General features: G+C 41.2%; 3 protein-coding genes across 9 annotated transcripts in view; all 3 read left to right on the top strand.

The window, feature by feature from the left end:
- The first annotated feature begins 5125 nt into the window (after positions 1 to 5125).
- On the top strand, positions 5126 to 31638 carry LOC114041200 (zinc finger protein 501-like). 3 transcript variants are annotated; one of them, XM_027859545.1, is made up of 6 exons: positions 5189 to 5200; positions 5547 to 5621; positions 9455 to 9601; positions 18752 to 18878; positions 19177 to 19272; positions 29888 to 31638. In XM_027859545.1, the coding sequence occupies exons 4-6, from the start codon at positions 18845 to 18847 to the stop codon at positions 31183 to 31185; spliced, it is 1428 nt and encodes a 475-aa protein (XP_027715346.1). In that variant the 5' UTR covers positions 5189 to 5200; positions 5547 to 5621; positions 9455 to 9601; positions 18752 to 18844; the 3' UTR covers positions 31186 to 31638. The 3 variants fall into 3 exon arrangements, with proteins under 3 accessions (XP_027715344.1, XP_027715345.1, XP_027715346.1); XM_027859543.1 differs by lacking the exon at positions 9455 to 9601 and having other exon boundaries at positions 5126 to 5200; XM_027859544.1 differs by lacking the exons at positions 9455 to 9601; positions 19177 to 19272 and having other exon boundaries at positions 5126 to 5200.
- On the top strand, positions 19266 to 58381 carry LOC114041195 (zinc finger protein 260-like). 3 transcript variants are annotated; one of them, XM_027859522.1, is made up of 5 exons: positions 19266 to 19372; positions 37687 to 37763; positions 42809 to 42935; positions 43215 to 43310; positions 56440 to 58381. In XM_027859522.1, exons 2-5 carry the CDS (start codon positions 37731 to 37733, stop codon positions 58308 to 58310), a joined length of 2127 nt encoding a protein of 708 aa, XP_027715323.1. In that variant the 5' UTR covers positions 19266 to 19372; positions 37687 to 37730; the 3' UTR covers positions 58311 to 58381. The 3 variants fall into 3 exon arrangements, with proteins under 3 accessions (XP_027715323.1, XP_027715325.1, XP_027715324.1); XM_027859524.1 differs by lacking the exon at positions 56440 to 58381 and adding an exon at positions 44631 to 45226; XM_027859523.1 differs by lacking the exon at positions 19266 to 19372 and adding an exon at positions 37058 to 37266.
- Positions 58382 to 66649: 8268 nt separating this feature from the next.
- Positions 66650 to 70773, top strand: part of LOC114041188 (zinc finger protein 850-like) — a 37405-nt gene continuing 33281 nt past the window's right edge. The window contains exons 1-2 of one of the 3 annotated variants that reach the window (XM_027859501.1): positions 66650 to 66722; positions 70509 to 70773. The exon at positions 70509 to 70773 is cut by the window's right edge and continues 165 nt beyond it. The gene's annotated coding sequence lies outside the window, so the exon portion shown is untranslated. The remainder of the gene's footprint in view (positions 66723 to 70508) is intronic. The other 2 variants (XM_027859503.1, XM_027859502.1) reach the window with 2 other exon arrangements.

Below are 70773 nucleotides of genomic sequence, written 5' to 3' on the forward strand. Positions count from 1 at the left end.
TAAATAAAAAGGTGATGAACTCCTTGAGGTCTTGAGGGCAGGGACTGTGTTTTGCCTCCTTTTGTATTTCCATTACTTAGCAGGGTGCTTGGCACTTAATAAATGTTTATTGATTAATTTATTGGTCCTCCTCCCTCCCTCTGCCTCCATCTTCTGGGCTCCAGGCAGGCATGAGAGGGGCTGCGAGCCCAAGCCCCTGCCCCGTCTCCATTCTTGCTGCTACTGCTTGAGCCTCTGCCCAGGGAAAGGAGGGCATGAGGGCACTGAGTAGTTAGGGCCTAAGTGGGATCCTCATGGGAGCAGAAGACAAGGGCTTCTTGTGTCCTGCCCCATACATTGATGAGAGCCCACCTGTTGGATCCTGAGCGAATCATGTAACTTCTGAGCCTCAATCTCTTCATTTGTAAAAATGAGAATGGTGAGCAGGATGATCTTCTGTTCTCTCAGGTGTCTTCTAGTTCAAAATCCATGACCCCATGACCGTTGGTTCCTACCTGGAGTTACCAAAAGATACTGGTCTTGGTCATGCTTGATGTCTACGTCCTAGATCTGCTTTGTGAGAACTCTGTTGTTTTCCAAAAGAGGAAATGGAACTCATTGGAGTTTTTATTCAGTTGGATTGATAAGTACATTTTTAGAGCACAGAAAGACCTCTCCCCTCTATTCTGGAAGACAAGAGATTGCCATCCTGAGAGTCAGTGCCTTCCATAGGGAAAACTTTCCATTTGCCTAGCATCCCATTCCTTAGAGCTCTAGCTAATTTATTGGCCAAGACCTGCATGCTTTCAGTACTAAGTTAGATGCTGTGAGGAATGGCGACACTTGTCCTGTAAGGAACTTTCACATGGTGGAAGGGAGAACAGTCAAGGTATGAAATGTGCTAGGGTTTAGGTCAGAGACCAGTAGCAAGTTCTTATAGTATAGATAAGTAAAAATAGGAAGTCAGTTGCACAAATTTGATATGGGTCAGGGCTTTTTGATCTGTGTTTCTCTCCCATTTACTTTTTTTTCTGCCTGGGACTGGCCTGATACATGGAACAGACAGACAGTGGGAGGGACCCAGAGTTGCAGATTGGTGAGACAGGCATTATGGAAATTGAGGTAGACTGGGATTGTTGTGAAGCATATATAAAGTAGTTGACCATGGATACCAAGCCATAGAGAAAGTCAGGTGCAGTGAGGCAAAGGCTAATTTTTTTTAATTGTGGGTGTTGGTCAGGGAATTTAAATATCAAGGTAGATGCAAAACCAGATGTTGGAGAGTAAGAGATCTGGTGCAGAAAGAAGCTGGATTGGGAAATGGGGCCTTCCATATTTGAAATGTATAGGGTGTGAAGTAGTGGCATGAGATGAGGTCCAAGCTTCATCTGTTTTCTGATGGCTGATTATGGAGTGGTGATGAATAACTGGGATGTCTGTAACCCCCACATGTCTGTTCTAGATGCTCTTGTCTTCTCATTTGGACCCTCTATATTATCTTATTTGGTGATTTCATCAGTTCCCATTATCATCTTTATACAGATGATTCTGATATCTATTTATTCAATCCCAACTTCTTTCCTGACTTCCAGTCTCACATCACTGACTGCATGGTATCCTGAACCATCACCAATCATCTTGACTTTTGTCTTACCACTGGACTTTGATAAAATTTATCTGAGGAAAATAACTCCTAGTAATTGTTTTTATTCTTCATTAATTGTGGATTCTCCCATTTTGTTTTTGATGTTGATAATTCACTTTTCTTCTTTCTATTTCTTCTTCTTTTTTTTTTTTTTTTTTGACTAGGCAATGGGCTTAAGTGACTTGCCCAAGGTCACAGAGCTAGTGAGGGTCAAGTGTCTGAGGCCGATTTGAACTCAGGTCCTCCTGACTCCAGGGCTGGTGCTTTATCCACTGTGCCACCTAGCTGCCCCTTTTTTTCTATTTCTTAATCAAATTAACTAATGTCTTATCTATTTTTTTCTCAAAAAACAAACAAACAGAAACAAAAATCAAAACAAACAAACCAAAAAACCAGCTCCTAGTTTTATTCATTAGGAATTAAAAAAAAACTTTCAATTTTGTTAATCTCTCTTTTGATTTTCAGGATTTTTACCTTGATATTTAAATAGTGGTTTCTAATCTGTTAGTTTTCTAGGTTTTTTAGTTGCATACCCAATTCATTGATCTGTTTGTTCTTTCTTTTACTGATGTAAGCATTTAGAGTCATAAATTTTCTCTTAAGTACTGCTTTGGCTACATCCTATCAATTTTGGTATGTTGTCTCACTGTTGCTATTGTCTTGAATGAAATTATTGATTATTTCTATGATTTATTCTTTGACCCATCAATTTTTAGCATTAAGTTATTTAGTTTCCACTTCATTTTTAATCTATGCTTCAATGACTCTAATGTAATTTTAAATGTTTCAGTGTTTTGAAAAAAGATAGATTTAATATATCTGCTTTTCTTCAATTCTGTTAGTTTTTTTTTTTAATGCCCTAATACATGGTCAATTTTTGTGAAAATGCCATGAACAGTTGAGAATTACATTGTTAACTGGATTTTTAGTGAGCCAGTCTCTAACCTAAGAGTGATGAAACGGCAGGCCAGAGACAAAGTGCCATGATCAGGTAGCTGCTCAATTAATTAGTTTCATTATGAGGGACAGATTTGCAAATCGGGAATTCTCCTGATCCGAATTCCACCTTGCTGAAGTGAAGATAGAGATTATATACATAAATCACAATGGGAATGGAAGGGGGACGGCGGATTACAAATAATTGTTTCTCAGGGCCAGAGTGGTTTCTCATGACAAGCCCATAAGTGGAAGACAATGCAACAATTCCAGAGTCTCTGTGGTAGTAATATTGCTCAAGTCTTTCGGGGTCATTACTTGGTGGGTCACAGGACCAGAGTTCTGTGACGGGAACAGTCTTTGATTCACTTCACTTATGGTACACAGGTACAAGAATGCAGTGATTGTGATTGTTGCCAAGGTTTGATTCATCATTTCAAGCCGCATTGTTAATTCTGACTCACAAGAAGAGGCAATTCTGAAAATCTAATCTATTAGTATATTCATTACACATATCATATCCATTAATATGAAAAATCACAATTCCCTTCACATTTCCTCCTTTCAGCTAAGAGGTTGGAACGACCCTTGAAGGCTGATGAGGAACATTCATTTGAAACATGAAATTGAAAAATTTCTTGATTACAGAAATTTGCTATAAAAGGAAAAAGAGGGATATAGTTATATACAGGGGTGACACTCCCTTACTATGTTGATTCCAGGCATGAGTCTTATCTGCCAGCCAATCATATAGTTATAGAGTGCTAAAGGCAAGGTTCAGGATTGACCAGGTGGGAATTTTCCTTTTCCAGAAAGGAAATAATATGATAGGGAAATAAAGTCAGAAGGATCCTACCTAGGCTGTGTGCTAGGTCATCCCCATAACCTTTCCCAGGGACCGACATCTACCTTAGTAATCCTCAGACTGCCACACATGCCATTTCCTATTATTGGCTTTATGAGAATTCAGACAGCCATCCCTGTAACCAAAGCTTAAAACAAATTATAGTCCCAGGAGTTTTTACCTTAAATAACAAAATTTTCATTCATCACAACTTAGGAAGATAAATACAACGGAAAAGTGAAAGGAAAAAAAATCCCTGCTACTCCCATGAACATTGAGAGATTGTGGGGACGGTAGCAAGGAAAAAGAAAAGGCTTAGTTCATAGAGGGAGTAGCTGCAAACCTCCAGCCCATATCCAGTTTCTTGGGTTGGTGGCCTACGTCAGCTGTCCTCTTCTAATCCTGGGGTCTTGGGAACAGCTGGCCACCTCAGATGTCGGCTGCTTCTGCCATCTTGACTGTGCCTCTCACCTATATCCTGTTTAGATCATGGTACACGTATGGGGCCCCAAGACCATTTTTCTCCTAGAAATTTCTAGGTTTTGAGAATACAGGTTGGCCTTCACAATGGAATTCCTAAAGTGGAGTGGACGTGTTTGTCCTGGTCCATCTTTATTTCAATGTTGATGGTACTTAGGGATCGAAGAATCGCAGGAAGTTTATTTTAAGTGAGATTTAGCAGCTGATGGCATTTTCCATGGGTGGGGACAGATCTCAATAAAGAAACGTAATGGTCCCTGATCAAATGATGGTGTGTTATATCTGTGTAAATATAAAGATAATTAAACCACCCATGAAATTAGCAGGAGTGGTCTTCACTGGTAGCTCAATGGTACTGTGAATAGAACACTGGGCCTGGAATTAAGATTCCTTGTTTCCTTCCTATCCCTCTGCTTCTTGGGGTCCTCCACCTAGTGACTACATTGCCTCTGTCTTAATGACGTGGTAGGGCCCTCCCAAAGGCTTGATAAACCGCAGTACAAGGTGGTGTCTATACTTTAGAAAAAAATTCTTCTGGCCCAAACTGACACAGCTGTTCAGTCTTCACCGGGTTGGTCACCAGGTAATATTTGCCACGTGATCAAATCCTGAATCATTTCTTGTTTTGGAGGTGGCATCACCGGGCATGGTTTCTCCAGAAGTCTCATCTCCCTCGAACCTTGTGGAGGTACCGAGGATGTGACCACTGCACGGTGAAATTGAATCGGGGAAGGAGCCTTTGACCCGAAAGTCTTTTATTCACCTCTTTATAGAGCTGACACCTGGCTTTTTTTGTTGTTCTTGTAACATAGGGGTGTTCATTTCGGGGTGGGGAGAGTTAAAAGAAATGACAGCTGGGCAAAACGAATAGGGAAAGGGAAAAACAAAAGTTGATGATGAAAGTAAGAATAACAAGAATCTGTTGTATTTGTTGTTATTGCCATTATCGTTATATCCATGACATCTGTGGTGTCGTGTATGTAACAGACAATCCACGCGCTCTCCAGGCCCGTCTGCTGCCCGCTCCTCCTCAGCAAGGAGTACTTCCTAGCTCCAGCAGAGGGAGCAGAGGGAGCCCATCCGCAGGTACTTTCCCCGTGCCTGGGGCTGCGCTTGCGCATTCACCAAAGACGCCTCCGCTGATTTCAGAACTACGTTTCCCAGAAGTCCAGGCGAAGCCGTTCGTCTTGTCCCCTAGACCTGACTAGAGAGGCAGCCGAAGATCGCCGCCGGAACCGGAAGCGTCCTGGTGAGACTTCCGTTGCCTTACTTCCGCAAGGCAGAGGCGCGCAGTCACTCGGCCGTTTCTGTACGAGGTGAGTATTTCCTGAAGGGTCTCGGGACTCAGGCGCCCTGCCCCCGCCCCCGCCCCCACCCCCACTCGGGTCAGAAGTCTTGCCCTTGTTCCTCCTGCTCGGCCCCGCCCTCGGCTTTCCCCCTTTTCCTCCTCTGGGGTTGGGGCAGGGGGGGCTGACCCCTGCCCCGCCTCCATCCCTGCTGCGGCCGCTGGCCAGGGACCGAGGATGAGGAGGGCGTGGGGGCGCCGGCCGCCCGCCCTTGGATGCATCTGGATGCATCACGTCATGCATCTGGCCGTGGCCCCTGCCCCGAGTCACCAGAGAATGCTGCTGCTGCTCACGCTGCTCCATCTCTCCTCCGCAGATCTGCCTTCTGACAACTCTTGTTTTCCGAAAGGGAAAGGGAATGGTCCCTGTCATCCAACCCGCCGGTTTGCAGGTGAGTTGGAGTTTACGGCCAAAATGATTAAAACCTAGATTTTAAGGGCGTAGGCTATCTTCTTTCCCGTATTTTGGAAACTGGATCGTGGGATAAGTGGTTCATTCCATAAGGAATAATTTCAGTTATCAAGCTTCCTTTCTCTCTAGTCCCCAACTAACTCATTAACCAGGATGTTCACATCCTCTGAGTGCTCGGTACTGAATCAGCTGCTCTGAGGGAGGCAAAAGAAATATAGATGACAGCCCTTCCCTGTGAATTTAAAATTGCATTTTGCAAACTAGATCAAGAGTAGGTGTTACATGTGCATTTCCCAGTATTGTTTTTGAAGAGCTGAAATGAGCAGATAGAGGCATTAATGGCGTATTGGTTTAGAGGAGGACGTTGGTGGAGGCTCAAATGAACAAGAAGATTGATGAAGGTTTCATCGACTTGGTCTTAGGGAGAGGTAGGCTTAGGCTGATTGGAAAGGTGGGTATTAGAGTCATCTTTTGGACCTTGTGTGGATAGGTGATGGCAGATAGTTCCTGTTAGGGAGTGGGAGGATGTAAGTTCAAATGGTCTCAGGTTGTGGACAACCGTAAAGGACACTGAAGACATTGAGTTTGCACCTCTACAAAGAGCAGACTGTTTGCTTTGGCACTGGAAGCAGAAATTCCTAATCTGGAAAAAAGTATAGAGAGCAAGTTTTAGAGTCTATATTATGGTGAAAAAAGACAAAAGTACTGTGGATAGAAAGCAAACTTCAGTTAAGCTAAGAAAAGAATTATAGAGAAGAAAAATATGGACATGGCACATGCTGGTCATGAGGAGAATGTCTGGGTTGTGCCTTTGAGGAAGAGGGAGCGGCTAAGATATGGATTTAAAAATCCGTTTAAATATGGATTTAAATCCTAAATGCTAGGATTTAAATGAAAGTTACTGTAGCATAGGCAATAAAAAGAGGATGTTAGTAGCTTGAATTCTTAGTGGGACAAGGTCTTTTTGGTCTCTCTTCCTCTTCTACTTTTTTTTTCTCTCTCTCTAGAACCAGGAATGAATAAAACAGCAGGATGGTTAATGGATAGAGCACCTTAGTTCAAATCTGGCCTCAGATACTTACTAGTTCTGTGATTCTGGACAAGTGCCTGGCTCAGTTTCCTCCACTGTAAAATGAAGATAATAATAGTACCTATTTCCCAGGGTTGTTGTGAGGATCAAATGAAATTATAATTGTAAAGCACTTAGCACAGTGCCTGGCACATAGTAAGTACTATATAAATGCTAGCTGTTATCAGTATTATTATTATTATTGTTAAAACTGAGAGAAGGTTCCAGAGTTGCAGAAAGATGAGAGAGGCATTGTGGAAATACAGGTATACTAAGGTTTTATGCAGCATCTCTAAAGTACTAATAATGGAGATCAGGCCTTAGAGGAAATAAAGTACAGCTAAGAGGAAGATGATGATATTTTTTGTGAATTGTGAGTGCTGTCGAGGGAATTGAGGTATCAGTAAGGATGCAGAACAGAAAGAGTGGATGTTTGAAAGTGAAATATCTAATCAGCAAAGAAGTTAGAGTGGGAAATAAGGCCATACAATTTGAGATCTATAGATGTGAAGAGGTGGCATGTGGTGAGGGCCAGACTCTGGCAGTCTGATGGTTGGTTATGGATTGGGAGGTGAATGACAGGGTGTTAATGACCTGTTTATTTATTTGTGTGTGTGTGTGTGTGCTGCATTGCAGATGTTGAAACCAGCAAGAGTGGCAAGGTAAAATGAGACTCAGGTACCAAAACTACCTTGGAAGGCAAAGTAACTGTTAGGAGCGGGTAGGTGACGGCAAAGATGATGCCATTCGCAGTGTGACTGCCGAGGAATTCTGTCCAAAATGTAGATTTCATGATTCTCAAGTAACTATACCTTTGGGGTGCAGGGAAGAATTTCAGATTCTCTCCTTTGCCTCTGCAGCACACTTAAATATGTATTTGTAAGTTGGAGGTTAAGTGGTAAGATAAGACAATCCCATCCATAAACGTGTGAGAAATTGATAATTTCCAGGAACCCTGAGCAGCGTGGATAGAGAGAAGAAGCACAGCCTGGTCATCACTTCTCTAGTCACTGCTACAATTCCATCCATCAGCTGCAATGTAGGACATCAGGCCACCCTTTTTGTACCATGCACCTTGAAGATACAACTTCAGTCAGGTTAACTGAGAGTAAGAAAGCTAGAGGTTGGGGAAGCAAGGAGAGAGCACATCCTTAAACACGTTGTGGCCAGGGATGGATGGAGGAAGATGAAGAGAGATCATGAGTGGTCAGTATAGTAGGGGAGCCAGAGGAGCCTAGAATGAGGAGGCACAGAGTGGCTGGTGCCAGAAGAGCAAAGAGCCTACACGTCTGTAACAGCCTCCTTTTATTTTCTGGGGGTCATTCTCACCATGTTTTAGTGTCAGTTTCTCCCCCAATAATAACCTCCATTTGGACACTTATTTATTATTATTATTATCATTATTGAGCTGTTCGTAAAGGTTCTGCTGTCACTTCTTTCCCTAGCAAAAACTCAGGGGAAGACATTTTGCTCGATCCTCCTTTAGCCAACAGAATTCTTTAATTACTCTTATTTAGCTTCACTTAAACCAGTAGGCCCAGATATTCCCTCAATATCTGGGCCCTGGATCACATGTAGTTGAGTGTGAGGCTCTAACTTGTTCTGGCTCCTTAGGGCTCCCCATTTTTTCTTTATTGATCATTATTTTATATTTACAGTGTGGGATCACAGAATACCCAAGAACGCACATTAACACTAAGAGCATTCTAAACTATCACATGATTTTCCTGTGTCAGACAATCAGGTTAAAGCTGATAGTTTTCCAAAATATTGACTCCATCAATGAAATGGTGCTGTTAGTGACTTGCTATAAACCTTGCAGGGTGTCTTTGGCCCCTGTTACCCTGGATTTAAGCAACAAGTTGTTCTGATAGAGAATTTCTTCAGAGGACTTCTATCCCCAGATATTCTGTTGTGTGCAAGTAGTTTAGGAATTTTTGTCTCTGTCCCTTTACAGGAAGTATTTGTATTGTCAAGGGACCTCGGTAGATTACGATGGACTTTTGAGTCCTAGGGAGGTGTGGAATTGAAATTTGATACCCCACTTTATTTTGTATTATTTTACTAAAGCTTAATGAATTTACTATGGGTTAATGATTAAGTTATGTATTAGTTACTCTCCCTTAGTATGTGAACTTGAACGTTCTCTGAACTTTAGCCTGAAGCTGCAAGCTTCCTATTTTTAACACGTCACCCCTGCCTACAAAGTAATCATGCATTGCTGGCAAAGCCATCCTGTTATTGTTTCCTCGTGTACATTTTAATAACCATAAGGACAAACAGCTTGACCCTGTCCTACAGTCTCCCTCATAACCAAGTAAACAGCCCTAAGTGTCAGCTCCCCTTTCCTGGGTACTCTCCACCCACAGAATTTCAATTCAGCCAGGAATAAATAGCATGCCCCCTCGGAAGCATCAACCAGACCGCAAGATTCCTCTCTCCCTTAGAAAGTGGCCGCCATGGAACTGTCCAGAGGATGTTGGTCCAATGTTAGGCCACCTGGTGTGATGTAATTTGTGGCTAGTGACTTTGGCACCAGGCGGTCAGAAGTAAGAGCCCCTGTGTTGCCCAAGATTGTATAGGCTGATCAGTGCCTTGATACTGACTCTAAAAGAGCTGCCTTGACCGTCTGATGCATCCTTGGCTACTGAGGATCCCTGGAGCCTATTTATTGGCAATTGCTGGTTTTGCTAATAAATTGAATATGCTCGGAACTTTATTGCCTCAGTTTCTCTTTATTGCAGATTGTTATCACCACAGTTGGCGACCCAGATGGGACCCGAGTGAGGGCCTCCAGCCCCCGGGACTGCTTCTCAGAAGAATTCTTCTCAAAAGACTGCCCCGGAGGACGGACTCCCCCTCGGGCCTAACCCAAATTTTTCTGAGCCAAGGTAAGCTCCTAAATGGGAGATCCTTATCAACAGAATGGAAGTTTTTTGTCTTATGTAGAGCATTCTTTGGTGCAAGTAGAACAATCCCTGTTGCAGATAGAAAAATCTCTCCTGCATGAAGAGGAGGAAGATTTACTTCTGCAAAAAGCAAAGGAATCTCTTTTACACACAGAGCAGTTTCTTCTGCACCTGGGAAGGTCTCTGGGACACCTAGACAGATATTATACAAGTAGAGTTAAATTGGTAGCAAGTCTGGTGTTGAAATGATTTCTTTCCAGAAAATTAAACATACCAACTTTGAATAAAGGTGTCAGTATTTGAAACTGAAAGAAGTGAAATTAGAAGCAAAAGAAGTGAAAGTTAGAAGCAAAATTTGTAACATCAGTGACTTCCTTTTTTGGTTCTAGTTGGTCAAAATGAAATAGCTTTTCAGCTGATAAAATTCTTTGTGCTTAAATTCATCACACAGACAGATTTGGATTTACCTAAGTGGATTATTCTGCAGACCTCAACATAAAATGATTTTTACGTAATGCAAATAAGGTGTTTTTAGGGTTATGGTTGGAGTTTATTCTTATCCACCCACTTCACTTAGCCTGTATAACCAAGGCATACACAAAATAATAACTTATGCAAGTCATAAAATGGACTGAAATGTAGACATTAAATACTGTACCATGATAATAAACAATTATGAAATAAAAGGTAAAGTTAATGATGACATATGCACAGTACTGTGCAATAAAGCAAACATAGGTTTACAGTATGTTGCCTCTTCCCCACCCACTGCACCTAGTCTTTATAACTGATGGTTGGCTGAAATTTCTTTCAGAATTCTTTACATAAAGTCAGATTTGTGTAATGCAAATTATGTAAAGTGAGAACTGTCTGTATTTAATTGCTGCAAATTAAGGCAGTTCCCAAGTGCCCCTTAAGCTATAGACCCTAGGCATGAACTGGCTACCCATCTTGGCACTATTATTGGTAGCAGCTGCCCCAAGACTGTCTTAAGCATGGCACTGTGATGGCTATCTTGATAGCAGGGGCTACCAGTTAGAAGGTCCAAGAGGCACTCCCTGTTAGGAATTTCTGGGCTTACCAAAGAATCATAAGCGAGGCCCAGGTCTGTGACTAAGATTCCCAAGGCAGCTGCACCTGCTTGGTCAGAGGGCCTGAGCCATTGTAAAGAGCAAGGGCCCAGGGACTCAGAACCACATGACCCTTGGACAGGGATTCCTTGGAAAAAGTCGTCAGCCAGAGGCCTCTGTTCTGAAGGACGATCCCAGGAACTGTATCTCTGTACAATTAGACAAATCTTTTAATTAGAAATTGGACTCCAGAAATTAATTAGGAACTATTAAAACATCTCCGAACACTTGCCCAAAGGGGAAAAGTGAAGCGGCTTGAGAAAAATTTCTGTTCAGCGGGACCTCACATTACTTGTCTTTACTAGGATGGGTGGGAGACACCCCATGGAAGTCCACCAGTCCTCCTCAGGTGATAGACACCTCACTATGGGTTCACTTGTAAATGCTGCAGCCAGAATTCCCTTTATGGGTGACAATGGGGGCAGGTAGTAGTGTTTCCAAGGGAACCTCCTTATAGAAGCTACTTAAATTCTGGGGTCAAGGCAAGTTATTGGTACAGCCAGAAATGACGAAGGTGCACACTGTTAACTGGGTGAATTCTGGTCCAAGATTGCTTGAAATTCAGCTGAGGCACATTTGATTATTATATATTACAAAAAACTAGCATTTGCCATCGAATGATCTCACCTGTATCAAATGAATTTCTGGTTTAATTATTTGTCTTCCTGAGTTTTTTAGCAGTAGTGGAATGTGCTCTGCTGCACCCATACTGGGGGAGTGTGGAGTTGTATAGAGCAAGGGTCATTAGGGGAATCAAGAGAACTATCATGAAACGCCTCATCTGTCTTGTCATCTGTGTTTTTGTTTCTAGATAAGTTAAACTTGGGAATGGGAGAACTTCATCCTTATCAAATTAATTATTGGTTCTACAGTTAGGTAAATTCAAAATGGCCAAAAAGAGAGCTCTTAAATTGTGTAAAGACTGGTCTAAAATACATTAAAATCCAGATAGGTCCCTGATCTGTTCCAGAGAGGAAATGTTCACTTATTAAAGGCTTTAAGATTACAATCAAGAACTGTGCACACTGACTTTTTGATTAAACTAAAGGAGGGAAAAACATTTCTGGCAAGTACATTTGTTTGTTTATGTGTCTTGATAATTAAACTAACCCTTTTCCTACAGTCTGATCAGCCAAAAGGAAGACACTACAGAGGGTAAAAACTTTCTGCAGAACTCTGAAAAGCTTTCAAAAGGAAAGTCTGTCTGTCTGTCTGTCTGTCTCTTTCTCCCTCTCCTCCACCTCCCACTCCCCCCTCTCTTTTTCCCTCCCCTTCCTCCTTTCTGCCTCTGACCAATCTGGGAGCGGGTGGGGTTGGGGAAATGGGGGGAGAGGGGCAGCGGGGCAGGGGAAGGGGAGAACAGACAAGAAACACAAATAAGAAGGCAGGAATCTTTGTCCCCAATCTGCAGGAATTTATAACATTATAAACTAAGTAGAAGCCAAAAGTTGTTTCCCGTAGTATAATTCTTCAAACTGTGGTTAGAATGTTTCTGTAAAATTTGCCTTTATCACTCTTTCTCTGGGGAGTAAAGAGTTTACTGATTAGAGAAAAGAGAACTGCAACTCGTGAATTCCAAAGTGCTCACAGCTTGCAACGGGACCATGGAGAGAGGAAAGCTGGTTTTAACATCAGGAAGGACGTGAAGAGCAAGTAAAATTTAATGTTCTTCCTTGAATGACACAACAGAAATTTATTAGGTTAATTCGAAATGCTGTGAAACTTATGTCGATAGAACTATAATAGATACGGAAATACTATTCTGAACTAGAGTTTCTGAGGGTAGAATTAAACAAAGAGTTAACAGGGTGCTTATATTACAAAAGACCAAATTAAAAGGAGTATATCGCTTACAAATATCAGTATAAAATACTGAAGTCTTGAGAAAACAAAACAAAATTCGTGAATGATTTCAGATGTTCATCTCATTGTCTTCAATATTGAAACAAGTAGACATTTTATGAGATGAAATTAGGAAGCTTACAATTTAAAACAAATTGTTATCAGTTGGAAGTGTAATCACATATTTTATGAAGTACAAGTTCATAAAACAAATCCTAGTATTCTGATAAAGGATAGGGTGTGTTAGATTGAAGAAGAAAAAAAGAAATGAATTTGACTTTTTGAGTGATTTGAAAGGAAATAGGGAAAAGGTTGTATCTTTAACCTTGGGAAAATTATGTTCTTCAACAGACCCAGATTAATTCTTGAAGGCAAAATGGTAAAGGCAGATAGTTCATAAGGAAAGAATTTTTCTAATACAAATCATGGTTGAAAATTTGATGATGAGGCGAATTTAATTGGCTCGGCGAACATAACAATCTGTTTCACTATCAAAGAGCTAGTAAAATTGTTATAAATTTTTTAAACATCGATCAAAGTATATGTCAATCAAAGGAACTGTTTAATTTACATTTAATTGTTTTAATTAATTCTTAGCAATTATAGTCTCACCATCATTTTTAGATTTGTGTGGTTATATTTTAACCAGTTAACTTTGTAAAATTAAAACCTGAAAACGGTGGGCTCTTGGGAAAATTGAGAAATAAATATTGTCAGTAGGGATTATAAATCTAGATTTGATCTGGTCTAAATTTTGTCTTGAAACTAAATTATAATTGTGGTACATCAGAGAACTTAATACTAGATACATTTGCTAAAGACAGTACTCCAGAAAAATGACTGTATCAAGTAAATGAGTTAAAATTAAGTGTCGGGAATATTAGTTATGTGACTTTAGGTGAATCACTTCACTTCGGTTTTCTTTTTAGGAATAAATAGCATCTATCCCTAGGTTGTTGGAAAAATAAAATAATTGTAAAGTGTTTGGCATAGTAAGCACTGTCTATATGTTGTGTATTGCTATTGGGTTTTAGATTAAATAACATCGGAGGTCATAACATGGTGTCATTTGACTTGAGATAAAAAAACTCATATTGTTCAGGCTTCTGGTTTTTCTTGTATTATGTATTATTGTATGGTTTCAGAAATGTAATTAAAAGGTGAATTCTCTTTTAATTAAGTGATTCTCCTTTTAAATATGTACTGTTATGTGAAATTTTTCTAAAACATTGTGAAGTGCTGTTAGAGAAGCCACTTCCCTATTGAACTGTTAAAATGAATGTGGTAACAATGTTTGAGAATTGTGATAATGGGATACCTTTTCCTCTAAAATGTATTCTTATTATAATTTAATGAGAAGTATGAAGACCACTGTGGCCTGCCCCCCCCCACCCTCACCCCTCAGCGGCCAGAGTTGTTGCACATTTCTAAGACAGTGACTAGTTACTTTTTATTTACTGAACTGGTGTAATTTGATTAAATTGAATTTGTATCTTATAAATTGGACTACTGAAAGATAGTAAAATTTATTAAAACGGCTAGATATTAAATGGATTATATTTTCCTTTAAATTAGATAATCATAATAACTTAGTGTTTGAATGGTAAGATCCTAAGATGTTGTCAGCCTTACTTAAATGGGAATTCCATATCTAACTGGGAAGTTACGTCTAAATATTAAAACCTGTGGCTTATTGTGGTGAATTTTTTTCCTTCAGAAACTATATTGAATTTAGGAAACTTTATCCGTGGATGCTGTCTGATTTGTAGCCAGTGCCATTGACACATAGACACAGTGCCTCTATCCTGCCCAAACATACGCTTCATGGAGTTTTGCTATTTAAGGTGAAGTCTTCTGGGACTTTACTTCGATATAGTTCTGAGTTTTGGTTTCAGGCGCTCTGTTAAGATCACGAACCCAGTAATCCAAAGGGCTGCCTCGTTCTGCAGTCTGAGGACTGCTACAGGTGGATGTCTGCCTTTGGGAGAAGGTTGAGAGGACGACCTTGCGAAGGTGAAGGTGGGATCCTCTTGACTTGGATTCCAGTTGAGCTGCTTCCTTTCCAAACAGGAAATTTTCCCACCTGGATAATTGTGAGCCTGCTTTTTGGTACCCTGTGAATAATGTGGAGCTTTGGATGATTGACTGTTATCCATTGCTCTGGCCTGGAATCAAAATAGAGCTAAGGGTGTTTTCCCCTTGTAGCTACTCCGTATCCTCATAACCATGTCCCTCCTTTTCCTTTCATAGCAAATTTCTGTGATAAGCTCTTGGAATGAAGCACTTCAGCTTGTAAAATAGAACCACATTCTAGAGATTCATGGCAGGTAATCAGTTATTAGTACTGAAATATCTGAGTTATGTAAATATGAAAGATCTTCCATGATTTTCGTCTAGTTTGTAATTATATTCATGTATATGCTATAGTAATAATATCATTATGAGGGGAATGAGAGGGAATTGTGATCAATATATATGACAGAGATAGTTTTCAAAATTGATTAAGGACTTTCAACATATAAAATTGCATTGATAAATTGTATCGATAATTGTGAAGAGAGTGTAATTATTTTCCTATTTAAAGTATTTATCTTACAATTTTAAGAGAAAGAAAGTCTCATTTTCCAATTCAGACCCTCATGGATTCTTTGTAAGATCAAGTGTAGGGTTTCAGTAAAGATAGAAAACAGCAACTGAAATTCTCTGAAGTTTTGGGAAATTAAGAATTATTAATTTGATGTTCTTCTTATAGCTTTGTTGTCGATAAAATCAGAACCATAAGACTTGAGCAGGTTTTTCACCATGTGAACTAGTTATTGTTGTACTGAATTGTATTGAGTTTGTATTAAGCCTTCCTACATGCTCTTGGAACCTGAGAAGCAGATCTGGAAGAAGGAACAACATCTGTGGCCTCCTGCATCCAAGCTGAAAGCCCTCCGCCAGTGTGGACTGCAGTACAACTTGACCTTTGGACTTTTCTGTCTACGTCAAGAATTTCTGGTGACCCAGCAGAGCTACTTTGTCAACACTCTCGCTTCTCTTTTTCCCCATGCGCCACTGCCTCTGTACCAAAGGGGACTGCCCCCTGAAAAGTTCTGTCAATGCGCCGACCATAATGTAGTAAGTCTTTAAGCTCTAGATCAGCCCACTTAACTTTTTGGTCTTAAAGAATTTGTGCTAAAATTCTAGCACTACCGTCAGTCAGGCACTATTGCCCACAGCCCTCTCTCGTGACAAATGGATAATGAATAACGCTGTCATTGGACCTGATTGTCAAGTTTGACATAATCTGCTCCTTGGGCCCCATGAGTGTTGAGTCTGTCACCAGCTCCGTGAAAACACTTTGGAATCATGGGTACCTATTCCTGCCCAAAGTCACCTTGTTCTCACTTGCTGCTAATTCCTTGTGAGATGATCCCTATTCTTGGGTTTCTTGGGTATTTTCCTGACTGGGAGAAGGGGGCGTACTAATCCCTGGCCTTCTCTAAAATGTTGTATGTACTACTAGAGTGTTCTCACAGGGTGGCTTTGCAGAGACAAAGTTAACCCAGGGTTTTGTTTTGGTTTTTTTTTCCCCTGTAATTATTGCTTTCTATATTTCATGATGTTTATGTGAAATCTCCTTTCTCAGCCTGATTTTGCATACCTGTGCAATCTCCCCATTGCTAAGGGATGCTGATCATGTCTAATTATATCGATCTAGTTTTCAGATGGTGATTCATGGGAGACGTCTCCCAAAAATCAAAGCAGGGAATTGTGGAATTGCAAATTGATACGCCACTTTATTTTGTGTTATTTATTAAGACATAATTAATTTACTTTGTATTAATAATCAGGTTGCTATGTATTAGTTACTCTCCCTTGGTATGTGAACTTGAACGTTCTCTGAACTTAAGCCTGAAGCTGCAAGCTTCCTGTTTTTAACACAAGTCACCCCTGCCTACAAAGTAATCATGCATTGCTGGCAAAGCCATCCTGTTATTGTTTCCTCATGTACATTCTAATAACCGTAAGGACAAACAGCTTGACCCTGTCCTACGGTCTCCCTCATAACCAAGTAAACAGCCCTAAGTGTCAGCTCCCCTTTCCTGGGTACTCTCCACCCACAGAATTTCAATTCAGCCAGGAATAAATAGCATGCCCCCTCGGAAGCATCAACCAGACCGCAAGATTCCTCTCTCCCTTAGAAAGTGGCCGCCATGGAACTGCCCAGAGGATGTTGGTCCAGTGTTAGGCCACCTGGTCTGATGTAATTTGTGGCTAGTGACTTTGGCACCAGGCGGTCAGAAGTAAGATCCCCTGTGTTGCCCAAGATTGTATAGGCTGATCAGTGCCTTGATACCGACTCTAAAAGAGCTGCCTTGACCGTCTGATGCATCCTTGGCTACTGAGGATCCCTGGAGCCTATTTATTGGCAATTGCTGGTTTTGCTAATAAATTGAATATGCTCGAAACTTTATTGCCTCAGTTTCTCTTTATTGCAACAGAGGCAAGGAAGACTTTTGATTGGCCCAGGAAGCATTGCTGTCTGAATCTGAAAAATGACCTCTGACCTCTGGTCGGATTTAAGTCTCCTTTTTCTCGAACGATGGGTATTGAATATTGAATATATTGTTAGATTTGTTTGGTTTTTTGTCAATTGATTTTGCTGAGCTGCATTTTTTCCCTTGTTTATTCATTGTTCCGTGGATGAGTTATTGAGTTGGGGAGTGGATCATAATATATTTGGAAATTAGATTTCTTGGTAAAATGAGGTTCTTTGGCCATCCAAAGCCCTTAATGATAGACGCAATGACTTCAAAGGTGTGTCACTGGACTGTTACACTGAGATCTTTCCAGGTAGGCTTCTAGAGCCCCCCCCCTTCCACTATGCATCTTTGATTCTCTTCTATAATCTGACTTGAAATAACAGCTTCTGGGTACTTCTGTTTCTATAAATTTCTGTCGTCATGACAGCATCTGGAGTTTTCCATTGGTGCCTGTGGTTTTGGAGATAGAGTAACAGTTTAATTCATGGTTTAATCCCTCTAAAAGGGTAAGGCATAACCAGTCAGATTGTTCAGCTGCTTTTGTAGAGGTGCGAGCGTTTTTCAGGTTCCAAACTAAGTGACATTTGTGATTCGTGAAGCCGTGCTCTGTGATCATGCTATAGATTATAGTACAAAGTTAAACACATAGTTGATACTCAGTAAACAAGCTCATGGACCACTTATTTCATAATTGGTCTTGCTGCCTCAAGTCTGTCTCTGTAAGTCTGTCTGTCTCTGTCCCTCTCCAGTCCAGCTTCCACACAGCTGTCAAGGTGATTTTCTCCAAGAACAATTATGACAGTGTTATGCCCCTGCTCTATGAACTCTGGCTTTCTGTTACCCCTAGGATCAAACATAGATTCCCCTGTGGCGCATTGAAATCCCTTTACTACGTGCTCCAAACTACGTTTCCTGGACATTTGTGTGTTATTCCTCTGTGTGTACTGTCTGGTCCGAATCAGCCTTCCCTATGTTCCTCACATACAGGCCTCCGTCTTCCATTTCCATTCCTTTCCGTACAGCGCCCTGTACCTGGAATGCACTTCCTTCTCATCTACACCTCTTAGAATTCCTCTCCTCCTTTGGAACTAAGCTCAAATACCACCTCCAGCATGTAGCCTTTTCTAATCGTCTGTAGCTGCTAGTGCCTCCTTGTGTTAACTTTGTAGCTTAGTGGTCCTCCCTGATAGACTGCATCTTCATGTCCAAGGGTAGCACCTAAAGGTGCTGTGTTAGTGAGAGCAATGACTCTTTTCTTTTTGTCTTTGTATTCCTACTGTCTCGGTAATGGGTCCTTGTAAATGGCTGTTGATTGATCCATTATAGCTGTGCTCTCTATTACTTTATACTTATGAGCACAGTAAACACCTAATATATACAAAGTGAAGAAAAGCTCATTTCTTTGGGGGTGGGATGGGGTGCTGCTTTAGAATAGTTGTCTTGCCAGAGGTATTGCTTAGGTTGAACCTTGAAGGAAGCTAGGGAGGTTACAAAGCAGAGTGAGATATGCTCCAGACCCTGAATTGTTGTGAAAGATACTCCCGGTGTATGCAAGTGGTTCATCTCTGGCTTCCCCCAGCACCCATGTGTTTGAGGATCTCTGGGTGAAGAGGAATGTATTGATGTTTCAGGAATCAGTGACCTTCAAGGATGTGGCTGTGGAATTCACTCCAGAGGAGTGGAGGCAACTGGACCCTGCCCAGAGGAACTTGTTCAGGGATGTGATGCTGGAGAACTATGGGAACCTTGTCTCTCTGGGTAAAGACAGCTTTCCTTTTTAATTCCAAATTTGCTTATTAGGAGACCTTCACATTCTTGTTTGGTAGAGCCTTTGTGGTGATCTCCAGTGCTTAGCTCACTTTTGTTGGCTCAGCTGGCTTGATGAGCAGGGATGTTCCAGATATGTGTGTTATTGGGGCTCACAAGATCCCAAATCTAGAATTGGAAGGATGACCCTAGAGATTATCTAATCCCAAGTCCGTCCTTCATAGATGAGGAAACTAGGACCCAGAGAGACTCTATTCAAAGCATTTTCCCATTTCTTTCCCCTGAGCAGGGCTTGCTGTTAACAAACCAGGTATTATCTTCCTTTTGGAAAGAGGAGGAACACCATGGATGCCAGAGAGAGCTGTCCTAGGAGGCACCTTTCCAGGTGGGTGACTGAAAACCAGGCAGGTGGGAGTCATTGCAAGGAAGAGCTGCAGTCTCCTCCGATTTTTCCAGGCCCAAGGAGAAAGCTCGCCTCTGATCAGGTCTAGTATTTTAATGTACCCTCGTTTTCATACCAACAAACCAGTTTCCACTGGATCACAGAATGTTAGCTCTGGACAGGACCTTAGATGTAATTTCCCCCATCTTTTATATGTAGGAGACAGACCCTGGGAGCTGAAATTAAAAATGTGATCTCAGGATTGGAAGGGAATATTTAAAGGAAAATCCAGTCTACATCATAAGTGTCAGTTGTTTGGTCTCTGCATAAATGCCTTCAGTGAGGTAGAATCCACTGCCTCCCAGGGCAGCCCATTCTTCTACTTTTGGACAGTTCTCATAGTTACTGGTCATGTTCTTCCTGACATCAAGTGTAAATGTGTTTCTTTACACCTCCCGCCCGTAGCTTTATCCTTTGGGGCTAAGCATGATAGGTATAGTCTCTCTTCCCTCTGACAGCCTGTCTAATACTAGAAGACCTCTGGCACGTCCCTACGTGAGGGTCAAATTTCTCCCTTACCTTGAGCCGTTCTTCGTTCAGCAGGAGTTGATGGTTTTTTCCCTATCTTTGATGTCCTCTTCAGGAAACTGTCTAATTTATCATTGTCCTTCCTAACAGCCTGGAACCCAGCACAGCTCTTGTTTGTCATTTTGATTACAACAAGCCCTGTGCCCTTTCCACTACTTTATGGTTCCTGACATCTTTGCTCATCCTTCTATCCAAGCTCAGACAGTCATTTATTTTCTACTCAACTTATATCAAGAAGTCTTCATGAAGTACATATTATGTGTAGGCTCTGGGCACACAAAGGAGATTATTATATTCTTTGGTGGCATACATAATCTATGTAGATAACTGAATATGAGAGCGCTCTATTAACATCCGTAGATGCAGAAAGTTGAGCGATGAGGAAAGATTTTTCATCTATACCAAGACGTCACTGAAGCTGAATCTTGAAGGAGGTCCTGGATTCCAAGAGTTGGAGGTGACAGAGGAGATATTGGAAGTTCAAAAGAACGTTTTACGAAACAACCCTTCGTATTTTTTATTAGAAGTATCCATTTAGAACATTTACATGTCATAATTTGTTCAGCCATTCCATAATTGATGGCCACCGCTTTGTTTCCAGTAATTGGTTGCAACAAAAAGGGCTGCTAAAATATTTTTGTACGTATGGATCTTTTCCTTTCTTTGATCTCATTGAAAACTCCCATGTCTTTTTTGGACTAACTGTTGTTTAGCCATCTTATAAATGTAAAGTTCACTTTTTAAAACCAAGACTAAGACTATATCTCTAGGAAGTTTCATCTTATGTAGGCTTAAAATGCCCAATTCTAATTTTAAACATTGTTTTCTTCCATTAGATTTTGTACCTCCTTCTTCATTTGGCCCATTTTACTTTTTAAGGAGTTTTCCTTAGTGAGTTTTTGTGCCTCCTTTTCTGTTTGGCTGATTCTGCTTTTTAAGGAGTTGTTTTCTTCAGTGTACTTTTTTTTCCAGTTGGCCAGTTGTATTTTTTAGGGGCTTGTTTTCTTCAGTGTACTTTTTTTCCAGTTGGCCAATTGTATTTTTTAGGGACTTGTTTTCTTCAGTGTACTTTCTTTCCCATTTGATCATTTGTATTTTTTAAGGACTTGTTTTCTGAGTTGTTTTTTGTCCGTCCTTTTCCAAGCTATTGACTCTCTCTTGCATACCTCTCATTTCTTTTCCCAATTTTTCTTCTGCCTCTCTTATTTGACTTTTAAAATCCTTCTTGAGCTCTTCCAAGAAGGCTTTTTGGGCTTCAGACCAGTTTATATTCCCATTTGAAGTTTCAGATGTGGGTTAGTTGACAATGTTATCCTCTTCAGAAGTTCTGCCCTGATCTTCACTGTCCCCATAATAAGAATCGATGGTACATTTCTTTTTGCTCGTGGTGTTGGCTTATTTCCTGGCCTTTAAAAAAATTGAGCTCTCCTGCTGGGGAGCAGGGAGCACTGACCCAAGCTTCTTGTGCTAGGAGCCTGGGGCTTGGTCATTGGTTTTGTGTGCTGGGACCTCAGGTGCTGACAGTGGGAGGCTGTAGGGTTCTGGCAGCTTACCTGTTGTTGAGCTGGACTCAGCAACACAGGAGCTCTAGCGGTAGGAGTGGGTAATCTGGCCCCTGAAGGTTGCCTGCTCACTCGGGCCGTTCACCTTCTTCAGCTCCTTGTAGATGATTGTTTTGCTGCCGCAGGATGTTTCTCCACCTGGGGCTTTCCCACTTGGAGTTGTGCTTCCCAGAGTTTTGCTGAGGCACCAGGAGACTTGGCTGCCAGAGAACGCCTTGGCATGTGGTGGTTTTTTGAGCCAGTTTCCGCTGGTTCCCCAGTCTGCATTGAGGTACTCAGTGGTCCTGGTGTGGGTTGTTTGCCTGCTCCACCGCCTGGGGTTCAAGATCTCCCCCTGGTATGCTGAGGTGGGGCTTTCTGCTGGCTTGCTGGGACGTCTCCCGTTCTGTACTGCTCCCCCTCCCTCAGGGCAGGAGGGCCCTTTCCTGTTAATCCCTCAAGCTTCTTGGGCTACAGGACTGCTGCACCCCATCTTTCTGCTGGTTCGGCTGTTCCAGGGCTTTTCCTGGGGTGATTTTTCTGGGCTTTCAGAGGTTAATAAGGGACGATGCGAGCGACTTACTTCTTACTCCCCCATCTTGCCTCCTGGAAGCAGAACCCCTCTTATGTAGGCTTTATGGTCCGCTAGATAAAGCTGACTTTGGTAGACAGGAAGAGCTGGGCTCAAGTTCCTTTCTTCTGTGTATTGCTTAAGTCATCCTGGGCAAGTCATTTAATCACTCAGGGCTTCAAGCAGCTCTCTTAGAGTGTAAAAGCAGGTGCCTAACTGTGGTGTTTGGGGGAGTTTTCTTGCCAAGAAATGAAATCACGGGTATATTCCCCAAAATTTAATCTCATTCAAATAATGTGTAATTCTAACTATTCCAAGTTGTTTTTCAGTGCAGATGAGTATCCAAGGCACTCATTGTCCAAGCTAGCTTTCTCTCATTGGCGAACTTGTCTGTCTTCCATTTGTCCCTATTCAAATCATTGATAAAAGTGGTAGATAGCGTATTACCATGAACACATCCCCAAATACTTCACTGTGGAACTTCCCACTCTCCATGGACCCATGTTTGAGTCCAACTATTCAACTAACTCCCAAGTATCCCTACTTATGTTACTACCTAACCCACATCTTATCTTTTCCATAAGAATAACATGAGAAACTTTGTCAAAACATCAATAAATAGTATGTATAATATTCACTTGGTTTACCTATGTAATGATGCTTGCAAAAAAGAAAAAAAATTCAATCTTGATGAATCATTGCTGGCTGGCCCTTAGTGATCATTACTTCCTTTTCTAGATTTCCACTAACCATCCCTTTCTAATGCTTTAGAATTCTCCAGGAATGAAGATCAAATTAATTGGCTTATAGGTTTTCTACTCCTTTCTCATTTCTTTTTTTTTTTAAGGCAGTAGGGGTTAAGTGACTTGCCCAGGATCACACAGCTAGTAAGTGACAAGTGTATGGTCTGAGGCCAGATTTGAACTCAGGTCCTCCTGACTTCAGGGCCAGTGCTCTATCCACTGTGCCACTTAGCTTCCCCTCCTTTCTCACTTCTTTTGGAAGTCAATCATTTGCTGTTCTCCAGTGCTCTGACAATAACAGTGCCTGACATTTATAAAGCACTTTAAGGTGCTTTAAAACATATTACGTACTTTTCCCCTTTAGTCTTTAAGCCTCACAGCCTTGTAATGTAGGCATTAAAGGCATTATTATTCCTATTTTAGAGATGAAGAAATGGAGGTTCAGAAACCTTAAGTGACTTGCCCATGGTCACACCAAAAGTTCCACTGAAATGCTCCGCCATTTTCCTGACGTCATCAATAGTGACCCATTAATTACATCTGCTACCTTTTTCAGTAACTGAGGGTTTAGTTCTTTTTTGACGAATTTAACTCATTAAGTTCCTCTTCTACTGTCTCCTTATCTTGGTCATAAAATTTTAAGATTTTTGTTCTGGTCTTTTCAAACTAAGATCTTTACCAAAGAAAGTAATTCTGCCTTCTCTCTCCTTTTCATTTATTATTTTTCCATCTTGAGCAACCATCCTTTCTGTTTTTGATCTTCTACTTTTTTCCAATATATCGCTTTTAAAAATTATTTTTGTTATCCATAGCTTTCTTCGCCAGCCTTAGTTCCTTCTGAGTTTCAGCATACTTGACACTCTTTGAATCAGATTGTACCAGGTTTTGCATTCATCCTGCGTTAACTCATTCTGTTTTAGTTTTCCTTCAAAATCTAATTTGGTTATTGTTGTACATCATGATCAGTCTTTTTAGACAGCTCCCTTTGTATTATACATTGCAATTATTCTTCTTGAAATGCCTATAATCTTAATTCTTTGGAAATTTTCTCATCCCAACTGAATCTACTTCCTTATCAAAGGGAAGTCTCTACTCTCTTAGATATTTTTTTGTTTGACTCCTTTATATTTTGCTCTTCCCAAATCAGGATATGTGTCAAACTATTGCCAGCTTTTTTCTCCTTTTCCTGTCATAATTTTTTTTCTTTATTTAATGTCTTTTTTTTCAATTTTTCTTTTTTCAAGTCATTTATTTTTTCTCCCTACCTCACCCTCTCCCTCACTGGAAAAAAAAAAAAGAGAGAAAACTCATATAATAAATATGCACAGTCGAGCAAAACAAATTCCTACATTGGCTGTTTAAAAATTTATGTCTTATTCTGCATCTCAAGTTCCTCACTACTTTGTTGGGAGATGGGTAGCACTCTTCATCATCAATCTTCTGGAATTATAATTGGTCAGAGTTCTTTCAAAGTTGTTTATCTTTGTAGTGTTATTATATAAATTGTTCTGGTTCTGCTAACTTCACTATGTATCAGTTCATACAAGTCTTCCCATGTGTCTCTGAAACCATCTATTTTGTCATTTCTTATGGCTCAGTGATACTCCATTACATGCTTACAATATAATTTGTTTAGTCATTCCCCAGATGGTGAATCTTCCTTTGTTTCTAGTTCTTAGCCAGCTATAGGAAGAGTTGCTATAAATATTTTTGTACATATGGGTCCTTTCCCTCTATCTTGGTCTCTTTGGGGTGTAAACCTAGTAGTTGTAGGGCTGTGTCAAAAGCCGTGTGCAGTTTAGTAACTTTTGGGTCATAGTGCCAAATTGCTTTCCAGAATGACTGGGCCAGTTCACAACTCTGCCAACAGTGCGTCAATGTGCTTTTTTCCTCCAGTATTTGTGATTTTCCTTTTCTTGTAAACTTTGTCAAGCCAAGAGGTATGAGTTTGAAACACAGAGTTGCTTTAATTTGCATTTTTCAAATTACTAGTGTTTTGGAGCTTTTTTTCATATAGCTATTGATAGCTCGAATTTCTTCCTTTGTAAGCTGTTCGTATCTTTTGACCATTTATCAGTTGGAAAATGGCTCTGATTCTTATTCATTTGAATCACTTCCTTATATGTCTGGAAAATGAGACCTTTATCAGAAAAACTTGCTGCAAAGATTTTTTTTCCTAGTTGTTTCCCTCTTAATCTTAGCTTAATTCAAATTACCTTTATTTTAATATACTTAATTTTAACTTTTCAATGAAAGAAACTCCTCCTTCTCCTTTCCCTATTGAAAAAGAAAGAAAAACAAAATCCTTGTAATAGATGTGTATAGTCAAGCATTAAAAATTCCCACATTAGCTATCTCCAAATGTGTCAGTCTATACCCTGAATTCGTCTGTCCCAAGGAGGGTAACATGTTTCGTCTTGAACCCTCTGGAATCCTGGATGGTTGTTGTGTTGATCAGTTTTTTTTTCCCCTCTTTTTCTTGACCCCCCTGTTTGTATTCCATGGTTTTTATTTATCTCTGGTCTTTTCATCAGTAATAGCTGGAAGTTCTCTATTTTATTAAAGGCCCATTTTTTCCCCCTGAAGGATTCCCACTCAGTTTTTTTGGGTATGTTATTTTTGGTTGTAAGTCTGTATCCTTTGCCTTCTAGAATACTGTATTCACCTGCATAGTGAAGGTTGCTAGATGTTGTTTGATCCTAACTGTGGCTCCTCAGGACTTGAGTTCTTTCATTGTGGCTGTTTGCAATATTTTTTCTTGGACACCTTCTGGCTTCCCGGGTTTTCTTTTCAGTTCCAACTAACGTCCCATCTTTACAGGACGCCTTTCCCATCTGCATATAACCCTAATGCCTTCTCTTTCTGAACTATTTCCTCTTTATCCCTTATATAGCTTGTTTGTACATATTTGTTTGCTTGTTGTCTCTCTCATTAGATTGTGAGCCCCTTTAAGGCAGCAGAGACAGTCTTTTGCCTCTTTTTTGTGTCCTTATCACTTAGCACAGTGCCTGGGAGTTTTTGTTTTGGGCTTTCTTTCAGCAGGTGACCAGTGGATTCTTTGTATTTCTATTTTGTCTCTGATTTTAAAATATCTGGGCAGTTTTCTTGAAATATGGTACCTACCACCCCTTTTTTTGTTTATGGCTTCCAGGCGGTCCGGTGATGATTAACTTATCTCTCCTTAATCTGTTTTCTGGGTTAGTTATTTTTGCTGCGACCTGCCTTACCCTTTCTTCTTTTTTTTCTGTCTTTTGACTTTGTTTTTAATATTTCTTGTCTAATGGCATCGGTAACGTCTGTTTGGTCATTTCTGATTTTCAGGGAGTCTTTTGCTTGGGTAAAGTTTTGTCCCTCCTGTGCCATGCTGTTAGTTTCCTTTCCAGTTCTTTCTCCCATAGCTCTCTTTTTTTTCTAGTTTTTTTCTTCTAGCTTGGTCAGTTAATCAACAAGTATTCATTGAATACTTGCCATATGCTCGGCACTGGCGATACAAACATAAAGAATGAAAATCCCTACTTACAGTGAGTCTATCTGTATTCTAATGGAGATGAGAACAAGTATATATAAAATTATATACCTTACAGACAAGAAGTTAAATACAAATCCATATATACACGTACACACATATGTGTATGTACACATATTCCTATTACATATACATATCTACATGTACACGTGTAGATATATCTATCTCTATGTATATCTACATTTATCTGGATGGATAGATAGATAGGGTTATAAATAGGGACTCTATGAGGCAGAGGTAAATAGGGAGGGCATTCCAGGCACGAAGGAATGGCCGTTGCAAAGACATAGAGTCCAGAGATGAAGTTTCATGGGTGACAGAGAGAAAACCAGTCTGGAGGAATAACGGTGTGAGAGGGAGAATAATGTCCAGTGAGGCTGGAAAGGTAGGTTGGGGTGAGGTTGTGTGGGGCTTTAAAAGCTAATGGAAGAGTTACTCTTTTGTCCTGGAGGCATTAGGAGGTCACATTTGCTCTTCACAACAACCATGGGGGCTAAGGGCTATTACTATTCCCATTTTAGAGTTAGGAAACTGAGGCAAACAGAGCTGAAGCGACTTGGGCCGGGGTCACACAGCTGGTAAGTGTCTGAGGTGGGATGTGACCTTGGGTCTTAGTGATTGCGAGTCCAGTGCTGTATCCACTCTCCTGCCTTGGCTTCCTCCTGTGGTCTCAGGCAGCAGCGAGTGCCTGACTTCAGGAGCTGGTAAGAGGTTGATAATCTTGTGCTGCACTTCCCGCTTCAGACCCCTGTATTCTTGTGCTCGCTTGTGCACGTGACATAGGTGGTGGACAGCTGGAGAGGGCAGTCAGAGTATGGAGGAGTCTTGAGCTCGTGCCGTCGGGGGATTAGCAGAAGCAAACGGGGATGTGTAGCCTGGAGAAAAGAAGAGTCAGGCTGTACAGAGTAGCTGTCTTCTAGTACCTGCAAGGTACTTACAGGAAAGCTAGACTGATTCCACTGGGCCTCAAGGCAGAACTAGCAGCAGAAATGGAGCTTGTCAAGGACAAATTTAGGCTTCCTGTCAGGGGAAAAAACCCAACAAAACCCAAAAAGACTTGTATCAGTTAGAACTCCCCAAGTATAGAATGGGCTGCTTCAGGAGAGAGTGGTTTCCCCTCACCGAATGACTGTAAGCAAAGACAGGATGCCCACTTGTCAGATGGGCCATACGGGGGATTGATTGTCTTTGTGTCTTCGTTGGACTAGAAAGACTGCCGATGTCCTTTCCAACTCTGAAGTTCTGTGATTATCTGTCACATCAGAGTGACAGCGTGATGGGCATACTACAAAGGCGCGTGATAGAGGTCAGCAGCATTATTCTTCACTTGATGCCACTTTCTGGGATGTCTCTGCACTTTTCTGGTAGCTTCGTCTCTATGCTCCCTATCGTGGTTCTGTCGCCTGTTCTTGGACGTGTTCTTTCCTTTATACAGAGACCTGTCAATACGCCTGTGGGAACCAAAGCATAGCATTGCCCTCTACTGCTCCAGGGAGTAAATGCATTCTCTTTTATGTGACAATATAGCTTTCCTGTCCCTTGCCAAACCTTCTACAAGCTAAATGTGTTTACTTTGGTCCCCAGACACTAAACCCCTATTTTGCTACTGTCCTGCTGGACACATAACAGTCAGTTCCTATCCCTCTTAAAATATGGTCCCCAGACCTGAACATTAACTGTAAATGTAGTCTAACCAGGACAGAGTACAGTAATCTTTTTAATTTCTGGCATATACACACAGACATAGAAATATGTGTTTCTTTTTCTTTCTGTCTCTCTATCCTCTCTGTCTCCTTCTCTTTGTGTCTCTCTCTCCTCTTTCTCTGTCTTTTTTATTTCTGTCTCTCTCCATGTATGTGTGGTATCTTTTTAATGTGGCCACAGAATATGATGTTAGTTTCATTTAGATTAAACTTATGCACAGAACCTGCTATCCAACCACAGCTCTCCAATCTTGTACTAATTTAGTTAAGGAAGGTTTGAACCTAACTGCAGGATTGATTCTGGTTGAATTTTATGGGTTTTTTAAAATGGCCTATTTTTCGAGTAGTGGAGGATTTTTGAAATCTTAATTCAGTGTCTTCTATTGCACTAGCAATTAAGTGGCTCAGTGAGTCCAGCGCCTGGGCCTGGAGTCAAGAAGACCTGAGTTCAAATCTGACCTCAGATACTTATTAATTCTGTGAGCAAGTCATTTAAAATCTGTTAGCTTCAGTTTCCTCATCTGTAAATGGGGATAATATCTTCTACCTCCTAGGATTTTGTGAGGATCAAATGAGATAATGTTTGTAAAGCAGTTGGTACAGTGGTTGATGTTAGCTATTATTATTAGCAATCCTACACAACTTTGTGTCATCTATAGAATTAATCGACTTGCCTTCCATATGTTCTTAGGTAGAATAGAGTCAGGACCTGTGCTTTTATTGGTTGAGGGAAGTCTTAAATGAACAAACTCCATCTACCAATTCAGGTTGGCAGTTACCTGAAGCACTTAGAGGCTATGTGACCTGTCCCCAGAATTCCAGAATCACATAGCCAGTATGTATCAGAAGCAAGACTTGAAGCCAGGTCTTGGTGGCTTTGAGACTGGATATCTACCGCACTAAGCTGTGTGAAAACCTTGGAAGGTATTGATAAATGTGTTGAATAGTAGAGTCCTAAAGGATTACGCTAGATATCCGTCACAGTTCTTAACAGTCCCTCCCAAGACTTTTGGGGGTTAAGTTATCTTAAACGATCACTACTTGTACTTTTTATCTATCACATATTTCTCTAAATTGTCTAAATAATTACCTTGAGAGATTTTGTCAAATGCCTTGCTGAAACTTAGATAAATTTTGATTCCATCATTCAAAAATCAACCAGTCAAGGGGCAGCTAGGTGGCACAGTGGATAGAGCACTGGCTCTGGAGTCAGGAGGACCTGAGTTCAAATCCGGCCTCAGACACTTGACACTTACTAGCTGTGTGACCCTGGGCAAGTCACTTAACCCCAATTGCCTCACCAAAAAACAAACAAACAAAAAAATCAACCAGTCAAGACAGTGTATTAATTTAAGACAAAAGGTCTTTTTTTTTTTTTTTGAAGGATTGTTCTTCATATACTCATAATGAGTCTTAGTGGTCAACATTTTCTTTCTTAACTACCTGGAAAACATCAGTTTTTAGATTATACATTTTTGATCAAGATTCAGCTCAGCAGATATTAGCCTATCTGTCTTTACTGAAAATTTAGACATTTTTCTTTTTTTTCTTTTTTTTAAAATTTATTTTATTTTTAATTTATGGGATAAAACAAGATTCCGTAACATAGTATAATAAAAAATGATTGCACGTCAAACAATTTAGACATTTTTCTAAAGATTATCAGCAGTGGTTCTATTATGAAATATACAGTTGGTTTTTCTGTACTCCAAAATATACTTCATTTAGTCTAGGATAGTTGAAATGATTTAGTGAAGAGCAGATGGAAGCCTAAGATGTGGAGACCACATGTCTTAGCCTTCTGTATGCTCTTTATTAAATAGCGTACTATTTTTAGATTGTTGATAATTTTTGGTAGAAAAAAAAAACAGAATCTAGAGCTGATTATAAAGCATTTTCCTCACAGAAAATATTTCATATATTCCCACTTTTATTCTTTCTTTCAGAGCACCTTAGTTCAGAGATTAGGTGTGCAACAACAGAGGCAGCTCCAGAGCTCCCCATTTCTGTGGGAGAGACCCTCCAGAATCCCTGGGATTCCAAGTTTGCAGAAGTGTGGGAGTGTGATATTAACTTAGAGCAAAAGAATGGCAAGCATGAAAAGCAATCCCAGCAAGTGCAAGTCATCCGCAGGAAAGCTTCCAAGTTTAATGCTAAGATAAGTAATGCCTTTGGAAAAGGCTTTAGTCTGGAGTCAGTCCTGGTTCCACAACACAAAGTTCTTATGGGCATGGGTCTGCATAAATGTGATACACATGGAAAAAGCTTCAAACAGTGCTTAGATAAAAGTAAACTGAATGGGATCTCAGCAGAGAGAAAGATTTGTGAATATCATAAATGTAGGAAGCCATGGAGTTGCCATTCAGACCTTATTCAACATCAGAAGAAAAATACTAAAGAAAAATTGTATGGATGTGGAAGAGCATTTGGCACTAGCTCATCCTTTACTAATGATCCAGTGATTCATTCTGCACAGAAACCCTTTCAGTATAATGAATGTGGAAAATCCTTTGGCTGGTCTGGAGACCTAAGTGAACATAAGCGAAATCACACTGGGAAAAAACCCTCTGAACATAGTGAATGTGAGAAATCTGTTGGGTGCTGTGGAGCCCTGACTAAACATAAGAGATGTCCAACAAGTGAGAAACCCTTTGAATGTAATGAATGTGGGAAGTCTTTTGGGTGGCGTGGAGACCTTACTAAACATATGAGAATTCACACTGGAGAGAAACCCTTTGAATGTAATGAATGTGGGAAATCGTTTAAACAGCCTGGACACCTTACTGGACACAAGAGACTTCATACCAAAGAGAAACCTTTTGAATGTAATGAATGTGGGAAATCCTTCAGGTGTTCTGTATACCTTGCTAAACATAAGATTATTCATACCAGTGAAAAACCTTTTGAATGTAATGAATGTGGGAAATCCTTTAGGTGTTCTGGATACCTTACTAAGCATAAGAGAATTCATACAGGTGAGAAACCTTTTGAATGTAACGAATGTGGGAAATCCTTTCAACAGAGTGGTAATCTTACTGTGCATAAGAGAATTCATACCGGAGAGAAACCTTTTGAATGTAATGAATGTGGGAAATGCTTTAGAAGGAGTATAAAGCTTACTGCACATAAGAGAATTCATACTGGAGAGAAACCCTTTGAATGTAGTGAATGTGGGAAAGCTTTTAGGTGGAGTGGAGACCTTGCTACCCATAAGAGAAGTCATACTGTAGAAAAACCTTTATAATGTAATGTACATGGGAAATCCTTTAGGTGGTGTGGATACCTTACTAAGCATAAGAGATTTCATGCTAAAGAGAAATTCTTTGGAGCTAATTACTGTAGTAAAGCCTTGGAACAGCATGGAACTCTTACTGACTATAAGAGTGGTCATATTGGAGAGAAACCTTTTGAAAGTAATGTGGGCAATCCTACGAGAACATGGAAAACTTATTGAAGATGAGATTTTTCTCCTGGAGATAACATTGGAATGTAACTAATATGGGAGAGCTTTTCCTCAGCATGATCATCTTTCTGCACAAAAGGGAATTCATACCAGAGAGAATCCATTTGTGATGAATATAGGGAAATATTTCGGGTTGTCTGGAGATGTTACTAAACATGAAAGCATTCACACTGGAGAGAAATGACCTTTGTAGTCAGAGAACCTAGGTTCAAAGTTCATTTATGTAACTTATAACCTGTGTGACCTTGGATAAGTCACCTGATCTCTCTGGGCCTCAGTTCTCTCATCTCCGAAGTGAGGGGATTGGACTAGATCTTAAATGAGGGTATTGGACTAGATCCTTTATCAGAGAAGTTTGCTTCACTTCCCCTTCCTGCACCATTAACTGTTTTTATTCTAAGTCTACCTGGATTGATTTTGCTTATGCAAAATCTTTTCCATTTTATGTAATCAAAGTTGCCTCTTTTTCACAATTGATCCCCTTTATACAGATTCATAAAATTTGAGAGTTAGAAGAGACTGCAGCAGTCATCTAGACCAAATCCATAAATGAAAGGAATCCCCACTTTAACATATACCCTTCAAGTAGAGGGAACCCATCACCACTTTTGTGCAGCTCTAATTGTTGAAAGTCTTTTCCTCACTTTGGGCCTCACTTTGTCTCCTTTCTTTCTTCCCTCTGAGACCAACCAGAATAAGGTTAATTCCTCTTCCCCATGAAGACACCTTCAAATACTTGAAAATAACTCTCATATTCTCCCTGAGTCTTCTCCATGTCCATCTCTCTCACTTGATTCTTATGTCATGAACTTAATGTGGCTCATAACTCTTGTGGTTGATGCAGCCTGATGCGGCAGTGGATAGAGCACTGGGCCTGGAGTCAGGAAGACTTGAGTTTAAATCCAGCCTCAGACACTCCTAGCTCTGTGACCCTGGGCAAGTCATTTAACGGCTACGTGCAAGTTTCCTCAGCTATCATGTGGCAATAATAGTAGCACCTCCCTCCCAGGATTGTTGTAAGGATCAAAGGAGTGAATGCTTGTGAAGCATTTAGCACAGTGCCTGACACCTAGTGCTTACTAAATGCTTATTCCCTTCCCTCCTGCCCAGTTGCCTGCCTCTGGATACCCTCCACCTTATCGGTGTTCAGCCAAGAGCTGAATTCGGTACTCCAGATGAGGTCTGACAAGGGCAGAATACACTAGTCTCATCATGTCCCAGAAATTATGCCCCTCTTACTGCAGCCCAAAGTCATGGCACCTTTTTTCGGTGCCACATCACACTAAGCTTGCAGTCCAATAAGACCCCCAAGTTATTTTTCACAGCTGCTTTCTATCCATTCCTCTCCTATCTTATACTAGTGAAGTTGATTTTTTTTAATCCAAACATAGGATTTTAAAAGTTTCCTCATTGAATTTTATCTTATTGTATTCAGCCCATTGCTTGAGCCTTTCAACCTTTTTTGGACTCTCTCATCCACTGGGTTAGCTATCTCAGATTTTTCTTGTCAGCAAATTTGAAGAGTTTATCAACAACTATGCCTTTTTTCCAAGTCATTGATTGATCTCTTATCTAATCTCCCTGCATTTTCTTCCCTGTTGCAATTTGTTTATATTATGACCTTTTATATATACTCATTGTATTTATTTGGAATTTATTTTGGTGTGTGGTGTCCACTGTTAGGCTAAACTTGATTTCTGTCTTGGCTCTCCAGTTGATTGGTTTTCCTTAAGTATTTTTCAGTGTTGCATGGGGGTGGAGCATTAAGCAGAGATGAGTTTGTGCAAAAACAAAAGGGAAGAATAAGTATAACAACAAAATACACAAATAAAAAGATACTGGGTACTTACCGGGACATCCTGTTCTTTGGCTCCTTCTGGCCCCTTCCCCACTCTCTCAGCCCAGGGAATAAGAAGTGGCTTCCTTCCACCATCCTGGGTTCTATCCCATTTGCCTTTCTCCAGGAATTGTCTACCCCAGCCTGGAAGTAGAAGTTTCTTGGTGGGATTATTCAAATATTCTTTTCTGTGGTTTGTCTGGAGTTTCTGTGGCATCCTATCCGTGTGAAACATTGATTTGAGAGTATAGAATAGTTTCATAGCTGTCCTACCTTTCAGACCCTCTGTCCAGGCATATTTTGAAAGAGTATTGATAGCAATTAAGATAAAACCACTGTTAGAATCAGAAAACTGACTTGTGTCTAACAGGCTGTCTTTCCCATGGGCATCAGAAACTGATTGTGTTCCTAGGAAAACTGGCCTGTTTTGGTTTGTGGAGAATGTAAGTGTCATCCCCACCTTCAGTCAATCACTTACCCCATGGTCCACTCATCCACTCTTTAGGGCTTCCAGGGGAAAAAAAAAAAAAAAGATGAGACACATCTAGCTGTCCCCACACCAGGAGTATAATAGCTTCCCTTTAAGTAAGGGCTGTGCTTTGGTCATACTAGTGCCCCCAACAGAATGATAAGGATACATAAAATTTATTGAGATGGAGAGAGTGAATATTAGTATCTAATAGTATGACATCAGACATGGGCCTTTCTTTTTATGTATTTATAGTTTTGTGTTGATTAGGAGATTCCCATAATGTCTTACAAGTATATCTTTACTAGCCCTCTTCTTGGATTTGGAGTCTAATTGGCTAGCTTCATTGTGGCTGACCTTCTGGGCAGTCTTTCAGAGTTGTCACTCGTATAGCATGGTTATCAAAAAACAGACCATATCTGCCATTATATTCAGGTGGCACAGTGGATGGAGTGCCAGGCCTGGAATCAGGAAGGTCCACGTTTAAATCTGGCCTCAGACGCTAACTGTGGCTCTGGGCAAGTCATTTAACGTTGTTTGCCTCAGTTTCCTCATCTGTAAAATAAGTTGGAGAAGGAAATGGCCAACGTCTCCAGTATCTTTGCCAAGAAAATCCCGAAAGGGTCACAAAGAGTTGGACACGACTGAAATGACTGAAGAACCATAAGCCATTATGTTCAACACAGTCATTTTGTAAGCCACTGATGTGATAAGGTTCGGCACTTAGGAGATTTCAGTATTTGTAGAGGTGTCACACATTTCTACATCCACAGCTTCATTCAGCCCCTTGATTGCAGGAAAACAGTTGCTCAGGTCTGTTCACTACACAATCACTGCATTAATCATTTCTCATACCATTTAGCCATTTTAAAAGGTCTCGGCCCATTACACCCTTCACCACAGGAAGCATCATTCATGAACAGAGTGGCCTGCCCCATTTCTAAGAGCCAAACAGTCAGGTTTCTGGTTCTGATCGTTCCCCTCTTCCTCCTTTCCTGCTCCCGACAGACCAGGAAGGCACCTTTCTTTGTCCTCTTCATGTTCTCTAAGGCCAAGGAACACCAGCTTCTGCAGGTGCTGTCTGGCTGTCATCGGTAAGGGCTTTGGAGCACGTGTAAACATTCTGTGGCTCGTAGTCTGCTGACCACGAGGTGACTAGGAGCCACTTTGGTTTCATAGTTGGGTCTTGGGGTTGAGGTGGAATCCAAAAGGCATAAGTCATCTACAGTCTGGCCCTTCTCTTCTGGTTACTTCTTACTCCCTGATAGCATTCTGGTGTGAAGACAGAGACGATGCTTTGAGGGGAGAGGCCTCAGACCTTCCTCATCTGAGACAGACACAAAGCCTTGGTTCTCTGCCCTTGCTTGTGATTTCCTTGGAGATGAGTATGATTGGAGGCTGTAATTTTGAGTGTGGAAAGGCCAGGGGAATGAGCCATTCGGTAGTCTGTGTCAGGGTTTGTGGCCAGCCAGTCCAGCTTTGAGGCCCTCAAGAACAACTTTCGAGAGCCAGCCTAGCAGTAGGTGAGACGAGGGCTTAGCTAGTAGTGATGCCCTCTCCCCCCTCACCGCCACCCCCCCCCCGCCTGCTTCCTTTTGGATGTGAGGTTGGGTGGAACCAATGATATGTTGAAACTTGGTTAAAACTGAATTCACTCTCCCTAGGGACCAAGGTGATATTGGAGAGAGTATGTTCCCAGGATGTATGTGCAGGGGAATGTTTGTGTTTCAGTTACTGCTATATCATTAAAGTAGATATCCCTTTGTAAAAGCTTTGTTGTTTCTGTTCAGTCATTTGGTTGTGTCTTACTCTCTGCGACCCTATGGACATTGTCCATGGGGTTTTCTTGGCAAAGATACCAAAATGACTTGCACTTCCCTTCTCCAGTCTGTCCCTATTTTACAAATGAAGAACTGGGGCAAAAAGAGGTTAAGTGACTGGCCCAAGGTCACACACCAAGTGTCAACTCATATCTTCCTGATTCCAGGCTCTGTGCTCTATCCATTGAACTGCCTAGTTGCCCTTTTGTAGAAGCTAGTTGGTGTTAATTTGTGAAGTGGAACTGGGGTAGTAGTCACTGGTGGCTAGCAGCGGGGGAATGGTGTGGGGTCCTTTAACCTCTCAAGGCTACTAACAGAGGAAGAGCTTGGAGGCTTTGTGCAGGAGACAATTAGGCCAGAGTACTCGCTACACCACCTTCCTTCAGCTTCCTCCTTCCTGCTTTTTCCTCTCTTGCAGTTGCATGGTAGAGGCACTAGGTGGTGTGGGGGATAGAGCTCTGGGCCTGGAGTCAGGACCTGAGGTCTGACTCGGGAAGACCTGAGTTTAGATTCTTCCCCAGACACTTAGAAGCTATATGAACCTGGACAATCACTTAACCTCTGTTTGACTCAGTTTGCTCAACTATAAAATGGGGATCATAATAGCACCTACCAGCAGGTTTGTTGTGAGGATCAAATGGAATAATATTTGTAAAATGCTTGGCATAGTGTCTGGCACATAGTAGGTGCTGTAGAAATGCTTATTTTCCTTCCCCCATGCCCATGGGATGTTTTGGACCAACTTCTTAATTTTTAGTTAGCTAGATCATTTTTCACTTGAAATGTTTCCTTCAATAAGTGTGATATCCAGTTTAATTCTCCTGAAGGCGTTTCATCTATAGTATCCACAGGGGAGTGTGGGTGAAGGTGCTGAGGGGAGAAAATTCACCAGTCCTGGGTCTGTGCAGTTCAAGCTACAGTCCAACGTTCCTTCCTGTTCTCCAGGTGGATCTAATTTTGCTTCTCTGTATTATTTTTCCTGCCTTTCCCATTTTTATTCTTGGGGGAGGAGGAGGGGTTTCAAAGGTGTTTTATATTTGGTGAAGAAGTTTTGAGATGACCATAGTCCCCCGGCTTTTCTGAAAAATATTTTTGTCTTGGTCTGAAGATCCAATCATTGTATATTAAGAACATATATTCATTTATGTAAGCACCAAAATGTTGGTAAGGAATACTGCTAAAATACCACTGGCTACCAAGATATTGTAAGGAGATAAAAGATGGTTCTCCTCACCCTGGGAGGTGGGGGAACACAGATGTCCTGGACTTGGGCGGGTTGGCTGTGGCCGTGCTGTCAAATGGAGTTAGTTACCTGTTTTGTATCCTGGGGGGAGAGGAGGGAATTGGAGATGAGGAGGAGGGGCGTTAAGGGAAATGAAAGCTGGGTCAAAACAAAAGGCAAAAATAAAAAGTAAAATAACAATACAGCGCAGAAAGTATTTGGAGCCCTGGCCTTGCTGGGACCTCAGGTGTAGGGGGTAGGGGGCGGGGAGAGAGGATGCCGCTCTTCCCAAGCTGCACAGTCTGGGAACACGCGCAGAAGCTTTCCCTGGCCTCAGGACCACATTTCCCACAAGTCCAGGAAAAGCTCTGGGTCTTTCTGCATAGGCCTGCGGCTGTGGACACATAGGAACTACAGCTGGTACCTTGGAGAGCAGCCGGAAGGAAGAATCTCTGGAGATTTCAGTTCTCTGCATCCATTCTCTCTTAGGCACTTAGCAGCCTGCCCCTCCTTGGTGAGTGTCACCTGGTCAGCACCAGGGACACCCAGGCGGCCTTTGGAGGACCTCACCTGGCCGGAAGCCCTCCTCGTTTTCCTGCCCCTGAGCCTCAGTCTGGGAGGAGGGGGGAGGAAAAAGGGGATGGAGGTGCTAGCTGCTCAGAGCCAGGGTGGGTCTGTCTCAGCTTCCTTTGTCCTGGAAGCAGCAGGCGAGGGGCTTTCTGTGAACTACTTGCGTGTCTAATCCTGCACAATCATGGAACTCCTCTGAGTCTCAGTCTCGTCACTTGTAAATTGTGGGGAGGGGGTGTGGAGCAGGGTGATCTGGTCACTCAAATGCCTTCTAGCCCAAAATCCACGGTCCCATGAATTCTTCCTGGTGCTGGGAGTGATGAGAAAATGCTGGCCTTATTCCTTTCTGATCTCTCCTTCCCAGATCTGCCTTCTGAGAACTCTGTTGTTTTCTAAAAGGAGAAGGAAATGGTCCCTATCGGCCCCCCAACCAGCTTTCAGGTGAGTTGGAGTTTCTTCACGACCAAAATGATTAAAACCTTGATTTTTAGAGCACAGACCAATTTCTTTCCCGTATATTGGAAACCAAGAGACAGAGTCTCTACCTGATAATTATTGCTTTATACGTTTCTAGCTTTCTTTTCCTCCAGTCCTCATTTCATTGGTTAAGACAATCGTGGCTGTTAAGTACTTGGTACTGAACTAGATGCTGTAAGGGATGAAAAATAAGTATATGTGGCTGCCCCTTCAAATAAAGAGCTTTGAGTTTCATTATGGAGACTAGATCAAGACTAACTCTTTAATACGTATTACTTATGCTGTCCCCAGTAATGTCTACTGTTGAAGTGCTAAAATCAGTTCATAAAGAGATTAAGTACTATGTGAGTTAGGAGATTGGGGATCAAATGAGCAGGGAAAGATCATTGAAGACTCCTCTGACTTGGGCATTGGGGATAGTTAGGTTTTGGGTAGTTGGGGAAGAGAGAGTTATACCACAGCATCTCTTGGAATCAGTGTGAAGTCTGGGTTGGTTGTAATAGATAGTTCACCTTAGGCAGTGGTAGGAGATGAGTCCAGTTGTGCCCAGAATGTAGACAACCATAAAGAACATAGTATTCAGTTTGCACCTCTTCAGAGAGCAGATCTTTGAGGGGCAGCTAGGTGGGTCCGAGGATATAGTGCTGGACTTGGAGTTAGGAAGATAAGAGTTTGAATTCTGCCTCAGACACTCTGTGTGACCCTGAGTAAGTCTGCTTCAGTTCCACAATAATACTACTTCCACATATTTTTATAAACTTTTTCACTTTACGATCATTACTTGGGCATTGGAAGCAGGAATGTCTTCTGTGGGGGGGGGGGAGGTATGAGAGGGCAAGTTGTAGGAGCTGTGGTCTGTTGAGAAAAGAGAGATCTGCAACATCATGGATGAAACCAAATCCCAGTGGGCTAAGAAGGGAATGTATTGAAAAGAAAAAGATGGACATACCTGAAACATATTTAAAGTAGTTGACCAAGGACACCGGGTCACAGAGGAAGTAAAGTTAGGGAGAAGCTGATGGTCTTTTTCCTGAATGGTGGGTGCTGATGGGGGAAATTGAGGTATCAACGAGGATGCAGAATAGATATAATGGATGTTGAAGAGTGAGAGAGCTAATCAAAAAAGAAGTTGGGGTGAGAAATGGAACCATCCAGTTTGAGATGTTTAGGTATGAAACAGTGGCTATTGGAGTCCAGCCCGTGACCATGCTCTCTGATGGCTTATTGTGGAGTAGGGGTGAGTGAATGGAATGGCAATGATCCATCTGACTTTTTAGTGATGTGTTGTGAATGTCAAAGTGAACAAAGATACAGAGAAGAGCAGGATGGACACATAAGATAACAACCAAACGCTGAAATTATCTAGGCAGGGTGAAAGGTGGCACTTGGGAATGGGTATATGAAGGTAAAGATGATACCATTGCAGCCTACCCTCTAAATGGTTCTGCTCCAGAATGGGTTCCAGGTTCTTCAAGTGAGTCTTTGGGTATGGAGAATTCATGAGTTTCCTCAGTAGCTTAAATATATGTTTGTAGGATGTGGGAAGGAGTGCCGTGGACAAGTCACAATAATGACAACTCCATAAATAAAAGCATGGAAGCTTGGTAATTTCTAGGAGCCCCCAGTAGCGTGGATAGAGAGAAGCAGCAAAGCCTGGTCATCAGTTCTGTAGTCAGCGCAGCAAGTTCCATTTACCAGCTGCAATATGGAACATCAGGGCACCCTTTTGTATGATCTTATGCGTTTTGGAGGTATCTGAGAGTTTAGGAAACAACTGCATTTAGGGTTAGGGTTGACTAAACAGTAAGAAAGATAGATGGGGGATGTAGGGAATGAGGGATGTAGGGAATGAGGCATAACTTGAAACACTGTGGGGCCAATGATGGAGGAAGATGAAGAGAGAGCATGGTGATCAGTAAAATAGGGGAGCCAGAGGAGCCTAGAAGGAGGAGGCACAGAGTGACTGGTGCCAGAAGAGCAAAGAGCCTAGATGTCTGTAACAGCCTCCTTTTATTTTCTGGGGGTCATTCTCACCATGTTTTAGTGTCAGTTTCTCTCCCATCAATAACCTCCATTTGGACACCTATTTATCAGGTGATGCTATTTGTAAAGGTTGTGCTGTCTCCTCTTTCCCTAGCAAAAACTCAGAGGAAGACATTTTGCACAATCTTCTTTCAACCAACAGAATTCTTTAATTACTCTGATTTAGCTTCACTTAAACTAGTAGGCCTGGAAATTCCTCCAATGCCTGGGACCTGGATAGGATTCATCTGAATGTCAGGCCCTAGCTTGTTTCCGATTCCCTATACCCTTCCTTCATTTCTTCTTTATTTTATCTCTATTTTTGTTTAGGGTTTGGGATTACAGAATACCCAAGAATTTGTGTTAACCCAGAGTGTCCTAAACTATACACGTGACTCAAGGTTGGGGTTAAGGCTGATGGTTTTCCAGACTATCGATTCCATCAAGACAATGATGCTGTTTATAATTTGTCACTCACCTTGCGGGGTGTCATTGGCTCCTGTTACCCTGGATTTCTTTAAGTGACAAGTTGTTCTGATAGAGCATTTCTTCTGAGGGCTCTTATTCCTCAATATTCTGTTGTGCATAGGCAGTTCAGCACTGTTTGTCTTTAGCTTTTCCTAAGAAGTGTTTGCATTGAAAAGGGACCATGCTCCGGCCTTGGAGTCAGGAGGACCCAAGTTCAAATCCGGCCTCAGACACTTGACACTTACTAGCTGTGTGACCCTGGGCAAGTTGCTTAACCCTGATTGCCTCACCCAAAAAAAAAAAAAAGAAAAAGAAAAGGAACCATGGTGGATTACAGTGGACTTTATTTTCTAGGGAGGCAAAGAAGACTTTTTATTGACCTAAGAAGCTTCAGGGTCTGAATCTGAAAGAAGACCTCTGACCTCTGGTCAGACTTCAGTCTCCTTTTCCTTGAACTGTTTGTAGAATATTGCATATATTGTGAGACTTGACTGATCTGTTGATTGGTTTTGCTGAACTGTCTTTTTTCTCTTGTTTATTCTTAATTACGAGGGAAGGCTCATTGAATTGGGGAGGGAGGAGCTATTTATTTGGAAGTAAAAGTGATATAAAAACAAATTCAATAATTTTTTTAAAAGAATGATGATAAGAAGAAGTAAAACGAGGTCCCTTTGGTCTTTTAATTGCCTCACTGAAGGACACAGTAACTTATTACGCAGGTCACTGGCTCATCATCCTGAAGTCTTTCCAAGTAAGTTTCTAAAAGACTGTATAAAATATGCCACTTAAACTATGCAGACTTAATTCTTCCCATACCCTGGGTAGCTTCTGGATATTTCCACTCTATGATTTCTGCCACTATGAAAGCTTTTGGGTCCTCCTTGGTGCCAATTTAGTCCTTCCCAAATAGCAAGCTAGAGTGCAGTCCAGCTACTTTTGTGTAGGTGTGAATAACGGGTTTCAAACTAAGTGAAAGTGTGTGACTCAAAGCGCTCATGTGAAGAACATTAAATGCTGGAGCACTGCTCTTTCAATGTGCTGCAGAGTTAAATATACTTTTTTTTAAAATAGCATTTTAATTTTCTATTTCATGAAAATCTGCTCTCTCCCCCTCCCACCTCCATCCCTCCACCTTCATTGAGAAAGAAAGAGAAACAAAATCACTCATAACCAAGCAAAACAAATTCCCTTGTTGGCCATATCCCAAAAAATATGTCTCAAATGGTATTTTGAATTCATCTCTCTGTCAGGAGGTGGACAGCATGTTCCATCATCAGTCCTCTGGAATTGTGGTTGATCAGAGTTCTGAAATTATTCTGAGTTGTTACTTTTTCCAGGAATATTGTTCTTGTTTACATTGTTCTGGTTCTCACTTCACAGAGTTGACTACAAAATTAAACACGTAGCTGATACTTAGTTAATGCTTTGAACAATAACTTAGTAATTGATCTGCCTTCCTTCTCCAATACATTCTCCACAAAGCTGTCAATACAATACTCCAAAGCCACCACTGTGACCTGTCCCTCCTCTGTTCAGTAGAGTCTGGTGTCTCTATTGCCCCCAGCAGCAAATACCAGCTCCTTTTTTTTTTTTTAAATTAAAAACCCTTCACTACCTTATTCCAGACAACTTCTCCAAGGCCTAGTAGATGGTATCCCCCTATACCCACTCTCTGGTCCAGCCAAACTGGTCGTCTTAATGTTTCTCATATACAACATTCCATCTCCCATTTCCATTCCTTTTCCCAGAATCCTCCATGCCTAGAAGGTGCTTCCTCCTCATCTGTACCTCTTAGAATGCCTGTCCTCCTTTGGATCTAAGCTCCAGTACTGCCTCCAGCATGAAGACTTTGTTGACCACCTCTTTTTAAAAAATTATATGCCCAGTTCATTTATCTTTCTCTCTTTCATTGATAAAAGTGTTCGAAGATACACATTTTTCCCTAAGGACTGCTTTGGCTGCATCCAAACATTTTGGAATATTTGTGTATCTGTTGTTCTCTCTGATAGAATGTAAATCTTCCATAAACTATACTTGCCATAAAGACAGCAGTGACTCTATCAGATTGTAAATTCCTTGAGAGCAGGGACTATCTTTTGCCTCTTTTTTGTATCCGTAGTGCTTAGCACACTGCCTAGCACAAAGGTGCTTAATAAACACTTGTCGATTGCTGGACTATGGCCCTGTTCTTTATTAGCTTATATGTTGGAGGTAGGAGGGTGTCATCAGCCCTGATAAGTAAATAGCAGATATATACATGGTAAAGAAAAACTAACTTCTCCAGGAAATAGACCTTAGGAACTAGGGGCCAGGAATGGATAAGGATTGGTCTCATACAGGAAGTGTTGCTTGGGCTGAACGCTGAAGGAAGGTAGAGTCTACAAGGCAGCAATGGGGAATACTCAGCCCCTGAACTGTTATGAAGGATACTTCTGATATAGCTGGCTAACTTCTAGTCACCCCAAAGGCCCACGTGAAAGAGGTTTCCTGGGTGACCAGGAATTTGTTGAATGTTTCAGGAGTCAGTGACGTTCAAGGATGTGGCTGTGGAATTCACCCGGGAGGAGTGGAGGCAACTGGACCCTGCTCAGAGGAGCTTGTTCAAGGATGTGATGTTGGAGAACTACAGGAACCTGGTCTCCCTGGGTAAAGGCAGATTTCCTTTTTGACTCCAAATTTGCTTACCGGGGCTTCACGTTCTCATTTGCTAGAGGTTGTGTGGTGTCTCCAGAGCTCAGCTCACTTCTGTGGGCTCAGCTGGCTTGGTGGGCAGGAATATTCTGGGATATGTGTGATATTGGGGCTCGTAGGATCCCAAATTTAGAGTTGGAAGGGATGACCCTAGAAATTATCTAATTCCTGACCCTTATTTTATGGATGAGAGACTGTGTTCAAAGCACTTTCCCATTTCTTCCCCCTGAGCAGGACTGGCTGTTAACAAACCAGGTGTTATCTCCCATTTGGAAAGAGGAGGAGCACCGTGGATTCCAGAGAGAGCTGTCTCAGGAGGCACCTTTCCAGGTGGGTGATTGAAAACCAGGCAGTTGGGAGTCACTGCAAGGAAGAGCTGCAGTCTTCTGGTTGTCCAAGGGCAGTGTCTTTCAAGTACTGGCTGAGGTCCATGCCTCAGAGTTTCCCGGGCTCTGGGAGAAAGCCTGCATCTGTCCAGCTGGAGTGTTCTCATGTACATTCACCTTCACTTCAACCAGTCAGTTGCCCTAGGATCACTGAATGGTCGATCTCGGAAGGACCTTAGATGTCCCTTCTACCATCTGCTTTTATAGATTAGGCCACTGAAGCCCTGAGACCTGAAATGAGAAAGAATTACACGATCTCAGCACCGGAAGGGACTTCGAAGGCCGTCTAACCCAACCCGCGCTTTTATGAAAGTTAGAGAAGCAGAGTCCATTCTGTGTCCCACCTGCTAAGTGTCCAGCCTGTGCTGCCATACCTTCGCTGAGGTGGAACCCACCACCCTCAAGGCAGCGCGTTCACCCCTTCTAGACCGCTCACGTGGGGCATGTGTTCACCAGCTCTTTGTACCTTCTGCCCGGAGCGCTGCCCTGTGGGGCCAAGCATCGCAGCTCCAGGCCCTCTTCTACATGACAGCCCTTTAAATATTAGAAGACAGCTTTGGCGTTCCCCTTTTCTCCCTTTAATCATCAGGAGCCATCCTGGTTGTCATCATCTTGACATCATATGGCACATCACTATCCTTCCTTACCTTTTATACAAGCACAACACTCGTTTGGTCTTCTCTTTCCACTGCATTCATAGTTTGACATTTCTGCTTGTTCTATGCAGTTTCAGAGAAAGGTGTTTATCTTTCTGTATCTGTCGTTGTCAGGCTTCCCTTTCCACCTTGTCTTCCCCCTTCATCCCCTTCCACGGTCATCCCAGAATTTGTCCAGGATTAATAGACTCTACTAATCCCTTCCTGGGCCAGGCTTCCCTCCCCCTTTCTTGCTTGACTGCTCACGTGGCTTGGATGAGATGAATGTCAATAACTGTTACATATGATGACATGTAGCCTGCCATCGACTCCTGAGGTCTTCCAGGCCTGACCTTCTGCCCTGCCTCTATCCCTCACAGTCCCTGGGCACTGTCATCCAATCTGCCTGTGTAATTTATGGATCCTTGGGCCTTGCCACCCACCTATTTCCTGAATCTTGGGCCTTTGCCCATACCTTGCAGCTGAAGTTTCTTTTACGTGTTTTCTTCCCTATTTATAGGGTAAGGTCTCTGAGAGCAAGGGTTATCTTAATTTGTCTGTTTGTATTCCCACAGTGCTTAGCTAATAATAAATACTTAATGTTTTTTATTCTTTCTCAACTCACCTAGGTAAACATTTATTAGGGATCACGGCTAAGCCCTGAGGATATGAAGAAGCCTTAGTTCTTCTCCGTGATGCAGTATTTATGCAGAGAGGTGAATATGAGATGATTCCAGGAGGGAAAGATCCTGGTCACCTGATAACAGATGCAGAATGTTGAGAGAAGAAAAAGCTTTATGTAGATCCTCATTGGGATGGTGTTTGAGCAGAGCCTTGAGGCCATGGATTTCAGGTGTTGGAGTTGAGGAGGGAGGTAAAACACTTAAAGTTTGAAAGAACGTTTTCAAAAGTAACCCTTCAGATTTTTTACTGTGTCCACTTGGAACGCGAAGGGCTGCAAACAAAATGCAGCGAAGTGTGTTAGACACGGTCAGAGATTGGCCTCAGGACACAGGTCATGTCTTGGCTTCTGGTGGGCTTGGCCACTTGCTGTTCCCTCACCTGGACAGTCTATATCCAGTCACTGGCTTTTGTGGGGTCAGGCCCCCATAGCACAAATGTGCTTCCTTTTCAAAAACTTTTACCTCTTTGTAGGTATCATTCTTTTAGTTCTACTTTCTTCACTCTGTGGCATTTCATAAAAGGTTTCCCATGTTTCTCTGAATTCTTCATGTATCGTTTCAAAATCTATTATTACATTATATAATTAAATTATGTAACAAAATTCCAGAGGTGACATGAACCTTAATTGTTATCAGTTAATCGGCAAGCATTTATTAAATGCCTATGCCCTGCAGTGGGTGTCAGGGATAGGACAAAAATGAAAAAGTCCCTGTTCTCAAGGAGCTACCCTTCTTTCTAGTTATTCAACTTGTTCCAAATCTACCTAGTTTTATTGCCACCTAATCCACACCTCACATTTCCTGTAAGAACAGGATGAGAGACTTGGTCAAAAACTCTGCTAAACCTATCTACATGCTATATACAGCATTTGCCTGATTTACCAGTTTAATTACTCTTTAAAAAAAAAGAAAAAAATCTTAGTCCCACCTGTTCTTGATGAAGCAATGCTCGCTGGTCTTTTGTGATCACTGCTTCCTTGCTGTGATTTTCACTAATCATACCTTTATAATAGGTTTTAGAATTTTCCATGACTGAAGACCAAGATCATGGGTATATAGGTTTGCAATTCCATTCTTATCTCTTTTGGGAATCAGGATATTTGCCTTTCTTCAGTGCTGGGATGATAGTATTAGCAAGCAATTTTGATATCATGTTTTAAAGTCTATGGAGCATGTTACATATGTTATCCCCTTTGAGCTTCAGCACCTTGGGACGAAGATACTCCAGGTATTATTATTGTCTCCATTTTGGGGATGAGGAAACTGAGTCCCAGAGAACCTAAGGGACATGTGCATGGTGACAGAGAGTAAGTGTGAGAGGTAGTGTCTTATCCATGCACCACCATCTTTCATTGATTATCAACCTTGGTTCAGTACTGACACCTGCCACTGTCCTCGGTTATCAAGAGTCTAGCTCATCTGGCCCTGTTGTTCAACTGTCTTCTTACTTACCTTGGCCATCAGTTCCTTATAAACAAGTAGGGCAGCTTTGAAAGTGACATAATAAATTTATTATGTGCTTAAAAAGAAAAACAAGCTGTATGTAATCGATCAGCATTTCATATACAACGCCCCCCTTCTGTTCTATAGTATAATTTGAATGTTCATTTTATTTGGCATTCACTTGAGAGTTAAAAAAAAAAACTTATAAGACATTTTTGTTCTGATCTTTAAAGTCCAAAATGGTATGCTTCAGTCTGTATTCAGACAATATTAGTTCTTTCTTTGGAGGCAGCTAGCATGTTTCGTCATGACATGTCCTTTGGGATTGTCTTGGATCATTATATCACTGAGAATGGCTAAGTCATTCACAGTTCTTCATCACACAGTATTGCTATAACTGTATACAATGTTCTTCTGGTTCTGTTCACTTCAATTTGTATTAATTCATTTAAGTCTTTCCAGGTTTTTCTGAAATCATCCTGTTTGTCATTTCTTATAGCACAATAATATTCCATTATAATCATATACCACAGCTTGTTCAGCCATTCCCCAATTAATGGCATCCCCTCAATTTCCAATTCTTTGCCACCGCTAAAAGAGCTGCTATAAATATTTTTGTAGAAATAGGTTCTTTTCCTTTTTTTTAATCTCTTTGGGATACTGACCTAGTAGTGGTATTGCTGGATCAAAGAGTATGCACAGTTTTGTAGCCCTTTGGGCATAGCTCCAAATTGCTCTCCAGAATGGTTGGATCAGTTCAGAACTCCTCCAACAGTGCATTGGTGTTCTAGTTTTCCCACATCCCCTCCAACATTTATCATTTTCCTTTTTTGTCATATTAGCCAATCTTATAGGTGTGAGGTGGTAATTGCATTTCTCTAATCAATAGTGATTTAGAGCATTTTTTTCATGACTATAGATAAATTTGATTTCTTTGTCTGAAAACTATCAGTTTGTATCCTGTGACCATTTATCAATTAGGGAATTACTTGTATTCTTATAAATTTGATTCAGTTTTCTATATATTTGAGAAATGAGACCTTTATCAGAGATACTTGCTATAAAAACTTTTCCCCCAGTTTTCTGCTTTCCTTTTAATTTGGTTGCATTGATTTTAATTTGTGCAAAACCTTTTTAATTTTATATAATCAAAATTATCCATTGTACATTTTGTAATGTTCTCCATATCTTGTTTGGTCCTAAATTCTTCCTTTATCCATAACTCTGACCAGTAAACTATTCCATGCTCTCCTAATTTGCTTATAGTGTCACCTTTTATGTCTAGCTCATGTACCCATTTTGAGCTTTTCTTGGTATACAGTGTGAGATCTTGGTCTGTACCTAGTTTCTGCCATACCGTTTTCCAGTTTTTCCAGCAGTTTTCATCAGATAATTAGTGTTTGTCCCAAAGGCTTGGACCTTTGGGTTTATCAAACACTAGATTACTATGGTTATTTAGTACAATATATTGTATACCTGATCTATTCCACTGATCCACCATGCTATTTCCTAGCCAGCACCAGATTGTTTTAATAATATAAAGACTTCTTGAAAGAAAACTGAGCTTTGAAAGGAGTTAGGTATTGCAAGAAGCAGAGACGAAGAGGGAGAGCACACCAGGCATGAATTATCATAGGCCCAATCTAAAGCACGTTCCAGGTGTAGGATACCATCAGTCCTTGGGGAGCACAAAACATAATTAAAATCAACTGGATTGCTATGTGATCAGAAATGATCAGAAAAGACATAAGGTTAAAATAAAATAATAATCACTTCCTCTTGCAGAATCAGTAGGCTGATAAGCATTCTTCAAAGAGTAGCAAGAGGCAAGGTGAAGCTTCTGACCCTAACTCCCTTTGGGCTGTGATTTCTTATCTCAGGCAAGGAAGAAACGAAATGGCCCTCTTTCCCCCTTCAAGAACTAGGCTGCCCTACACAAAGCAGGTGCCACTGTTCCCACAGAGAGGGAAGATGGAATGTCTGGCTCTGAGGGAAAATGATGTATAATCAGCCTGAAAAAAAAAAATAGACTGGTCGTAGATTTTGAGCAGCTTTGAAGGCCAAGCCTTCTTTGGTAATTGAGAGCTACTGAAACATTCTGGGCCTTGGTTTCCTTTTCTGTAAAATGAAAGAGTTGAACTCACCACCCTCCAAAGGGTGGTTCTTCCCACTCTGGATCTATGATTCTATGAGCCTGTGATGAGACGAGAGCTCCAGAGAAAGAGATAAGAACTGTGTCCACGGATCGGGGGGTTATCTGCATGGAGATAATAACTGAACCCATGGAATCTGATACGATCACTACTAAGAGAGAAAAAAGAACCTAGGATGGAGCCTTAGGGTGTACACAGTAAGTGGGCAAAGTAGGGGTAGCGATGCAGCAGAGGAGGCAGAAGATTTGAACAGATGAGAGGAGAACCAGTAGACTAGAGAGTATCCAGGAGGAGGGAGTGATTGATCAGCAGTGGTCACAGTGTCAAGAAGGATGAGTACTGAGAAAAGTCCACTGACAATTAGATCAGTGGTGATTCTGAAGGGACCAGATTCATTTGAGGGAGGTCAGAATACAGAGTTTAGAAGAGAGTGCAAGAAGAGGTAGCACCAGGGACAGCTGCCTTCCTTCTCCCCGTCACTTGTGCATTGGGTTTCCAAACCTTCATCTTTATTAAAATGGATTTCTCTGAGTCATCTTTCTTCAAACAGTGCAATATGAAATTCTTCAGATAAAGCACATCCACTGTCACCTAGCAACAGCATAGCAAAAGCAGAGAAAACCCCTATGCCTCCATTTTATTTCTTTCAAGGGCTAAATTCCTTTTTCTTTTAAAATTTTTTTCCTGTTTTTAAAATTCTGAACATAAACTCTCTAAAAAAAGAGAATAGGGGCAGCTAGGTGGCACAGTGGATAGAGCACCAGACCTGGATTCAGGAGGACCTGAGTTCAAATCCAGCTTCAGACATATAACACTTACTAGCTGTGTGACCCTAGGCAAGTCACTTAACCCCACTGCCTAACAAAAAGAAAACAAAAACAAAACAAAACAAAAAGAATATTTCCAATTACAAAGTAGAAGAAAAAGAGGATTATAGGCGAAACATCCTTTATTACATAGTTTACTTTTTAAAAATATGTAATAAATTCAACATGTTACTTTCCAGGCTGTCTTACTTCTCTTTGTTTTCTTCTGGACTTTCTCTTTCTCTTCTGTGCATTTTAAAATGTTTCAATGACCCGATGACTTCAATAACTTCTTTCTTCTGTTATTTTGGAAACTCTGTTGATAGCTCCCTCCCTGCCCCAAACCCTCACAGTGGGTAAAAAAAGAAAAAAGAAAAACAGTCCCTGTAACAAATAAACATAATTGGGTTCCACAGATTTGCTATCTCCAACAATGTATGTCTCATTTGGGACCTTGGGTCCATCATTTCTCTGTTAGGAGATGGGTAGTATGCTACATTCTTGGTCTTTGGAGTCATGGTTAGTCATTAAGTTTTCAAAGCTTTTTTTTGTGTGTGTGTATGAGGTGATTGGGGTTAAGTGACTTGCCCAGAGTCACACAGCTAGTGAGTGTCATGTGTCTGAGGCCGGATTTGAACTCAGGTCCTCCTGACTCCAGGGCCAGTGCTCCATCCACTGCACCACCAAGTTGCTCCCTAGCTTTTTTTTTTCTTTACATTTTTACTGTATACAGTACATTGTTATTCTGGATCTGCTCACTTCACTCTGCATTATTTTATCCAAATATCCCATTCCTCTGAAACTTTCCCTTTTGCCATTTCCTATGGTGCAATAATATTCCATTATAATCATAAACCACCATATGTTCAGCCATTTCCCAACGCATGGGCTCTAGGTCTTTGCTGTAACAACCAACAGCACCAACCACACTCAGCAAGACAAGATAGAAAAATTCTCTTCAAAATAACTACAAAATTATAAAATATTTGGGAGTCTTAGCTACTGAGATACCTTTGGACTACAGGGATATAATTACAGAACAGATTGCTTGTAGTTGGGCTGTGCTAATATAATAAAGTAATCCTACCTAAATTAATTTACTTATCCAGTGCTATGCCAATGAAACTACCCAAGAATAACATTTTTTAAAAAAAAATTACCAACTTAAACAACAAAAAAAAAGCATTTCCAAACACATCAAAACATTAAAAAAGGACTCTGTGAAACTGAATGTCTACTTTACACAGCTTTTTAATGTGTGTGTGAATAATTCTACATGTTATTTTCTTTTTTAATTGAATATTTTCCCAATTACATGCAAAAAGTTTTCACATTCTTTTTTTCAAATTTTGAGTTCCAAATTCTCTCCCTCCTTCCCCTCCCCCCTTCATTGAGAAGGTAATTTGACATATTATACATGTGTAGTCATACAAAACACATTTCCTTGTTAAGTCACTGCATGTTATTTTCCAAACTATCTCACTTGACTCTGCCTCCTTTTGAACTTCCTTCTGTACTCTTGTGTACATTTAAAAAACTATTATAGTCACATTTTGGGGGTGAGAGGGAGGAGAGAGCACTGTTGCTAACTTTCTCTTCTTCTCTCCTCCTTCCAATTAGCCCAGAGAAAAAAAGGGAAGGAAAAAACAAAAGCTTTGTAATAAATAAACACAGCAAGCCCAATGAATCCATAGTGTGTCTGTCTCTGCACCTTAGAGCTCCTCTGTCAGGAAGTGGTTGATACACTTCATCATAGGTCCTCTGGAGCACAGCTGGTCACAGCTTTGATCTGAGTTCTTATGTCTTTCAAAGGTGTTTTTCTTTACAATGGTGTCTTTGTAGAAGCTGTTCTCCTGGTTTTGCTCACTTCACTCTGCATCAATTCCTGCTCTTCAGGATTCTCCGAAATCCTCTCTTTTTATCATTGCCCAAGGTAAAATGATATTCCATTCCATTCCATACCACAATTTGAAAATAGGTTTAGAAGGGGGGGTGAGAAAAGGAAGAGCAGGCACCTAGTGTAGTTGCCTTTTTAAAAAATTTCAAGCAGCAATTATTCAGTTGTCTAAGAAGCGATCTAAGGCACCCCCACAGATTCTAGTGCCTTTTTAACCCTTCCCTTCTTTAATCTTCCCTTCAGGAGCATTGAGACTATTCCCTCCCTGGTATTACCCTCTTTCTTACTCTCCTCCTACCCATCCCCAGTGGTTACCCTGTTGGATCTGATGGGTTTCTCCACCAAACTGTGTACCTGTGGTATCAACCCTCCGGTGTCCATTTCAGGTAAGAGTGTGCTTCATGTGATGCCCACTCTCCTCTCCACCCTGTCTTCCCTGGTTATATCTTCTCAAGCATGCCAGGTTTCTTCCTTTCTACACTAGTGTATTACTCCTTTTACATTCCCTTCCCTTCCCCTCTTAAAACTCATGGGACAGGACCAATCCACCTCCAAGATCTCTGTTTCTCTTACTGAATCCTCTCAATACTTTTTGAAGACATTAAGGTTCTGAGGGGATACTTTGTTCCTTCTCCTCCTATTAAAATGTTATACTATATCATGATATAGCTCTTTACAGTTACTCAAATGAATTTACTTTCTCCAGTTTTCTTTGGACTCCTGTGTTTGTACGTCTAAGTTCCTACTTAGCTCTGATTTTTTTTTCATCAGAAATGCCAGTAAAGGTTTATTTTGCCTATGGTAGGATTATATGCAGCTTTGCAGGGTAAGTTATTCTTGCTTGTAAACCTGTCTCTCTTTCCTTTTGAAATACCGTACTCTGAGATCTACTCTCATTTTTAGTAGAAGCTGCCAAGTTTTATGTGAACCTGATTGTAGCCCTGTGGGAGTTGAATTGCCTCTTTCTGGATGCTTGCGATATTTTCTCTTTGATGGGAGGTCTGAATATTGTCTGTGACATTTCTGGGGTTCCTTTCAGGAGATGATGGTACATTCTGTCTTTGCTTTGCCCTCTGGTTGTAATAAATGTAGGCAGATTTAATTTATGATTTCTCGAAATAGTATTCAGCTGTTTTTTTTTAAATCATGTTTTTCAAGAAGTCTAATGATTCTCAAGTGATCTCTCCTTAACCTGTTTTCCAGGTGAGTTGTTTTTTGATATCAGATATCTTACTTTTTCTTCTATTTTTTTTTCCATCTTTTGATTTTGTTCTGATATTTCTTGCTATCTCATGGAGTCATTGACTTCTACTTGGTCTATTTTCAGAGATTTTGATTTTCAGTAAGATTTACTATTTGCTTTTTAAAGCTAGTACAACTTTCTAATTCTTTTCTCCAGAGCTTTTATTCCATTTTTGATTTCTTGTTTCATTTCTTCCAGGTATTCATTTAATCCTTGTGGAAAATTCGTGGTTTCCTTTGTAGTTTTTATGGAGTCAGATTTGCAGTCATTTGTTCTACTAGTTGGTAATTTCTTTGATTTAATCATCTCTCTAGCTTTCAGCAAGCATTAAGGGCCTACAATGTGCCTAACACTGTACTAAGCTTTAGTCTCTGAATTGTGTCTTTAAATGGCATAGAGAGGAAAGAGAAGAGAGCCCAAGGCAGAGTTCTGGGGGATACCCATCTTTAGCGGGAGTGAACTGGATGAAGATGCCACAAAGGAGCCTGAGAAGGAGTAGCCAGATAGCCAGGAGGAAAACCAGGAGAGAGTGGTGTAATGGAAACCTAGAGAGAAGAGAGTATCAAGGAGGATGGGGTGACCAACGGTGTCAAAGGCTGCGGAAAAGTGAAGAAGGATGAGGTGTTAAAAATGGCTATTAGATTTGGCAAATAAGAGATCGTTCATAACTCTGAAGAGAGAGCAGTTTTAGTTAAGCCAGATTGTAAAGAGTTAAGAATACAGTGAGAGGACAGGACATGGAGACATCGATTACAGATGGCCTTCTTAAGGAGTGTAGCCACAAAAGGGAGAAGAAATATGGAATGACAGCTAATGAGGATGAACAGATCAAATGAGGTTTTTAGAGGATGAGAGAAGACATGGGCATGTTTGTAGGCAGTAGGGAAACAAGCAGTAGAGATGGAGGGATTGAAGATAAGTGAGAGGATGGGGATGATGAAGGGGACAGTCTTCCAGAGGAGATGGGAGAGAGTGGGATCGCTTGTGCATGAAGAGAGGTTTGCTTGGTAAGGAGAAAGGCAGCCTGTTTGTGAGCCAGAGGCGAAGGAGAAGATAGTGGCTGAAGGCATCTAGGTGATATGAGGTGAGGAGGAGGAAGAGAGAACAGGGAGCTCTTAGCAAATGGTTTCAATTTTTTTTCAGGAAAATCTGAGACACGATTGTCCGCTAAGAGTTTGAGAGCGTAAGTTCTTCAAGGCCCTTTCACGTATCTCAGGACAGAGGGTTAGGGAGCTCAGAACCCTTGGACCTTGGCCGCTCTTCTCTACGGGCTGCAGTACCATGATGGTTGCTGCTCAGTGCCGCTCCCCTAGGCTTCCAGGGTCCCTACCCACAGGCTTTCTCAGGGGAATCCTCTGCTCTCGCTGACTCTAGACACAGAACCTTGCAGGCAAACCTATGCCATCTCTGGTCACACAAGGAGGGCACTTTATCCCTTGCCTATGGGTGCTGGATGTCTTTATGCTGTTCTGAGGTGGTAGATGTCACGTACTGTAGTTTCTAGTTGGATTTCTTGATCATTCTGTCTGGTGCAAACATCGGGTTTTGCTAGATGGGTAACAAGGATTTGGATAGACTATAGCTGTCTTGTTTTGGCAGCCACCTCAGCAGGATAACCTGAAGGATTACTTTTAGAGAGCTAGAAAAAAAAATGAAACAAATCTCATGTGAAGAAACAAAAGGTCAAAATCCTCAAAGGAAATAATGGGGCAAGGGGCATGGGAAACTTAGCAAGGACAGACCTCAAAGAATTCTGCAAAGCAGTTTTCATCAAACTCTTGGTACTGGTTAAAAGGTAGAAAAGTTGATCAGTAGAATAAATTGGGTAAACAACATACAGACACAAAAGACAAGATAACAGTGTTCAATAACCCAGACACCCCAAATAATAGGATGAGCACTCACCATTCGTCAAAAAGTGCTGGCAAAATGGGAAAGCAGTCTGGCAGAAATTAGTTTAGACTAAGTTCTTATACTATATATCACAAAAAGCTCCAAATGTATAAATGACCTAAATACCAAAAAAAACCCCAAAAAAAAGCACCCCCAAAACACATTAAGTTGTTGTTGTTGTTATATAGTGTTTACTATGTGCCAGGTACGGTGCTAAGTGCTTACAAATTACCTCATCTCATTTGATTCTCGCAACAACCGTGGGGGTAGATGCTACTATTATTCCCATGAGAATAATGAGGCAAATAGAGGGTGGCCCAGAATTACAGCTAGTAAGTGTCTGAGGTTAGATGTCAACTCAGGTCTTCCAGACTCCAGGTCTGGCATTTCATCCGCTGTTATCACCTAGGTGCCCCAAGGAAATAAGGAAGAAAATACTTTTTGTAACTATAGATAGGGGAAGAATTTATGACCAAATAAGGGATAGAGATGATCACAGAGAATAAAATGAACAGTTTTGATTATACAAAATTGAAAAGTTTTTGCACAAAAAAAACGAATGCAATTAAAATGAGAAGGTAAACTGGGAAAAAAAATCTTTGCAATAGGTTTCTCTGATAAAGGTTTGATATCCAAGATATATAAGGAACTGATTCAAACATAAGAACGACGGCCATGCCCAAATAAGTAAATGGTCAAAAGATTTGAACGGGCAGTTCTCAAAGGAAGAAACTCGTGCTATAAACAAACAGAAGAAAAATGCTCCAAATCACTATTAGACAAATGAAAATTGATATAACTATGGTTCTATTTCACAACCATCAGATTAAAAAAGATGGAAGAAAAAGGAAAATTACAGTTGTTGAAAGGACTGCAGGAAGACAGGCACAATGGTGCTCTGCTGATGGGGCTGCAAATTGGTCTAACCATTCTGGAAAGTAATAAGAACTATATCCAAAAAGTCACTAAACTGTGCCTATCCTTTGACACAATGATTATCACTTGTAATCCTGTACCCCAAAGACATCAAAGAAAGATGAAAAGGAAATTGTGCATACCCTTTGACCCAGCAATAGCACTTCTAGGGTTGTATCCCAAAGAGATCATAAAAATAGGAAAAGGACCCACATGTACAAAAATATTTATAGCAGTTCTTTTTGTGGTGGCAAAGAACTGGAAATTGAGGGGGTGCCCATCAATTGGGGAATGGCTGAACAAGCTGTGGCATATGAATGTAATGGAATACTATTGTGCTATAAGAAATAATGAGCTGGCAGACTTCAGAAGAACCTGGAAAGACTTGTGAAGTGAGCAGAACCAAGAGAACGTTGTTCACAGTAACAGCCACGTTGTGTGATAGATAACATTGATAGACTTAGCCCTTCTCAGCAATGCAAGGATCTAAGACATCTCCAAAAGTCTCATGATGGAAATGCTATCCACATCCAAAGAAAGAACTATGGAGTTTGAATGCAGATCGAAGCATACTATTTGCTATTTTTTCTTCTCTTTTGTTTTGTTTCCTCTTTCTTGTGGTTCCTTCTATTGGTTCTAATTCTTCCTAACAACATGACTAATGTGAAAATATGTTTAATAGGAATGTATATGTAGAGCTGATATCAGGTTGCATGCCATCTTGGGGAAGGAGGCAGGGAGGGAGAGAAAATTTAAAACTCAAAAGCTTATGAAGTGATTGTTGATAAATCAAAATAAATTAATAAAAAAGACGAAAAGGGCTTATGTGCACAAAAATATGCAAATATGGCCAAGAATTCAATTCCTTGTTTATTAGTTACTTCTGTTTTTCTGTCCATTGATCTTAACCTAAATTTTTTCTGCCAACCTTCCCCTTTTCTGTTCCTAGATTTTCTCTCATGAGATTATCTTTTAAATATACAGTGCTATCCTTCTACCCCTTTTTAAACCAATCCTGTATAATCTTTCAAGTTATGATTTTTTCCTTTTTGCTGCAAACATAATATTATGTTCCTTCAATTACTTTATCTTATTTTTTTTAAGGTAGCCTTGTTCTTACTGGCTCTCTTACCCTCATCTCTGATTCTTTCCTCCCATTTTGAATTCCCTTTCCCTTTGGAGTTTTGATTATTAGTTCATTTCTACCTCTCCTGCTTTTATCTGCCGTATAATTCTTTTCCTCCTTCACTTTTTTTCCTATCAGTTCCCTCCTCTTCTCCCTTACAAGTATTCTAGATTATTGATCATTCTCTTTGACAGATGAGACAGAATTGAATAAGTCTCAGTTTTCTTTCTTCAATCATAGAGAATGAGGCATAGTAATATTTTTTCCCCTTTCTTTTAGAGTGCCTTAATCTGGAGATTAGCTGTGAAACAACAGAGGCAATTCCAAAGCTGGACATTTTTGTGAAAGAGTCATCCAATGAAAGAATCAAGTTAGTAGAAGCCTGGCAGCGTGCTGTTAGATTAGAGCAGCAAAAGGACAACCATGAGAAACAGTACCAGCCAGTGACAGTCACCCACAGGAAAACATCTACTACGTCTATTGCCAATGAACGTAATACATTAGAGAAAGAATTCCATGTGGGGTCAAGCTCATTTCCAAAACGAAGGATTCGTACAAAGAAAAGTCGACATAAACATGATAAACGTGGAAAGAACTTTACACATTTTTCAGATGAAAGTAAACAAGATAGAATCTTTTCTAAGAAGAAACTCTGCAACTATAATAAATGCAGTAAGTCATTCCATTACCATTCACACCTTATGCAACATTACAGAAAATATACTGAAGAAAAAGCATATGAGCATGGGAAAATCTTCAGCAACACTTCATCTCTTACAAACTGTCTGACAATTCATGCTACAGAGAAATTTTTTCAGTGTACTGAATGTGGAAAAGCCTTCAGCTGCAAATCTAGTCATATTCTATATCAGCGAATTCATTCTGGAGAGGAATCCTTTGCATGTAATGAATGTGTGAAATCTTGTAGAAGGAGTATATCCCTTACTAAACCTAAAAGACTTCATATTGAAGAGAAACGCTTTGAATGCAGTGAATGTGGAAAATCCTTCCGTCATTGCAGAAACCTTGACAAACATAAGAGAATTCATACTGGAGAGAAAACCTTTGAAAGTACTGAGCGTGGAAAATACTTTAATCATTGTAGAAACCTTGACAAACACAAAAGAGTTAATACTGGAAAGAAACCCTTTGAATGTAGTGAATGTGGGAAATTCTTCAGTCATTACAGAAGCCTTCACAGACACAAGAAAATTCATACTAGAGAGAAAACCTTTGAATGCATTGAGTGTGGAAAATACTTTAGTCATTGTAGAAACCTGGATAGGCATAAAAGAATTCATACTGGAGAGAAACCTTTTAAATGTAGTGAATGTGAGAAATCCTTTAGCTATAGGACCCTGCTTACTCATCATTATAGAATTCATACTGGGGAGAAACCCTTTAAATGTAATGAATGTGGGAGATCCTTTAGAGGGCGTGGACACCTTAATAGACATAAAGTAATTCATACTGGAGAGAAATCCTTTGAATGTGATGAATGTGGGGAATCCTTCAGAAGGAGTGAATCCCTTAATAATCATAAGAGAATTCATACTGGAGAAAAACCCTTTAAATGTAATGAATGTGGAGAATCCTTTAGAAGGAATGAATACCTTACAAAACATAATAGAATTCATACTGGAGAGAAACCCTTTAAATGTAAAGATTGTGGAAGATACTTTAGAAGAAGTGAATCCCTAACTAAACATAAGAGAATTCATACTGGAGAGAAACCTTTTAAATGTGATGACTGTGGGAAATACTTTAGAAGGAGTGACTCTCTTACTACACATAAAAGAATTCATACTGGAGAGAAACCTTTTAAATGTAACGAATGTGGGAAGTGCTTTAAACAATATGGAAACCTTAGCAGCCATAAGAGAATTCATAGTGGCGAGAAGCCCTTTGAATGCAGTGAATGTGGAAAGTCTTTTCGTCAGTGTGGAGACCTTACTAAACATAAAAGATTTCATACTGAAGAGAAGTCGTTTAAATGTAGTGAATGTGAGAAGTCTTTTCACCACTGTGAAGAGCTTGATGGACATAAGAGAATACACACTGGAGAAAAACTTTTTGAATGCAATGAATGTGGGAAAACCTTTAGAAGAATTGTATCCCTTACTAGACATATGAGAATTCATACAGGATAGAAACTTTTTGAATGTGATGATTGTAGGGAAATCTTATAAAGTAATGTCTCTGATAAAGATCTGATATAAGATTTATGGGGAATTGATACATAAAAATAAATTCTATTCCCTTTTTACAATGATTAAAGAATGTGAACAAAGAATTTGCAAAAGATTTGCAATCTACAACAGACATGTGTAAGAGTGTTTCAGATCACTAATAATAAGAGAAACACAAGAAAACAATTACAATTTTGTCTCATACCTTTAAGATTGACAAAGATGACAAAAGACACAATAGTAGATGTTTGAAAGGCTTTAGGAAGACAAGTACATTAACACGTGGTTAGCAGAGCTGTGAACTGGTCCAGCCATTCTGGAAAAAAAACATTTGGAATTCTGTTTTTAAAAATCACTAAGTGTAAGTACCCTTTGATTTGGTAATACCACTAGTAGGAGATCAGAAAGAAAGAAAGCAGTGCATATATCAGACTTTTTTTTGATATACTGGTTCATTTTACTGAACTATTTCCCCCCTTTTGTTATTCTTTATCATATAGCAACCTTTTGGAAGGGGAAGGAAAAGAATGCAGTGGGAAATATGGGTGATGTAAAAATAAAATACATCAATAAAAAAATTTAAAGTCAGGAAGATGCCATTTTTATGAAAATACTTATAGTAGGACTTTTTTCTAATAGCAAAGAATTAAAAACAAAGTAATTGAGGAATAACTGTGACACATGAATTGCTGAAATATTACTGTACCATAAGAAATCACCAATGTGAAGAATTCCTAGAAGTATGAGAAGATTTCTATGAACTGATGTGTAGTGAAGAAGCAAAACCAGGAGAGTAATGTACACAATGACCACAGTAATTCAAGGAGGGAAAAATGACTGAAAGACTTCAGAACTCTGATCGACATAGTGACCAGTCATGACTTCAGGGGACCAAAGGTGAAGCATACCCTCCCATCTCTTGACTGAAAGGTCTAGAATGAGACATACGTTTTCAGATATAGCCAGTATTTTTGTTTTGCTCATAGTAAGGGAGATTTTTTGGGGAAGAATGGGAAAGTCACTGGGAAGGAGGATGATAGAAATAAAAACAACATTTTTTTTTTAAAGGGGAGGGTATCCTTTTGATAGAACAGTTACTACAATAAGATAATCCATAGGGCTAGGCACTAGATTTGTGATTTCATTGGTCCAGGGAACTGCTAGTTAAAGAAACTTCTACTAATGCAGTTTGGCACCTTCTCTTCAACATATAATCTTAGGGAATTGTCTAGTCAATCAACAAGCATTTATTAAGTGCTTACTCTGTGCCATGTACTGTGCTGAAAGGAGTGTAAAGAAATGAAAAAAGGGAGACAATGTGTAAAACTGTATTAGTCAATAAGCATTTATTAAGCCCTTATTATGTTCCAGGCACTGTGGTAACTGCTGGGATACAAAGGAAGGTAAAATGATTTCCTGCCTTATGGAGTTCACACTCTAATGGAGGAGATAATATGCAAAAAATGTACATGCAAAATATGTACATTGTAAATGGAAAGTAATCACAGATGGAAGGAAATTGGAGGAAAGAGGAGGAGGAGATGAGAAAGGCCTCCCTGCAGAAGATGTATGTACGAGATATGTCCAGAGTAGAGGCCCAGAGCAGAGAGGTTACATTACTTGCCCACTAGGGCCACCACTAGGTTTGTAACAGAGGCAGCACTTGAGTTCATGTCTTCTTGGCTTCGAGGCCAGCTCTTTATCTACTATTCCAAACTACCTCTTGTCCTGCCAGATAAATTCATATTAGTGGAAAAACCTTTGTGTGTATTGAGAGTGAAATATCCTCTCTAGACTTGGAAAACTTGGTAGATATGAGAGAATTATACTGCAGAGAAATCCCACTCCATTCTCACAATCATACCTTAATCTTCAAACTTTCCTTCTCTGCTACAAATGCTCCTCTCTATTACATCCTTAAAAAACTTTTCCATACCCTGCTATCCTCCCAAGCTATCATCCTATATCTCCTCCTTTTCTCAGCCAAACTACTAGACAAAACTGTTCATGCTCAGTGCCTCCATTTCCTGTCCTTTCACTTCTCAACCTTTTTTAAAGAGTATTTTTCCCAATTACATGTAAAGACAATTTTTAACGTTTTAAAAAACTGAGTTCCAATTTTTCTTTCTTACCTTCCCGCTCCCTAAGATGGCAAGCAATTTGACATAGGTTATATATGTGCAATCATGTAAAATATTTCCACATTAGTCATGTTGTAAAAGAATAAATGGACCAAAAGAAAAAAAAAACATAAAGTGAAAAATAGTATGCCTCCATCTACAATCAGACTGCATTAGTCCTTTCTCTGGATGTGGATAGCATTTTTCATCATGAGTCTTTTGGAATTGTCTTGGATTGTTATATTGCTGAGAATAGCTAAGTCATTCACAGTTTTCAATCCTTTTCTCTCTGAGTTCCAGCCTCATTACTCAAGTGAAGTTGCTCTCTCTAATGTTACCAATGACCTCTTGATTGCAGAATTCTTTTCTCAATACCTTCTTTATCTCTCTACTGTTGCCTGCAACTAAGAGTCACACCTGACGGGAGAGCATGAAATGAAGAAACGTGGGCCAGGCTGGTCAGCCAAGACTGATCCGTTTATTCATCTGAGGGTCACAGCATATATAGGAAAAAGTTTGGAACTGCAAAGGATCCCTTGTGTGGGAAAACTATGCATATTCTGTAACTGTTGCTGATTACACTTTCAAGGTTTAGAGCTTGGTAAAAGATGCCTTCAGGACATACATCAAAGGCGCATGCAATAAAAATGTCAAGAAAAGGATTACATACATTTTAAACAAATGGTTACAAGATAGAGATTAACAGTCAATTAACAGGCCTCGACAATCATTCTCAGGGCTGGCTCAGGTTCTTATCTCAAAGTATGTGACTAGTCCTCCCTAGTTTGCCACACGTTATCCCTCATGCCAGACTTTTATTGTGTCACGGTCGGGTGGAGCCCCTTAATGAATAGGAGAGTGGTGAGCCAACATCCTGATTGAGTGAGCCCTTGAAGGTAAGAACAGGCAGGAGTTAAATTCCAACCTGAATTCTTTAACCCTTTCTGGAGGGATCAGAGCTGGCCCTCTACACTCTATAATATTTGACACTTGTTTACCAATTCTCTTCTTGGATATTCATCTCCAACCTGTACCCTGGACCTTCTCTATTATATCCCATTTCTTCATATTAAAACTTCACTCACCTTTTTTAAAAATCGAGTTAACCAATGGTTTATTTTTTCCCAAAATGTATTTCTGTACCCAACTATGAACGTTTTCTTTTCTCCTTTGACCAGGTCAGAATGTGAGATTCAAGTGTAACTCACCGCCCTCTCCCCCTACCTTCTTGTTTATTGTGGCTCCTTTTTAAGTGTGATAATTTTCAAAGTTCTACTCAGCTCTTTCATCGGGAATAACAATATTTAGGAATACAGTATTCCTAAAGAAAAAAAGATACAAGCTTAATAATTACCCAGCAAAACTTAGTATGATCCTATGGGAAAGAGATAAGGGAATGAACCTTTAGTGAAATAGGAGACTTTCAATTATTCCTGATGAAAGAGCTGAGTAGAACTTTGAAACACAAACACCAGAGTCAAGAAAAGCAAAAATGAAAAGGTAAACATGAGTGAGTAATCATGAGGGCCTAAACAAAGACAAGGTGATTACATTCAAAAATAGGGAGATGATACATGTATCCCCTCAGAAATCTATCATCAGGGGCCATGGAGGGCTTAGGAGGGGTTCTGTTATGTTCTGATGATTTTAAAAGAAGACTGGAAAAGTAAGGCAAGAGGAATACACCAGAGAATTCGAGGGGAGAGCAAAGATGAGGAAAATTATCACACAGGAATGTTCGCTATCACCATTGCTATTCCATATAGTTCTAGAAATGCTAGTAATAGCAATAAGACCAGAAAAAGAAATTGAGGGAATAAGTGTAAGCAAAGATGAAAAACAATCACTTTTGTAGCTGATATGATGGTTTACTTACAGAAACCTAGAGAGTCAGTTAAGATCTAATTGAAATAATTAACTTCAGCAAGGTTGTAGAACATAAAATAAACTCTACACAAAGCATCAATAATTCTATAGATTACCAACAAAATCCAGTAGGAAGAGATAGAAGGAAAATTCCATTTAAAATAACTACAGAAAGTATAAAATATTTGGGAGTCTGCCTCTCAAGATACACATAGGAATTATGTAAACACAACTATAAAACACTCTACAGAAACACACAGAGGTCTAAATAATTAAAGAAATATTCATTGCCTATAGGTAGACTGAGGTAATATAATAAAAATGACAATGCTACCTAATTAATTTATTTAGTGCCGTGCCAGTCAAACTACCAAAGTATTACTTAGAGAGCTAGAAAAAGTAATAGCAAATTAATTTGAAGGGACAGAAGTTCAAGAATCCCAAGGGAATTGAAAAAAGTGTGAAGGAGTACAGCCTAAGCAGTAGCAGATCTCAGATTCTGCCAGAAAACAATCATTGAAACAATTTGGTACTTATTAAGAAATAGATTGATTAATGGAACAAATTAGGTATAAAAAATCCAAAAACAAACAGTAGCTTAACATTGGATAAGCCCAAATATCTCAACTATTGGGCAAAAACTCACCATTCAAGAAAAAAAAAAAAAAACCTGGACAAAACTAGAAAGCAGTCGGCAGATACTAGATATAGACCAATATCTCACACGATATACCAAGATACCAGGATAAACTACAAAGGGATGCATGACAGACATAAAGGGTGACACCCTAAACAAATTAGAGAGATGAGGGAAAAAACACCTGTCAGATATATGAACAGAAGAAGAGTTCATAAATAAAAGAAATAGAGAGGATCACAGAGAAACTCAGAAAGACTTGTATAAACTGTTGCAAAATGAGGTGAGCAGAACCCAGAGAACAATTTATACAATTAACGACAACATGGTAAAGACAACTTTGAAAAACTCAGGAACTCTGATCAACACATTGACCAACCACAATTCCAAAAGACTCATGGCAAAACTTCCCGCATCTTCCCCCACCCCAGAGGCAGCTGAATAGAGTAGTAGGCCTGGAAAAAGGAAGACTTGAGTTCAAATCCAGCCTCAGACATTTATAAGCTGTGTGGTCTTGGGCAAATCACTTAACCTCTGTTATAAATTAAGCCTCAGTTTTCTCAACTGTAAAATAGGGATAATAATAGACTCTACCTCATATGGTTGTTGTGAGGATCAACTGAAACTTTTAAATTATTATTTATTTATTTTAACATTCTTTTTTTTTTCCCTTTCTGGTGAGGTAATTGGGGTTAAGTGACTTGCCCAGGGTCACACAGCTAGCAAGTGTCAAGTGTCTGAAGCTGGATTTGAACTTGGGTCCTCCTGACTCCAATGCCAGAGCTCTATCCACTGTGCTACCTAGCTGCCCCCTAACATTCTTTTTAAAAAAATTTTTTGAGTTCCAAATTCTCTCCATCTTTCCCAACCCTCCCCCACCGAGAAGCCTAGCAATATGATATCAATTATACATGTGAAATCATGCAAACCACTTCCATATTAGACATATCTCAAAAAAGAGAAAATTATACTTCAATTTGCACTCAGAACATATGAGTTCTTTCTCTGGAGCTGGATAGCATTTTTTTTTTTCCATCATGAATCCTTTGAAATTGTCTTGGATCATTCTATTGATCAGAGTAACTAAGTCTTTCACAGTTGATCATGATTACAATATTGATGTTATTGTATAGAAGAGTCTCCTGGTTCTGCTAATTTTACTTTGCATCAGTTCATATAGATCTTCCCATGTTTTTCTGAAACCATCCCCCTTATTACCAACCACCAAACCAATCAACCAAATTCACCTTTTAGTACCTACTATATTTAGCTTCCCCTGCAAAAAAAACCTCACATACATATAATATATACATATTATACATACATATTATATGGCAATACAGACAGATGGAGATTCATCTCCAGAGAATGAAGGTCACTTACCCAGCACAGGTGGAAGGGAGATGGGGGTGTGAGAGAGATGTATATGGCAGCAAAGATCTTGGTGGGAGTACAGATTCAGAGTGGGATCTCAGCAGGGAAGTTTCATACCTTAAAAATGGGCCTGGTTGAGAATAGGCAATCCATGCCAGATGTGGGAAGGGGCATTCCTAATCGGACTCCGATGCGGTGGGGAAATTCCCCCATCACTTACCAATACCAGACTGGCACAGGAAGTTTTCTTATCAGACCAGAAATTGAGGGTTGGTAATTGAGTTGGTAATCAGAGAGCCCCAGAATGGTTGTGTCACAGTGGCTCACAGCCTGGACTTCTATCAGAAGCTGTGATTGTTTAAATGTCTGACAGATCAAAATGAATCAGAGCAGTGGAAAAGTACAGGTTATCCCTCATTGCTTAAATATTTATGATCATTTAGGACTATTTTTAGGTGGCATAGTGAATAGAGTGCTAGAGCTGGTCATTTTCCTGAGTTCAAATTTGGTCTCAGATATTTACTAGCCGTGTGACCCTGGGCAAATCACTTAACCCTGTTTGCCTTAGTTTCCTCATCTGTAAAATGAGCTGGAGAAGGAAATGGCAAATCACTCCAAAATCTTTGCCCAAATGGGTTCATGAAGATTTGGGCACAATTGACAAATGACCGGAAAAACAAAAGCCTAAGTTGTTATTGTCTGTCTTTCATTTCTGAAGAGGGCCCATGATATCGCAGGGTGGGATCTGAGACTTTCTCTTAGTGAATTATCTCACTCCCAATGGGAATGCTTCTTCATTGTGTTTTGTCACCGTCATGTATTCTCCTATGTATGCTTTCTCTGATCTCTGCTTTGCTATCAACTTGTATAAATGGGGTTCTTTGCTAATTGCTGTTTTTCATTGTGGAAGTGGTATTTGGTGGAATATGCAAAGTCTTGCATATTAAGCTTGGGGTTCTATTTCACCATTAAGAAACAGAGATCAGGAACTTGGCTTAGCTTGAACCTAAAAATTGCTTTCCCTAGGTTAACACACACACACACACACACACACAACCCATAGATACAATTCTACGCCAGGTTCCCCTTTCTTTGAAGACAGCAGAGTAGCTAATGCCTGGTCCCAACCTCCTGCCCTTCCCCCCCCACCCCCATCAGGAACCAAAGTCTCCCTTGGAGAATGGAGTGGGGTGAAGACATAGGTGCTTCTCTGCCTTCCACATCTAGGCAGGCGCACATGGACATATATAACCTACACGGGCAAAAACAGCACACACCCCCACACCCAAACACACCCTCTAAAACACATATGTGCAAGTAAATAATAAAGATGTACAAAGCAAATTCAAATTAATGGGCGTCAGGAAGGGAGGACCGCGGCGGAGGTGATCAGGAAAGACTCCCCCCATGCAGGAGGTAGCATTTGAGCTGAACTTTGAAGGAGGCTAGGGGATTCTATAAGGAAGAGAAGGGGAGGAAAGCCAGAGGGCAGGGGTGGAGGGATCTGGGCAAATGCAAAGTGGCCAGAGTTGGAACCTCATGGGTGAGGTGCAGCCAGACGGGCAGTTCGGCTGGGCTGTGGAGTGCACGGAGGGCAGTAACGTGTAATTCTTAAAAATAAAACAAGCAAACGAGTGCGGGGCGTGTCTGGTGTGACTTGCAAACTCAGCGTCCGCAGCAGCTCGCGTTCGTATTTAAGGTCTGCACGGCGCTGTACAAACATCATCTCGTCCCGTCCTCACCACCCCCCTGGGCCGTTGGGTGCGGCCCCCAAACAGGCGAACGCGTCTGGACCGCGGGGATCGCATCCCGCCGCGGCGGACTCCCGGGGCGCGTCTGGGCCGGGCTTTGCGGAGGACGCGGGACGGAGAACTGGACACCGCGTGCTGGGCACAGGGGCAGGCAGGGCATGCCCCAGGCCCCCAAGGGTGCGCAGTTGCAGGGAGTCCCTGTGCAAAGCGCGCCGCCCCTCTCTCCTTCTGCCCCCACTCTCCCCTGCGGTTCCCGTCGGTCTGCCACACATGCTCTCATTCTCGGGGCTGGACCACACCTGCCACCCGCCACCTCCCTCCCTCCTCTTTGGAGCGCGCGTCCCCTAAAGACTCAGGTCAGACGGGCGCCGCTGAGCCCCCTGGGAAATGGCGTCCTGGCAGCCGGCGGCTCCTGCTCTTGGTCGGGCGCGGCTGCGGAGAAGACTCCACTTCCCAGAAGGCGTCGGGATCGCAGACTGGGCCTGCGCCCTCAGGACAGCCCGCGCCCGCCCCGGTGGAATCTTGGGAATTGTAGTTTCGGGGCTCCGGTCGCGCAGGCGCAATTCTCAGTGGGGCCCGGACGTTCCTTCGAGCCTTTTGTTCGTGGGTCTGCTCTGCAGCGCAGGTGAGGAAAAGGGGGAGGGGTCCCCGAGGGCAGAAAAGCTGGGGGTCCCCGAGATGTCTGAGCGTGGGTGTGCGTGTCTGTGAGTACGCGTGAGCTTGCGCGCGGGCTGTGGCGGGGTGGGGAGGCCCTGCTGGGCCGAGGGCTGCTTGGGGTCGCCTGGTTCCGGGTGCCGGCGTCCGAAGCGTGTTCGGATGTCAGTGTGCGTGTAAGGACCCCCGGGGCGTCATATGTGTGTGCGCGCGTGAACGAGTGTGGCCTTGCGTGGGGGTCGGGGGCTGTGTCAGTGTGCGAGTGTAACGGGTGCTCACCTGGGGGAAGGGGTGTGTGCGTGCGTGCGTGCGTGTGTGTGTGTATGTATGTATACGCGTGCACACCCAATTGGGGCGTGGGGGAGTGTGGGGTGGGGTCAGGGCAGGGGCGGGCTTGGGGGTCTGAGGCCCGGGCTCCCCGCGCCCCCCTTTCTGCCCCGCTCAGTGCCCCTGCAGCCCCTCCTGTGTGTCAGAGAAGGATGCCCACGCCGCGCGCGTGTGTGTGCGTGTGTGTGTCTGTGTGCGTCTGTGTCTGTGTCTGTGCCTGTGTCTGTGTCTGTGTCTCTGTCTGTGTCTCTGCCTGTGCCTGTGCCTGTGCCTGTGCCTGTGCCTGTGCCTGTGTCTGTGTCTGAGCACCCTTTAGGACCCCGAGGCCCTGCTGGGCGTATAAAGGATTCCTTTATTGCCGTATTGGACTGTGGTTCTTAGGCATAGACCCGTATTTTTTCCAGCCATTTAGTTAGAAACCACAACAGCACTAATGTTTCTTTTCTTTCTTTCTTTCTTTTTTTAAGGTTTGCAAAGCACTTTTTTTTCATTTTCTTAGTGATCCTATTTTTTAGTATTTTCTTTTTATTTTTCCCCAGTTACATGTAAAAAACAATTTTAACGTTAGTTTTAAAACTTTGAGTTCCAAATTCTCTCTCTTCCTCCCTCTCCACCCCACCACTGAGAAGACAAGCAATTTCATGTAGGTTATACATGTGTAGTCATGCAAAACATATCCATAATAATCCTGTTGTGAAAGAAAACATAGAAAAAAAAACTACAGGAAAAGTAAAGAAAGTAAAAAAGTCTGCTTCATTCTGTATTCAGACACCATCAGTCCTTTCTCTGGGGATGAGTAGCATTTTTCATCCTAAGTCCTTCAGAATTGTCCTGGATCATTGGTATTGCTGAGAACGGCTATATGATTCACAGCCGATCATCTCCCAATAGTGCTATTAACTTTGTACCCAGTACATTTCACTTTGCATCAGCCCATGCAAGTCTATCCAGATTTTCTGAGAGCATTCTGCTCATCATTTCTTATAGTACAATAGTATTCCATCATAATCACATACCACAACTTGTTCAGCCACTACCCTGTTGATGGGCATCCCCTCAGTTTCTAATTCTTTGCCCCCAGAAAAGAGCTGCTATAAATATTTTTGTACATATAGGTCCTTTTTCTTTTTGTTTTTTATTTCTCTTGGGATGCAGACCTATTAGTGGTATTGCTAGGTCAAAGTGTATGCATGGTTTTATAGTCCTTTGGGCATAATTTCAAATTGCTCTACAGAGGGGCAGCTAGGTGGCGCAGTGGGTAGAGCACTGGCCCTGAAGTCAGAAGGACCTGAGTTCAAATCCGGCCTCAGACCAAACACTTGACACTTACTAGCTGTGTGACCCTGGGCAAGTCACTTAACCCCAATTGCCTAACCAAAAAAAAAAAAAAAAAAACCAACAAATTGTTCTACAGAATGGTTGAATCAGTTCACAACTCCACCAACAGTATATTAATGTTTCTTTTTCCCCCACATTCCCTCCGACACTGGTCATTTATCTTTCCTGTCCTGTTAGCTATAACGTTTCTTTAGTTACCTAAAAGTGGAGTGCCAGAGGGGGAGCAGCTGTGTGGCTCTGCCCTTCTTCCTGCTGGTGTTGTGGTGAGATGGGGGTTGGGGGGAGGTGGGCATGACAGAACCGATGATCATTCTTGGAGATTAGGAGGAAAGGCTGAAGGAGAAGTGGGGGTGGCGTCAGGAGTGGGGAACCCAGGACACTTGGGCAGGGAAGAGATAAAACCTGGGAAGGGGAGAGACCTGGGAAGCTATTGTTTTCTCTACTTAACTCTCATTCTGTAAAAGCCCCTTCCTTGTCTCTTTTCTTCTTCATCTTATTTCTGACCCTCCACCCCCTGTGGTCTCTTCGTTCAGTTCGAGGACCACCACTTTTTTCTTAATCTTTCTGATGGATCTTTTTAACTTTTTCTTTCTCAAGTGCTTAGCATAGTGCCTGATACATGATAGGTACTAAGTAAATGCTGTCAGGCTGAATTGACTCTCTTAGATTCCTGAAGTTCATTTAAAGGACTCTATATATTGTATAGTATGCTGACTGATATCATTTATTCTGAAAAAGCCAGTAGGTTCATTTAAAGCACAACCCACAGCTGTGTGACCTTGGGCAAGTCACTTAACTTTGTTTGCCTCGGTTCCTCATCTGTCAAATGAGCTGGAGAGGGACGGCAAATCACTCCAGTATCTTTGCCAAAAAAAAAACAAACCAAAAAAAAAAAAACCAAATGGGGTCGCAGAGTCAGAGTCAGACACAACTGAAATGATTGAACAGCAAAGATTTCTTTTAGCTCTGAATCTTATAATCTTAGAAGAACTAGCTCCTGCCTTGAAATCCCATTCATTCTCTCTCTCTCTCTCTCTCTCTCTCTCTCTCTCTCTCTCTCTCTCTCCCTCTCCCTCTCCCCCTCTCTCCCTCTCTCCCTCTCTCCCTCTCTCCGTCTCCCTCTCCCCCTCTCCCTCCCCTCCCTCTTCCCCTCTCTCCCTCCCTCCCTCTCCTTGTCTTCCCTTCTCTCTCTCCGTCTCCCTCTCCCCTTCTTCTTTCCTTCTCTGTCTGTCTCTACTTCTCCCTCCCCCTCTCCATTAAGCATTAAGGTTTCCCAGGGCTTTAGAGACATGATCTCATTGGCATCTCACAGCAAACACCCGGGTAAGGCTAGGAGCTCCGGATGTTCCTCCTGCAGTCCTGACCGGAGCAAACTCTTGCTTGGACACATTCACAGGGTGATTTTCAGGGAGAGCAGCAGCGGTCAGCCAGAGAGCAAGCTGCCGGTCTCCCCATCTCAACCATTGTCCATTTCAGTTTCAACAAGCATTTATTAAGCTGCCCTTGAAGGCCAAGGACTTTCCGAGTTAAGTCAGCAAGCATTTTTAAAGTGCTTTTGCTAAGCACTGGTAATTCAAAGAAAGGCAAAAATTGGGTCCATTCCCTCAAGAAGCTCACATTCTAATGGAGAGATAATATGATATGCAAAGGAGCTAGAGATACAAAGGCAAACATAGAATTTTTTTCTATTTTTGAGGGCCCTGCCCTTAAGGAGTCTACTTTCTGCTATTCATCTTTATCTCCTCCATAGTTTTCCACAAACCTTTATATACTGTGAGAGTACCTTTATTTGGGTGCTGGAGGTTCCAGACCTCGGATCTCATCAGGGTAGGAAAGTCCCCATGTAGGCGCTCCGTCCACCAATACAGATTTGCCACTGATATGTAACTCATAGTCTTTGGGTCGATAAAGATAAATGACTTGTTAGTAGTTACAGCTAGTACGTGTCAGTGGCCAGACTTAAACTTAGGTCTTCCAGGCTCAAAGGCCAGCCCTGAGTCCTCGGTTCCCCATTGCTCCTTCTGAAACTGCATGGCAATTATTGAGTGTTTGGAATGAATGAAGCTTATTGCGTCCTCATTTGTTTGTTCAGGGCGTTTGACTGTCTTCAGGAGCCTGGGATGAGATTTGTGATTGGGGCGATTGTGCCATCCCAGAAGTGCCAGCAGAAAGGTTCCCTCCTGGGGAGACAGAGACTCGTGTGGTGATGGTCCCAGCCAGAGCGCCCTTGAGTTTGTATGCTCCCCTTCTCTAGGAAGGTGAAGGCCAAGCAGTCTGAGCAGTGACTTATGTGACAGGGAGGATCCTTGGGACGAAGGCATCCCTGATGGGAGGAGACACGGCTACCCTGAGGCCCT

The sequence above is a fragment of the Vombatus ursinus genome, unplaced genomic scaffold (genome assembly GCF_900497805.2).
Source record: "Vombatus ursinus unplaced genomic scaffold, bare-nosed wombat genome assembly UNPS02014170.1, whole genome shotgun sequence".
NCBI lineage: Eukaryota > Metazoa > Chordata > Mammalia > Diprotodontia > Vombatidae > Vombatus > Vombatus ursinus.

What these genes read in the sequence shown, in the direction of transcription:
- LOC114041200 (XM_027859543.1), top strand. Translation starts at nt 5,589, where the DNA reads ATGGTCCCTGTCATCCAACCCGCCGGTTTGCAG. An exon ending in TCCAACCCGCCGGTTTGCAG is followed by an intron (nt 5,622 to 18,751) that starts GTGAGTTGGAGT and finishes TTGATGTTTCAG; the next exon opens with GAATCAGTGACCTTCAAGGA. An exon ending in TGGGAACCTTGTCTCTCTGG is followed by an intron (nt 18,879 to 19,176) that starts GTAAAGACAGCT and finishes TCCCCTGAGCAG; the next exon opens with GGCTTGCTGTTAACAAACCA.
- LOC114041195 (XM_027859522.1), top strand. Translation starts at nt 37,731, where the DNA reads ATGGTCCCTATCGGCCCCCCAACCAGCTTTCAG. An exon ending in GCCCCCCAACCAGCTTTCAG is followed by an intron (nt 37,764 to 42,808) that starts GTGAGTTGGAGT and finishes TGAATGTTTCAG; the next exon opens with GAGTCAGTGACGTTCAAGGA. An exon ending in CAGGAACCTGGTCTCCCTGG is followed by an intron (nt 42,936 to 43,214) that starts GTAAAGGCAGAT and finishes CCCCCTGAGCAG; the next exon opens with GACTGGCTGTTAACAAACCA.